At 35.3% G+C, this 72,089-nt stretch overlaps 6 protein-coding genes across 10 annotated transcripts in view; 2 read left to right on the top strand and 4 right to left on the bottom strand.

The window, feature by feature from the left end:
* Nucleotides 1–30,493: 30,493 nt before the first annotated feature.
* Nucleotides 30,494–36,881, bottom strand: tmem185 (transmembrane protein 185). The gene is made up of 7 exons (XM_056369789.1): nt 36,654–36,881; nt 35,598–35,774; nt 35,012–35,219; nt 34,519–34,602; nt 34,160–34,336; nt 33,598–33,721; nt 30,494–32,710 (listed from the first exon to the last, which is right to left on the bottom strand). The coding sequence occupies exons 1-7, from the start codon at nt 36,689–36,691 to the stop codon at nt 32,460–32,462; spliced, it is 1,059 nt and encodes a 352-aa protein (XP_056225764.1). The 5' UTR covers nt 36,692–36,881; the 3' UTR covers nt 30,494–32,459.
* A 3,970-nt stretch (nt 36,882–40,851) lies between these two features.
* LOC130163995 (myelin-oligodendrocyte glycoprotein-like) lies at nt 40,852–45,612 on the bottom strand. Of its 4 annotated transcripts, none has more exons than XM_056368337.1 (5): nt 45,144–45,612; nt 43,157–43,534; nt 42,837–42,926; nt 42,353–42,471; nt 40,852–42,195 (listed from the first exon to the last, which is right to left on the bottom strand). In XM_056368337.1, the coding sequence occupies exons 1-5, from the start codon at nt 45,241–45,243 to the stop codon at nt 42,178–42,180; spliced, it is 705 nt and encodes a 234-aa protein (XP_056224312.1). In that variant the 5' UTR covers nt 45,244–45,612; the 3' UTR covers nt 40,852–42,177. The 4 variants fall into 4 exon arrangements, with proteins under 4 accessions (XP_056224312.1, XP_056224313.1, XP_056224310.1 ...); XM_056368338.1 differs by having other exon boundaries at nt 42,353–42,468; XM_056368335.1 differs by having other exon boundaries at nt 40,852–42,471.
* Nucleotides 45,613–45,720: 108 nt separating this feature from the next.
* LOC130164021 (low affinity immunoglobulin gamma Fc region receptor II-c-like) lies at nt 45,721–54,156 on the top strand. Its single transcript, XM_056368389.1, has 6 exons — nt 45,721–46,352; nt 47,184–47,450; nt 48,122–48,370; nt 48,595–48,702; nt 49,962–50,033; nt 50,299–54,156. The coding sequence occupies exons 1-6, from the start codon at nt 46,244–46,246 to the stop codon at nt 50,349–50,351; spliced, it is 858 nt and encodes a 285-aa protein (XP_056224364.1). The 5' UTR covers nt 45,721–46,243; the 3' UTR covers nt 50,352–54,156.
* On the bottom strand, nt 54,152–58,430 carry LOC130164020 (uncharacterized). The gene is made up of 3 exons (XM_056368388.1): nt 58,390–58,430; nt 57,428–57,754; nt 54,152–56,732 (listed from the first exon to the last, which is right to left on the bottom strand). Exons 1-3 carry the CDS (start codon nt 58,390–58,392, stop codon nt 54,867–54,869), a joined length of 2,196 nt encoding a protein of 731 aa, XP_056224363.1. The 5' UTR covers nt 58,393–58,430; the 3' UTR covers nt 54,152–54,866.
* Nucleotides 58,431–60,013: 1,583 nt separating this feature from the next.
* Nucleotides 60,014–63,870, bottom strand: LOC130164697 (Fc receptor-like protein 5). The gene is made up of 5 exons (XM_056369585.1): nt 63,749–63,870; nt 61,491–61,757; nt 61,085–61,351; nt 60,191–60,340; nt 60,014–60,108 (listed from the first exon to the last, which is right to left on the bottom strand). The coding sequence occupies exons 1-5, from the start codon at nt 63,777–63,779 to the stop codon at nt 60,062–60,064; spliced, it is 762 nt and encodes a 253-aa protein (XP_056225560.1). The 5' UTR covers nt 63,780–63,870; the 3' UTR covers nt 60,014–60,061.
* Nucleotides 63,871–66,822: 2,952 nt separating this feature from the next.
* Nucleotides 66,823–72,089, top strand: part of LOC130164978 (V-set domain-containing T-cell activation inhibitor 1-like) — a 5,446-nt gene continuing 179 nt past the window's right edge. Inside the window, exons 1-5 of one of the 2 annotated variants that reach the window (XM_056370000.1) lie at nt 66,823–66,891; nt 69,668–70,005; nt 70,121–70,156; nt 70,467–70,545; nt 71,515–72,089. The exon at nt 71,515–72,089 is cut by the window's right edge and continues 179 nt beyond it. In XM_056370000.1, the coding sequence (XP_056225975.1) occupies nt 66,831–66,891; nt 69,668–70,005; nt 70,121–70,156; nt 70,467–70,520 (489 nt within the window). In that variant the 5' untranslated portion in view covers nt 66,823–66,830 and the 3' untranslated portion in view covers nt 70,521–70,545; nt 71,515–72,089. Of the gene's footprint in view, nt 66,892–69,667; nt 70,010–70,120; nt 70,157–70,466; nt 70,546–71,514 lie in introns of both variants that reach the window. The other variant, XM_056369999.1, reaches the window with a different exon arrangement.

Genomic DNA, 72,089 nt, shown 5'->3' with positions numbered 1-72,089 from the left:
TATGACTTATTATACCATGTTGTTTGATTCCTTGCCATCCTATGACGTTGTTATGACCTTTTATGCCTTAATATACTACATTGTTTTTTTGCCATTTTTTGCCATACTATACTATGACGTTTTTTCAACATTTTTTGCCATACTATACTATGACATTTTTTGGCATTTTTATGACGCACTATACTATGTTGTTTGATTCCTTGCCATCCTAGGACAGTGTTATGACCTTTTATACCTTAATATACTATGACGTTTTTTTGGTATTTACATGACTTACTATACTGTGATGTTTTTTGGCATTTTTATGACTTATTATACCATGTTGTTTGATTCCTTGTCATCCTATGACGTTGTTATGACCTTTTATGCCTTAATATACTATACTGTTTTTTTGACATTTTTTGCCATACTATACTATGATGTTTTTTTGGTATTTACATGACTTACTATACTATGATGTTTTTTGTCATTTTTATGACTCATTATACCATGTTGTTTGATTCCTTGCCATCCTATGATGTTGTTATGACCTTTTATGCCTTAATATACTACACTGTTTTTTTGACATTTTTTGCCATACTATACTATGACGTTTTTTGGCATTTTTATGACTTATTATACTGTGATGTTTTTTGGCATTTTTATGACTTATTATACCATGTTGTTTGATTCCTTGCCATCCTATGACGGTGTTATGACCTTTTATGCCTTAATATACTATGTTGTTTTTTTAACATTTTTTGCCATACTATACTATGACGTTTTTTGAAATTTTTTGCCATACTATACTATGACGTTTTTTTTGTTAAAGTGTATTCTTTGGGCTTTTTATGACTTTAATGGACAGTATAGTGGAGAGTGACAGGAAACAAGGAGGCAGAGAGAGGAGGAATGACATGCAGCGAAGGACCATCCAATGCGGGATTCGAACCGGGGCCGACTGCAGCAAGGATTATAGCCTCTACACATGGGGCGCCTGCTTAGACCACTACGCTACACGACGCCCCATATTATAAGGTTTTTTTGGTATTTACATCACTTACTATACTATGACGTTTTTTTGGTATTTACATGACTTACTATACCATGTTGTTTGATTCCTTGCCATCCTAGGACGGTGTTATGACCTTTTATACCTTAATATACTATGACGTTTTTTGTCATTTTTATGACTCATTATACCATGTTGTTTGATTCCTTGCCATCCTATGATGTTGTTATGACCTTTTATGCCTTAATATACTACATTGTTTTTTTGCCATTTTTTGGCATTTTTTGCCATACTATACTATGACATTTTTTGGCATTTTTATGACGCACTATACTATGAAGTTTTTTCGACATTTTTTGGCATTTTTATGACTTATTATACCATGTTGTTTGATTCCTTGCCATCCTATGACGTTGTTATGACCTTTTATGCCTTAATATACTACATTGTTTTTTTGCCATTTTTTGCCATACTATACTATGACGTTTTTTCGACATTTTTTGCCATACTATACTATGATGTTTTTTTGGTATTTTTATGACTTATTATACCATGTTGTTTGATTCCTTGCCATCCTATGACATTGTTATGACCATTTATGCCTTAATATAATACATTGTTTTTTCGACATTTTTTGCCATTTTTTGCCATACTATACTATGGCGTTTATTGGCATTTTTATGACTTACTGTACTGTGATGTTTTTTGGCATTTTTATGTCTTATTATACCATGTTGTTTGATTCCTTGCCATCCTATGACATTGTTATGACCATTTATGCCTTAATATAATACATTGTTTTTTCGACATTTTTTGCCATTTTTTGCCATACTATACTATGACGTTTTTTCGACATTTTTTGCCATACTATACTATGATGTTTTTTGGCATTTTTATGACTCATTATACCATGTTGTTTGATTCCTTGCCATCCTATGATGTTGTTATGACCTTTTATGCCTTAATATACTACATTGTTTTTTTGCCATTTTTTGGCATTTTTTGCCATACTATACTATGACATTTTTTGGCATTTTTATGACGCACTATACTATGAAGTTTTTTGGCATTTTTATGACTTATTATACATGTTGTTTGATTCCTTGCCATCCTATGACGTTGTTATGACCTTTTATGCCTTAATATACTACATTGTTTTTTTGCCATTTTTTGCCATACTATACTATGAAGTTTTTTGAAATTTTTTGCCATACTATACTATGATGTTTTTTTGGTATTTTTATGACTTATTATACCATGTTGTTTGATTCCTTGCCATCCTAGGACGGTGTTATGACCTTTTATACCTTAATATACTATGACGTTTTTTTGGTATTTACATGACTTACTATACTATGACGTTTTTTGTCATTTTTATGACTCATTATACCATGTTGTTTGATTCCTTGCCATCCTATGACATTGTTATGACCATTTATGCCTTAATATACTAGATTGTTTTTTTGACATTTTTTGACATTTTTTGCCATACTATACTATGACGTTTTTTGGCATTTTTATGAATTATTATACCATGTTGTTTGATTCCTTGCCATCCTATGACGTTGTTATGACCTTTTATGCCTTAATATAATACATTGTTTTTTCGACATTTTTTGCCATTTTTTGCCATACTATACTATGACGTTTTTTGGCATTTTTATGACGCACTATACTATGAAGTTTTTTGGCATTTTTATGACTTATTATACCATGTTGTTTGATTCCTTGCCATCCTATGACGTTGTTATGACCTTTTATGCCTTAATATACTATGTTGTTTTTTCGACATTTTTTGCCATACTATACTATGATGTTTTTTGGCATTTTTATGACTTACTATACTGTGATGTTTTTTGGCATTTTTATGACTTATTATACCATGTTGTTTGATTCCTTGCCATCCTATGACGGTGTTATGACCTTTTATACCTTAATATACTATGTTGTTTTTTCGACATTTTTTGCCATACTATACTATGAAGTTTTTTGGCATTTTTATGAATTATTATACCATGTTGTTTGATTCCTTGCCATCCTATGACGTTGTTATGACCTTTTATGCCATAATATACTACACAGTTTTTTTGACATTTTTTGCCATACTATACTATGACATTTTTTGGCATTTTCATGACTTACTATACTATGACGTTTTTTGTCATTTTTATGACTCATTATACCATGTTGTTTGATTCCTTGCCATCCTATGACATTGTTATGACCATTTATGCCTTAATATAATACATTGTTTTTTCGACATTTTTTGCCATTTTTTGCCATACTATACTATGACGTTTTTTGGCATTTTTATGACGCACTATACTATGAAGTTTTTTGGCATTTTTATGACTTATTATACCATGTTGTTTGATTCCTTGCCATCCTATGACATTGTTATGACCTTTTATGCCTTAATATACTACATTGTTTTTTTGCCATTTTTTGCCATTTTTTGCCATACTATACTATGATGTTTTTTCGACATTTTTTGCCATACTATACTATGATGTTTTTTGGCATTTTTATGACTCATTATACCATGTTGTTTGATTCCTTGCCATCCTATGACGTTGTTATGACCTTTTATGCCATAATATACTACACTGTTTTTTTTTAACATTTTTTGCCATACTATACTATGACGTTTTTTGAAATTTTTTGCCATACTATACTATGACGTTTTTTGGCATTGTTATGACTTATTATACTGTGATGTTTTTTGGCATTTTTATGACTTACTGTACTGTGATGTTTTTTTGGTATTTACATGACTTACTATACTATGACATTTTTTGGCATTTTTTGCCATACCATACTATGACATTTTTTGGCATTTTTTGCCATACCATACTATGACATTTTTTGGCATTTTTTGCCATACTATGACGTTTTTTGGCATTTTTATGACTCATTATACCATGTTGTTTGATTCTTGCCATCCTATGACATTGTTATGACCTTTTATACCTTAATATACTACACTGTTTTTTCGACATTTTTTGCCATTTTTTGCCATACTATGACGTTTTTTTGGTATTTACATGACTTACTATACTATGACGTTTTTTTGGTATTTACATGACTTACTATACTATGTTGTTTGATTCCTTGCCATCCTATGATGTTGTTATGACCTTTTATGCCTTAATATACTACATTGTTTTTTTGCCATTTTTTGGCATTTTTTGCCATACTATACTATGACATTTTTTGGCATTTTTATGACGCACTATACTATGAAGTTTTTTGGCATTTTTATGACTTATTATACCATGTTGTTTGATTCCTTGCCATCCTATGACGTTGTTATGACCTTTTATGCCTTAATATACTACATTGTTTTTTTGCCATTTTTTGCCATACTATACTATGACGTTTTTTCGACATTTTTTGCCATACTATACTATGATGTTTTTTTGGTATTTTTATGACTTATTATACCATGTTGTTTGATTCCTTGCCATCCTAGGACAGTGTTATGACCTTTTATACCTTAATATACTATGACGTTTTTTTGGTATTTACATGACTTACTATACTATGACGTTTTTTGTCATTTTTATGACTCATTATACCATGTTGTTTGATTCCTTGCCATCCTATGACATTGTTATGACCATTTATGCCTTAATATAATACATTTTTTTTTCGACATTTTTTGCCATTTTTTGCCATACTATACTATGACGTTTTTTGGCATTTTTATGAATTATTATACTATGTTGTTTGATTCCTTGCCATACTATGACGTTGTTATGACCTTTTATGCCTTAATATAATACATTGTTTTTTCGACATTTTTTGCCATTTTTTGCCATACTATACTATGACGTTTTTTGGCATTTTTATGACGCACTATACTATGAAGTTTTTTGGAATTTTTATGACTTATTATACCATGTTGTTTGATTCCTTGCCATCCTATGACGTTGTTATGACCTTTTATGCCTTAATATACTATGTTGTTTTTTCGACATTTTTTGCCATACTATACTATGATGTTTTTTGGCATTTTTATGACTTACTATACTGTGATGTTTTTTGGCATTTTTATGACTTATTATACCATGTTGTTTGATTCCTTGCCATCCTATGACGGTGTTATGACCTTTTATACCTTAATATACTATGTTGTTTTTTCGACATTTTTTGCCATACTATACTATGACATTTTTTGGCATTTTTATGACTTATTATACCATGTTGTTTGATTCCTTGCCATCCTATGACGTTGTTATGACCTTTTATGCCATAATATACTACACTGTTTTTTTGACATTTTTTGCCATACCATACTATGACATTTTTTGGCATTTTTATGACTTACTATACTATGATGTTTTTTGGCATTTTTATGACTTATTATACCATGTTGTTTGATTCCTTGCCATCCTATGACATTGTTATGACCATTTATGCCTTAATATAATACATTGTTTTTTCGACATTTTTTGCCATTTTTTGCCATACTATACTATGACGTTTTTTGGCATTTTTATGACGCACTATACTATGAAGTTTTTTGGCATTTTTATGACTTATTATACCATGTTGTTTGATTCCTTGCCATCCTATGACATTGTTATGACCTTTTATGCCTTAATATACTACATTGTTTTTTTGCCATTTTTTGCCATTTTTTGCCATACTATACTATGATGTTTTTTCGACATTTTTTGCCATACTATACTATGATGTTTTTTGGCATTTTTATGACTCATTATACCATGTTTTTGATTCCTTGCCATCCTATGACGTTGTTATGACCTTTTATGCCTTAATATACTACATTGTTTTTTTGCCATTTTTTGCCATACTATACTATGACGTTTTTTCGACATTTTTTGCCATACTATACTATGACTTTTTTTGGTATTTTTATGACTTATTATACCATGTTGTTTGATTCCTTGCCATCCTATGACGTTGTTATGACCTTTTATGCCTTAATATAATACATTGTTTTTTTGCCATTTTTTGGTATTTTTTGCCATACTATACTATGACGTTTTTTGGCATTTTTATGACTTACTGTACTGTGATGTTTTTTGGCATTTTTATGACTTATTATACCATGTTGTTTAATTCCTTGCCATCCTATGACGTTGTTATGACCTTTTATGCCTTAATATACTATGTTGTTTTTTCGACATTTTTTGCCATACTATACTATGACGTTTTTTTGGTATTTACATGACTTACTGTACTGTGATGTTTTTTGGCATTTTTATGACTTATTATACCATGTTGTTTAATTCCTTGCCATCCTATGACGTTGTTATGACCTTTTATGACTTAATATACTATGTTGTTTTTTCGACATTTTTTGCCATGCTATACTATGACGTTTTTTTGGTATTTACATGACTTACTATACTATGACGTTTTTTGGCATTTTTATGACTTATTATACCATGTTGTTTGATTCCTTGCCATCCTATGACGTTGTTATGACCTTTTATGCCTTAATATACTACATTGTTTTTTTGACATTTTTTGCCATTTTTTGCCATACTATACTATGACGTTTTTTGGCATTTTTATGACTTACTATACTATGATGTTTTTTGGCATTTTTATGACTTATTATACCATGTTGTTTGATTCCTTGCCATCCTATGACGGTGTTATGACCTTTTATGCCTTAATATACTATGTCGTTTTTTTGCCATTTTTTGCCATACTATACTATGACATTTTTTGGCATTTTTATGAATTATTATACCATGTTGTTTGATTCCTTGCCATCCTATGACGTTGTTATGACCTTTTATGCCATAATATACTACACAGTTTTTTTGACATTTTTTGCCATACAATACTATGACAATTTTTGGTATTTACATGACTTACTATACTATGACGTTTTTTGTCATTTTTATGACTCATTATACCATGTTGTTTGATTCCTTGCCATCCTATGACATTGTTATGACCATTTATGCCTTAATATAATACATTGTTTTTTCGACATTTTTTGCCATTTTTTGCCATACTATACTATGACGTTTTTTGGCATTTTTATGAAGCACTATACTAGGAAGTTGTTTGGCATTTTTATGACTTATTATATCATGTTGTTTGATTCCTTGCCATCCTATGACATTGTTATGACCTTTTATGCCTTAATATACTACATTGTTTTTTTGCCATTTTTGCCATTTTTTGCCATACTATACTATGATGTTTTTTCGACATTTTTTGCCATACTATACTATGATGTTTTTTGGCATTTTTATGACTCATTATACCATGTTGTTTGATTCCTTGCCATCCTATGACGTTGTTATGACCTTTTATGCCCTAATATACTATGTTGTTTTTTTAACATTTTATGACTTATTATATCATGTTGTTTGATTCCTTGCCATCCTATGACATTGTTATGACCATTTATGCCTTAATATAATACATTGTTTTTTTTTCGACATTTTTTGCCATACTATACTATGACGTTTTTTGGCATTTTTATGACTTACTATACTATGACGTTTTTTTGGTATTTACATGACTTTCTATACTATGACGTTTTTTGTCATTTTTATGACTTATTATACCATGTTGTTTGATTCGTTGCCATCCTATGACGTTGTTATGACCTTTTATGCCTTAATATAGTACATTGTTTTTTTGCCATTTTTTGCCATACTATACTATGATGTTTTTTGGCATTTTTATGACTTATTATACCATGTTGTTTGATTCCTTGCCATCCTAGGATGGTGTTATGACCTTTTATACCTTAATATACTATGTTGTTTTTTCGACATTTTTTGCCATACTATACTATGACGTTTTTTGGCATTTTTATGAATTATTATACGATGTTATTTGATTCCTTGCCATCCTATGACGTTGTTATGACCTTTTATGCCATAATATACTACACAGTTTTTTTGACATTTTTTGCCATACTATACTATGACGTTTTTTTGGTATTTACATGACTTACTATACTATGACGTTTTTTGGCATTTTTATGACTTATTATACCATGTTGTTTGATTCCTTGCCATCCTATGACATTGTTATGACCATTTATGCCTTAATATAATACATTGTTTTTTCGACATTTTTTGCCATTTTTTGCCATACTATACTATGACGTTTTTTGGCATTTTTATGACTTACTATACTGTGATGTTTTTTGGCATTTTTATGACTTATTATACCATGTTGTTTGATTCCTTGCCATCCTATGACGTTGTTATGACCTTTTATGCCTTAATATAATACATTGTTTTTTCGACATTTTTTGCCATTTTTTGCCATACTATACTATGATGTTTTTTCGACATTTTTTGCCATACTATACTATGATGTTTTTTGGCATTTTTATGACTTATTATACCATGTTGTTTGATTCCTTGCCATCCTATGACGTTGTTATGACCTTTTATGCCTTAATATACTACACTGTTTTTTTGACATTTTTTGCCATACTATACTATGACGTTTTTTCGACATTTTTTGCCATACCATACTATGACATTTTTTGGCATTTTTATGAATTATTATACCATGTTGTTTGATTCCTTGCCATCCTATGATGTTGTTATGACCTTTTATGCCTTAATATACTACATTGTTTTTTCGACATTTTTTGCCATTTTTTGCCATACTATACTATGGCGTTTTTTGGCATTTTTATGACTTACTATACTATGATGTTTTTTGGCATTTTTATGACTTATTATACCATGTTGTTTGATTCCTTGCCATCCTATGATGTTGTTATGACCTTTTATGCCTTAATATACTACATTGTTTTTTTGCCATTTTTTGGCATTTTTTGCCATACTATACTATGACATTTTTTGGCATTTTTATGACGCACTATACTATGAAGTTTTTTGGCATTTTTATGACTTATTATACCATGTTGTTTGATTCCTTGCCATCCTATGACGTTGTTATGACCTTTTATGCCTTAATATACTACATTGTTTTTTTGCCATTTTTTGCCATACTATACTATGACGTTTTTTCGACATTTTTTGCCATACTATACTATGATGTTTTTTTGGTATTTTTATGACTTATTATACCATGTTGTTTGATTCCTTGCCATCCTAGGACAGTGTTATGACCTTTTATACCTTAATATACTATGACGTTTTTTTGGTATTTACATGACTTACTATACTATGACGTTTTTTGTCATTTTTATGACTCATTATACCATGTTGTTTGATTCCTTGCCATCCTATGACATTGTTATGACCATTTATGCCTTAATATAATACATTTTTTTTCGACATTTTTTGCCATTTTTTGCCATACTATACTATGACGTTTTTTGGCATTTTTATGAATTATTATACTATGTTGTTTGATTCCTTGCCATACTATGACGTTGTTATGTCCTTTTATGCCTTAATATAATACATTGTTTTTTCGACATTTTTTGCCATTTTTTGCCATACTATACTATGACGTTTTTTGGCATTTTTATGACGCACTATACTATGAAGTTTTTTGGAATTTTTATGACTTATTATACCATGTTGTTTGATTCCTTGCCATCCTATGACGTTGTTATGACCTTTTATGCCTTAATATACTATGTTGTCTTTTCGACATTTTTTGCCATACTATACTATGATGTTCTTTGGCATTTTTATGACTTACTATACTGTGATGTTTTTTGGCATTTTTATGACTTATTATACCATGTTGTTTGATTCCTTGCCATCCTATGACGGTGTTATGACCTTTTATACCTTAATATACTATGTTGTTTTTTCGACATTTTTTGCCATACTATACTATGAAATTTTTTGGCATTTTTATGAATTATTATACCATGTTGTTTGATTCCTTGCCATCCTATGACGTTGTTATGACCTTTTATGCCATAATATACTACACAGTTTTTTTGACATTTTTTGCCATACAATACTATGACAATTTTTGGTATTTACATGACTTACTATACTATGACGTTTTTTGTCATTTTTATGACTCATTATACCATGTTGTTTGATTCCTTGCCATCCTATGACATTGTTATGACCATTTATGCCTTAATATAATACATTGTTTTTTCGACATTTTTTGCCATTTTTTGCCATACTATACTATGACGTTTTTTGGCATTTTTATGAAGCACTATACTAGGAAGTTGTTTGGCATTTTTATGACTTATTATATCATGTTGTTTGATTCCTTGCCATCCTATGACATTGTTATGACCTTTTATGCCTTAATATACTACATTGTTTTTTTGCCATTTTTGCCATTTTTTGCCATACTATACTATGATGTTTTTTCGACATTTTTTGCCATACTATACTATGATGTTTTTTGGCATTTTTATGACTCATTATACCATGTTGTTTGATTCCTTGCCATCCTATGACGTTGTTATGACCTTTTATGCCTTAATATACTACATTGTTTTTTTGCCATTTTTTGCCATACTATACTATGACGTTTTTTCAACATTTTTTGCCATACTATACTATGACTTTTTTTGGTATTTTTATGACTTATTATACCATGTTGTTTGATTCCTTGCCATCCTATGACGTTGTTATGAACTTTTATGCCTTAATATAATACATTGTTTTTTTGCCATTTTTTGGTATTTTTTGCCATACTATACTATGACGTTTTTTGGCATTTTTATGACTTACTGTACTGTGATGTTTTTTGGCATTTTTATGACTTATTATACCATGTTGTTTAATTCCTTGCCATCCTATGACGTTGTTATGACCTTTTATGCCTTAATATACTATGTTGTTTTTTCGACATTTTTTGCCATACTATACTATGACGTTTTTTTGGTATTTACATGACTTACTGTACTGTGATGTTTTTTGGCATTTTTATGACTTATTATACCATGTTGTTTAATTCCTTGCCATCCTATGACGTTGTTATGACCTTTTATGCCTTATTATACTATGTTGTTTTTTCGACATTTTTTGCCATGCTATACTATGACGTTTTTTTGGTATTTACATGACTTACTATACTATGACGTTTTTTGGCATTTTTATGACTTATTATACCATGTTGTTTGATTCCTTGCCATCCTATGACGTTGTTTTGACCTTTTATGCCTTAAAATACTACACTGTTTTTTTGACATTTTTTGCCATACTATACTATGACATTTTTTGGCATTTTTATGAATTATTATACCATGTTGTTTGATTCCTTGCCATCCTATGACGTTGTTATGACCTTTTATGCCTTAATATACTATGTTGTTTTTTCGACATTTTTTGCCATACTATACTATGACGTTTTTTTGGTATTTACATGACTTACTATACTATGACGTTTTTTGTCATTTTTATGACTCATTATACCATGTTGTTTGATTCCTTGCCATCCTATGACGTTGTTATGATCTTTTATGCCATAATATACTACACTGTTTTTTTTTAACATTTTATGACTTATTATACCATGTTGTTTGATTCCTTGCCATCCTATGACATTGTTATGACCATTTATGCCTTAATATAATACATTGTTTTTTCGACATTTTTTGCCATTTTTTGCCATACTATACTATGACGTTTTTTGGCATTTTTATGACTTACTATACTATGACGTTTTTTTGGTATTTACATGACTTTCTATACTATGACGTTTTTTGTCATTTTTATGACTTATTATACCATGTTGTTTGATTCCTTGCCATCCTATGACGTTGTTATGACCTTTTATGCCTTAATATAGTACATTGTTTTTTTGCCATTTTTTGCCATACTATACTATGATGTTTTTTGGCATTTTTATGACTTATTATACCATGTTGTTTGATTCCTTGCCATCCTAGGATGGTGTTATGACCTTTTATACCTTAATATACTATGTTGTTTTTTCGACATTTTTTGCCATACTATACTATGACATTTTTTGGCATTTTTATGAATTATTATACCATGTTGTTTGATTCCTTGCCATCCTATGATGTTGTTATGACCAGTTATGCCTTAATATACTACATTGTTTTTTTGCCATTTTTTGGCATTTTTTGCCATACTATACTATGACGTTTTTTGGCATTTTTATGAATTATTATACGATGTTATTTGATTCCTTGCCATCCTATGACGTTGTTATGACCTTTTATGCCTTAATATACTACATTGTTTTTTTGCCATACTATACTATGTTGTTTTTTCGACATTTTTTGCCATACTATACTATGACGTTCTTTGGCATTTTTATGACTTACTATACTATGATGTTTTTTGGCATTTTTATGACTTATTATACCATGTTGTTTGATTCCTTGCCATCCTATGATGTTGTTATGACCAGTTATGCCTTAATATACTACATTGTTTTTTTGCCATTTTTTGGCATTTTTTGCCATACTATACTATGACGTTTTTTGTCATTTTTATGAATTATTATACGATGTTATTTGATTCCTTGCCATCCTATGACGTTGTTATGACCTTTTATGCCTTAATATACTATGTTGTTTTTTTGACATTTTTTGCCATACTATACTATGACGTTTTTTTGGTATTTACATGACTTACTATACTATGACATTTTTTGTCATTCTTATGACTCATTATACCATGTTGTTTGATTCCTTGCCACCCTGTGACATTGTTATGACCATTTATGCCTTAATATAATACATTGTTTTTTCGACATTTTTTGCCATACTATACTATGACGTTTTTTTGCATTTTTATGACTTACTATACTATGACGTTTTTTTGGTATTTACATGACTTTCTATACTATGACGTTTTTTGTCATTTTTATGACTTATTATACCATGTTGTTTGATTCGTTGCCATCCTATGACGTTGTTATGACCTTTTATGCCTTAATATAGTACATTGTTTTTTTGCCATTTTTTGCCATACTATACTATGATGTTTTTTGGCATTTTTATGACTTATTATACCATGTTGTTTGATTCCTTGCCATCCTAGGATGGTGTTATGACCTTTTATACCTTAATATACTATGTTGTTTTTTCGACATTTTTTGCCATACTATACTATGACGTTTTTTGGCATTTTTATGAATTATTATACGATGTTATTTGATTCCTTGCCATCCTATGACGTTGTTATGACCTTTTATGCCATAATATACTACACAGTTTTTTTGACATTTTTTGCCATACTATACTATGACGTTTTTTTGGTATTTACATGACTTACTATACTATGACGTTTTTTGGCATTTTTATGTCTTATTATACCATGTTGTTTGATTCCTTGCCATCCTATGACATTGTTATGACCATTTATGCCTTAGTATAATACATTGTTTTTTCGACATTTTTTGCCATTTTTTGCCATACTATACTATGGCGTTTATTGGCATTTTTATGACTTACTGTACTGTGATGTTTTTTGGCATTTTTATGTCTTATTATACCATGTTGTTTGATTCCTTGCCATCCTATGACATTGTTATGACCATATATGCCTTAATATAATACATTGTTTTTTCGACATTTTTTGCCATTTTTTGCCATTTTTTGCCATACTATACTATGATGTTTTTTGGCATTTTTATGACTTATTATACCATGTTGTTTGATTCCTTGCCATCCTAGGATGGTGTTATGACCTTTTATACCTTAATATACTATGTTGTTTTTTCGACATTTTTTGCCATACTATACTATGACATTTTTTGGCATTTTTATGAATTATTATACCATGTTGTTTGATTCCTTGCCATCCTATGACGTTGTTATGACCTTTTATGCCTTAATATACTATGTTGTTTTTTTGACATTTTTTGCCATACTATACTATGACGTTTTTTTGGTATTTACATGACTTACTATACTATGACATTTTTTGTCATTCTTATGACTCATTATACCATGTTGTTTGATTCCTTGCCACCCTGTGACATTGTTATGACCATTTATGCCTTAATATAATACATTGTTTTTTCGACATTTTTTGCCATACTATACTATGACGTTTTTTGGCATTTTTATGACGCACTATACTATACTATGACTTTTTTTGGTATTTACATGACTTTCTATACTATGACGTTTTTTGTCATTTTTATGACTTATTATACCATGTTGTTTGATTCGTTGCCATCCTATGACGTTGTTATGACCTTTTATGCCTTAATATAGTACATTGTTTTTTTGCCATTTTTTGCCATACTATACTATGATGTTTTTTGGCATTTTTATGACTTATTATACCATGTTGTTTGATTCCTTGCCATCCTAGGATGGTGTTATGACCTTTTATACCTTAATATACTATGTTGTTTTTTCGACATTTTTTGCCATACTATACTATGACATTTTTTGGCATTTTTATGAATTATTATACCATGTTGTTTGATTCCTTGCCATCCTATGATGTTGTTATGACCAGTTATGCCTTAATATACTACATTGTTTTTTTGCCATTTTTTGGCATTTTTTGCCATACTATACTATGACGTTTTTTGGCATTTTTATGAATTATTATACGATGTTATTTGATTCCTTGCCATCCTATGACGGTGTTATGACCTTTTATGCCTTAATATATTATGTTGTTTTTTCGACATTTTTTGCCATACTATACTATGACGTTCTTTGGCATTTTTATGACTTACTATACTATGATGTTTTTTGGCATTTTTATGACTTATTATACCATGTTGTTTGATTCCTTGCCATCCTATGATGTTGTTATGACCAGTTATGCCTTAATATACTACATTGTTTTTTTGCCATTTTTTGCCATTTTTTGCCATACTATATACTATGACGTTTTTTGTCATTTTTATGCATTATTATACGATGTTATTTGATTCCTTGCCATCCTATGACGATGTTATGACCTTTTATGCCTTAATATACTATGTTGTTTTTTCGACATTTTTTGCCATACTATACTATGACGTTTTTTGCATTTTTATGACTTACTATACTATGATGTTTTTTGGCATTTTTATGACTTATTATACCATGTTGTTTGATTCCTTGCCATCCTATGACGTTGTTATGACCTTTTATGCCTTAATATACTACATTGTTTTTTTGGCATTTTTTGGCATTTTTTGCTATACTATACTATGACGTTTTTTGGCATTTTTATGACTTACTGTACTGTGATGTTTTTTGGCATTTTTATGACTTATTATACCATGTTGTTTAATTCCTTGCCATCCTATGACGTTGTTATGACCTTTTATGCCTTAATATACTATGTTGTTTTTTTCGACATTTTTTGCCATACTATACTATGACGTTTTTTTGGTATTTACATGACTTACTATACTATGACGTTTTTTGGCATTTTTATGACTTATTATACCATGTTGTTTGATTCCTTGCCATCCTATGACGTTGTTATGACCTTTTATGCCTTAAAATACTACACTGTTTTTTTGACATTTTTTGCCATACTATACTATGTTGTTTTTTTGACATTTTTTGCCATACTATACTATGACGTTTTTTTGGTATTTACATGACTTACTATACTATGACATTTTTTGTCATTCTTATGACTCATTATACCATGTTGTTTGATTCCTTGCCACCCTGTGACATTGTTATGACCATTTATGCCTTAATATAATACATTGTTTTTTCGACATTTTTTGCCATACTATACTATGACGTTTTTTGGCATTTTTATGACTTACTATACTATGACGTTTTTTTGGTATTTACATGACTTTCTATACTATGACGTTTTTTGTCATTTTTATGACTTATTATACCATGTTGTTTGATTCGTTGCCATCCTATGACGTTGTTATGACCTTTTATGCCTTAAAATACTACACTGTTTTTTTGACATTTTTTGCCATACTATACTATACTATGACGTTTTTTCGACATTTTTTGCCATACTATACTATGTTGTTTTTTGGCATTTTTATGACTCATTATACCATGTTGTTTGATTCCTTGCCATCCTATGACGTTGTTATGACCTTTTATGCCTTAATATACTACATTGTTTTTTTGGCATTTTTTGCCATACTATACTATGACGTTTTTTGGCATTTTTATGACGCACTATACTATGAAGTTTTTTGGAATTTTTATGACTTATTATACCATGTTGTTTGATTCCTTGCCATCCTATGACATTGTTATGACCTTTTATGCCTTAATATACTACATTGTTTTTTTGCCATTTTTGCCATTTTTTGCCATACTATACTATGATGTTTTTTCGACATTTTTTGCCATACTATACTATGATGTTTTTTTGGTATTTTTATGACTTATTATACCATGTTGTTTGATTCCTTGCCATCCTATGATGTTGTTATGACCTTTTATGCCTTAATATACTACATTGTTTTTTTGCCATTTTTTGCCATTTTTTGCCATACTATACTATGACGTTTTTTGGCATTTTTATGACTTACTGTACTGTGATGTTTTTGGCATTTTTATGACTTATTATACCATGTTGTTTGATTCCTTGCCATCCTAGGACGGTGTTATGACCTTTTATACCTTAATATACTATGTTGTTTTTTCGACATTTTTTGCCATACTATACTATGACATTTTTTGGCATTTTTATGAATTATTATACCATGTTGTTTGATTCCTTGCCATCCTATGACGTTGTTATGACCTTTTATGCCATAATATACTACACAGTTTTTTTGACATTTTTTGCCATACTATACTATGTTGTTTGATTCCTTGCCATCCTATGACATTGTTATGACCATTTATGCCTTAATATAATACATTGTTTTTTCGACATTTTTTGCCATTTTTTGCCATACTATACTATGACGTTTTTTGGCATTTTTATGACTTACTATACTATGACGTTTTTTTGGTATTTACATGACTTTCTATACTATGACGTTTTTTGTCATTTTTATGACTTATTATACCATGTTGTTTGATTCGTTGCCATCCTATGACGTTGTTATGACCTTTTATGCCTTATTATACTATGTTGTTTTTTTGACATTTTTTGCCATACTATACTATGATGTTTTTTGGCATTTTTATGACTTATTATACCATGTTGTTTGATTCCTTGCCATCCTAGGATGGTGTTATGACCTTTTATACCTTAATATACTATGTTGTTTTTTCGACATTTTTTGCCATACTATACTATGACATTTTTTGGCATTTTTATGAATTATTATACCATGTTGTTTGATTCCTTGCCATCCTATGATGTTGTTATGACCAGTTATGCCTTAATATACTACATTGTTTTTTTGCCATTTTTTGGCATTTTTTGCCATACTATACTATGACGTTTTTTGGCATTTTTATGAATTATTATACGATGTTATTTGATTCCTTGCCATCCTATGACGGTGTTATGACCTTTTATGCCTTAATATATTATGTTGTTTTTTCGACATTTTTTGCCATACTATACTATACTATGACGTTCTTTGGCATTTTTATGACTTACTATACTATGATGTTTTTTGGCATTTTTATGACTTATTATACCATGTTGTTTGATTCCTTGCCATCCTATGATGTTGTTATGACCAGTTATGCCTTAATATACTACATTGTTTTTTTGCCATTTTTTGGCATTTTTTGCCATACTATACTATGACGTTTTTTGTCATTTTTATGAATTATTATACGATGTTATTTGATTCCTTGCCATCCTATGACGGTGTTATGACCTTTTATGCCTTAATATACTATGTTGTTTTTTCGACATTTTTTGCCATACTATACTATGACGTTTTTTGGCATTTTTATGACTTACTATACTATGATGTTTTTTGGCATTTTTATGACTTATTATACCATGTTGTTTGATTCCTTGCCATCCTATGACGTTGTTATGACCTTTTATGCCTTAATATACTACATTGTTTTTTGGCATTTTTTGCCATTTTTTGCCATACTATACTATGACGTTTTTTGGCATTTTTATGACTTACTGTACTGTGATGTTTTTTGGCATTTTTATGACTTATTATACCATGTTGTTTGATTCCTTGCCATCCTATGACGTTGTTATGACCTTTTATGCCTTAATATACTATGTTGTTTTTTCGACATTTTTTGCCATACTATACTATGACGTTTTTTTGGTATTTACATGACTTACTATACTATGACGTTTTTTGGCATTTTTATGACTTATTATACCATGTTGTTTGATTCCTTGCCATCCTATGACGTTGTTATGACCTTTTATGCCTTAAAATACTACACTGTTTTTTTGCCATTTTTTGCCATTTTTTGCCATACTATACTATGATGTTTTTTCGACATTTTTTGCCATACTATACTATGATGTTTTTTGGCATTTTTATGACTCATTATACCATGTTGTTTGATTCCTTGCCATCCTATGACGTTGTTATGACCTTTTATGCCCTAATATACTATGTTGTTTTTTTAACATTTTTTGCCATACTATACTATGACGTTTTTTGAAATTTTTTGCCATACTATACTATGACGTTTTTTTTGTTAAAGTATATTTTTTGGGCTTTTTATGACTTTAATGGACAGTATAGTGGAGAGTGACAGGAAACAAGGAGGCAGAGAGAGGAGGAATGACATGCAGCGAAGGACCATCCAATGCGGGATTCGAACCGGGGCCGACTGCAGCAAGGATTATAGCCTCTACACATGGGGCGCCTGCTTAGACCACTACGCTACACGACGCCCCATATTATAAGGTTTTTTTGGTATTTACATCACTTACTATACTATGACGTTTTTTTGGTATTTACATGACTTACTATACCATGTTGTTTGATTCCTTGCCATCCTATGATGTTGTTATGACCTTTTATGCCTTAATATACTACATTGTTTTTTTGCCATTTTTTGGCATTTTTTGCCATACTATACTATGACATTTTTTGGCATTTTTATGACGCACTATACTATGAAGTTTTTTGGCATTTTTATGACTTATTATACCATGTTGTTTGATTCCTTGCCATCCTATGACGTTGTTATGACCTTTTATGCCTTAATATACTACATTGTTTTTTTGCCATTTTTTGCCATACTATACTATGACGTTTTTTCGACATTTTTTGCCATACTATACTATGATGTTTTTTTGGTATTTTTATGACTTATTATACCATGTTGTTTGATTCCTTGCCATCCTATGATGTTGTTATGACCTTTTATGCCTTAATATACTACATTGTTTTTTTGCCATTTTTTGGCATTTTTTGCCATACTATACTATGACATTTTTTGGCATTTTTATGACTTACTATACTGTGATGTTTTTTGGCATTTTTATGACTTATTATACCATGTTGTTTGATTCCTTGCCATCCTAGGACAGTGTTATGACCTTTTATACCTTAATATACTATGTTGTTTTTTCGACATTTTTTGCCATACTATACTATGACATTTTTTGGCATTTTTATGAATTATTATACCATGTTGTTTGATTCCTTGCCATCCTATGACGTTGTTATGACCTTTTATGCCATAATATACTACACTGTTTTTTTGACATTTTTTGCCATACTATACTATGTTGTTTGATTCCTTGCCATCCTATGACATTGTTATGACCATTTATGCCTTAATATAATACATTGTTTTTTCGACATTTTTTGCCATTTTTTGCCATACTATACTATGACGTTTTTTGGCATTTTTATGACTTACTATACTATGACGTTTTTTTGGTATTTACATGACTTTCTATACTATGACGTTTTTTGTCATTTTTATGACTTATTATACCATGTTGTTTGATTCGTTGCCATCCTATGACGTTGTTATGACCTTTTATGCCTTAATATAGTACATTGTTTTTTTGCCATTTTTTGCCATACTATACTATGATGTTTTTTGGCATTTTTATGACTTATTATACCATGTTGTTTGATTCCTTGCCATCCTAGGATGGTGTTATGACCTTTTATACCTTAATATACTATGTTGTTTTTTCGACATTTTTTGCCATACTATACTATGACGTTTTTTGGCATTTTTATGAATTATTATACCATGTTGTTTGATTCCTTGCCATCCTATGATGTTGTTATGACCAGTTATGCCTTAATATACTACATTGTTTTTTTGCCATTTTTTGGCATTTTTTGCCATACTATACTATGACGTTTTTTGGCATTTTTATGAATTATTATACGATGTTATTTGATTCCTTGCCATCCTATGACGGTGTTATGACCTTTTATGCCTTAATATATTATGTTGTTTTTTCGACATTTTTTGCCATACTATACTATGACGTTCTTTGGCATTTTTATGACTTACTATACTATGATGTTTTTTGGCATTTTTATGACTTATTATACCATGTTGTTTGATTCCTTGCCATCCTATGATGTTGTTATGACCAGTTATGCCTTAATATACTACATTGTTTTTTTGCCATTTTTTGGCATTTTTTGCCATACTATATACTATGACGTTTTTTGTCATTTTTATGCATTATTATACGATGTTATTTGATTCCTTGCCATCCTATGACGATGTTATGACCTTTTATGCCTTAATATACTATGTTGTTTTTTCGACATTTTTTGCCATACTATACTATGACGTTTTTTGGCATTTTTATGACTTACTATACTATGATGTTTTTTGGCATTTTTATGACTTATTATACCATGTTGTTTGATTCCTTGCCATCCTATGACGTTGTTATGACCTTTTATGCCTTAATATACTACATTGTTTTTTGGCATTTTTTGCCATTTTTTGCCATACTATACTATGACGTTTTTTGGCATTTTTATGACTTACTGTACTGTGATGTTTTTTGGCATTTTTATGACTTATTATACCATGTTGTTTAATTCCTTGCCATCCTATGACGTTGTTATGACCTTTTATGCCTTAATATACTATGTTGTTTTTTTCGACATTTTTTGCCATACTATACTATGACGTTTTTTTTTGTATTTACATGACTTACTATACTATGACGTTTTTTGGCATTTTTATGACTTATTATACCATGTTGTTTGATTCCTTGCCATCCTATGACGTTGTTATGACCTTTTATGCCTTAAAATACTACACTGTTTTTTTGACATTTTTTGCCATACTATACTATGTTGTTTTTTTAACATTTTTTGCCATACTATACTATGACGTTTTTTTGGTATTTACATGACTTACTATACTATGACGTTTTTTGTCATTTTTATGACTCATTATACCATGTTGTTTGATTCCTTGCCATCCTATGATGTTGTTATGACCTTTTATGCCTTAATATACTACATTGTTTTTTGGCATTTTTTGGCATTTTTTGCTATACTATACTATGACGTTTTTTGGCATTTTTATGACTTACTGTACTGTGATGTTTTTTGGCATTTTTATGACTTATTATACCATGTTGTTTAATTCCTTGCCATCCTATGACGTTGTTATGACCTTTTATGCCTTAATATACTATGTTGTTTTTTCGACATTTTTTGCCATACTATACTATGACGTTTTTTTGGTATTTACATGACTTACTATACTATGACGTTTTTTGGCATTTTTATGACTTATTATACCATGTTGTTTGATTCCTTGCCATCCTATGACGTTGTTATGACCTTTTATGCCTTAAAATACTACACTGTTTTTTTGCCATTTTTTGCCATACTATACTATGACGTTTTTTCAACATTTTTTGCCATAGTATACTATGTTGTTTTTTGGCATTTTTATGACTCATTATACCATGTTGTTTGATTCCTTGCCATCCTATGACGTTGTTATGACCTTTTATGCCTTAATATACTACATTGTTTTTTTGCCATTTTTTGCCATACTATACTATGACGTTTTTTGGCATTTTTATGACGCACTATACTATGAAGTTTTTTGGAATTTTTATGACTTATTATACCATGTTGTTTGATTCCTTGCCATCCTATGACATTGTTATGACCTTTTATGCCTTAATATACTACATTGTTTTTTTGCCATTTTTGCCATTTTTTGCCATACTATACTATGATGTTTTTTCGACATTTTTTGCCATACTATACTATGATGTTTTTTTGGTATTTTTATGACTTATTATACCATGTTGTTTGATTCCTTGCCATCCTATTATGTTGTTATGACCTTTTATGCCTTAATATACTACATTGTTTTTTTGCCATTTTTTGCCATTTTTTGCCATACTATACTATGACGTTTTTTGGCATTTTTATGACTTACTGTACTGTGATGTTTTTTGGCATTTTTATGACTTATTATACCATGTTGTTTGATTCCTTGCCATCCTAGGACGGTGTTATGACCTTTTATACCTTAATATACTATGTTGTTTTTTCGACATTTTTTGCCATACTATACTATGAAATTTTTTGGCATTTTTATGAATTATTATACCATGTTGTTTGATTCCTTGCCATCCTATGACGTTGTTATGACCTTTTATGCCATAATATACTACACAGTTTTTTTGACATTTTTTGCCATACTATACTATGACATTTTTTGGCATTTTTATGACTTACTATACTATGACGTTTTTTGTCATTTTTATGACTTATTATACCATGTTGTTTGATTCCTTGCCATCCTATGACGTTGTTATGACCTTTTATGCCTTAATATACTACATTGTTTTTTTGACATTTTTTGCCATTTTTTGCCATACTATACTATGATGTTTTTTGGCATTTTTATGACTTATTATACCATGTTGTTTGATTCCTTGCCATCCTATGATGTTGTTATGACCAGTTATGCCTTAATATACTACATTGTTTTTTTGCCATTTTTTGGCATTTTTTGCCATACTATATACTATGACGTTTTTTGTCATTTTTATGCATTATTATACGATGTTATTTGATTCCTTGCCATCCTATGACGATGTTATGACCTTTTATGCCTTAATATACTATGTTGTTTTTTCGACATTTTTTGCCATACTATACTATGACGTTTTTTGGCATTTTTATGACTTACTATACTATGATGTTTTTTGGCATTTTTATGACTTATTATACCATGTTGTTTGATTCCTTGCCATCCTATGACGTTGTTATGACCTTTTATGCCTTAATATACTACATTGTTTTTTTGGCATTTTTTGGCATTTTTTGCTATACTATACTATGACGTTTTTTGGCATTTTTATGACTTACTGTACTGTGATGTTTTTTGGCATTTTTATGACTTATTATACCATGTTGTTTAATTCCTTGCCATCCTATGACGTTGTTATGACCTTTTATGCCTTAATATACTATGTTGTTTTTTCGACATTTTTTGCCATACTATACTATGACGTTTTTTTGGTATTTACATGACTTACTATACTATGACGTTTTTTGGCATTTTTATGACTTATTATACCATGTTGTTTGATTCCTTGCCATCCTATGACGTTGTTATGACCTTTTATGCCTTAAAATACTACACTGTTTTTTCGACATTTTTTGCCATACTATACTATGATGTTTTTTCGACATTTTTTGCCATAGTATACTATGTTGTTTTTTTGACATTTTTTGGCATTTTTATGACTTATTATACCATGTTGTTTGATTCCTTGCCATCCTATGACGTTGTTATGACCTTTTATGCCTTAATATACTACATTGTTTTTTTGCCATTTTTTGCCATACTATACTATGACGTTTTTTGGCATTTTTATGACGCACTATACTATGAAGTTTTTTGGAATTTTTATGACTTATTATACCATGTTGTTTGATTCCTTGCCATCCTATGATGTTGTTATGACCTTTTATGCCTTAATATACTACATTGTTTTTTTGCCATTTTTTGCCATTTTTTGCCATACTATACTATGATGTTTTTTCGACATTTTTTGCCATACTATACTATGATGTTTTTTTGGTATTTTTATGACTTATTATACCATGTTGTTTGATTCCTTGCCATCCTATTATGTTGTTATGACCTTTTATGCCTTAATATACTACATTGTTTTTTTGCCATTTTTTGCCATTTTTTGCCATACTATACTATGACGTTTTTTGGCATTTTTATGACTTACTGTACTGTGATGTTTTTGGCATTTTTATGACTTATTATACCATGTTGTTTGATTCCTTGCCATCCTAGGACGGTGTTATGACCTTTTATACCTTAATATACTATGTTGTTTTTTCGACACTTTTTGCCATACTATACTATGACATTTTTTGGCATTTTTATGAATTATTATACCATGTTGTTTGATTCCTTGCCATCCTATGACGTTGTTATGACCTTTTATGCCATAATATACTACACTGTTTTTTTTAACATTTTATGACTTATTATACCATGTTGTTTGATTCCTTGCCATCCTATGACATTGTTATGACCATTTATGCCTTAATATAATACATTGTTTTTTCGACATTTTTTGCCATTTTTTGCCATACTATACTATGACGTTTTTTGGCATTTTTATGACTTACTATACTATGACGTTTTTTTGGTATTTACATGACTTTCTATACTATGACGTTTTTTGTCATTTTTATGACTTATTATACCATGTTGTTTGATTCGTTGCCATCCTATGACGTTGTTATGACCTTTTATGCCTTAATATAGTACATTGTTTTTTTGCCATTTTTTGCCATACTATACTATGATGTTTTTTGGCATTTTTATGACTTATTATACCATGTTGTTTGATTCCTTGCCATCCTATGACGTTGTTATGACCTTTTATGCCTTAATATACTATGTTGTTTTTTCGACATTTTTTGCCATACTATACTATGACGTTTTTTTGGTATTTACATGACTTACTATACTATGACGTTTTTTGGCATTTTTATGACTTATTATACCATGTTGTTTGATTCCTTGCCATCCTAGAACGGTGTTATGACCTTTTATACCTTAATATACTATGTTGTTTTTTCGACACTTTTTGCCATACTATACTATGATGTTTTTTCGACATTTTTTGCCATACTATACTATGATGTTTTTTTGGTATTTTTATGACTTATTATACCATGTTATTTGATTCCTTGCCATCCTATTATGTTGTTATGACCTTTTATGCCTTAATATACTACATTGTTTTTTTGCCATTTTTTGCCATTTTTTGCCATACTATACTATGACGTTTTTTGGCATTTTATGACTTACTGTACTGTGATGTTTTTGGCATTTTTATGACTTATTATACCATGTTGTTTGATTCCTTGTCATCCTAGGACGGTGTTATGACCTTTTATACCTTAATATACTATGTTGTTTTTTCGACACTTTTTGCCATACTATAATATGACATTTTTTGGCATTTTTATGAATTATTATACCATGTTGTTTGATTCCTTGCCATCCTATGACGTTGTTATGACCTTTTATGCCATAATATACTACACTGTTTTTTTAACATTTTATGACTTATTATACCATGTTGTTTGATTCCTTGCCATCCTATGACATTGTTATGACCATTTATGCCTTAATATAATACATTGTTTTTTCGACATTTTTTGCCATACTATACTATGACGTTTTTTGGCATTTTTATGACTTACTATACTATGACGTTTTTTTGGTATTTACATGACTTTCTATACTATGACGTTTTTTGTCATTTTTATGACTTATTATACCATGTTGTTTGATTCGTTGCCATCCTATGACGTTGTTATGACCTTTTATGCCTTAATATAGTACATTGTTTTTTTGCCATTTTTTGCCATACTATACTATGATGTTTTTTGGCATTTTTATGACTTATTATACCATGTTGTTTGATTCCTTGCCATCCTAGGATGGTGTTATGACCTTTTATACCTTAATATACTATGTTGTTTTTTCGACATTTTTTGCCATACTATATACTATGACGTTTTTTGGCATTTTTATGAATTATTATACCATGTTGTTTGATTCCTTGCCATCCTATGATGTTGTTATGACCAGTTATGCCTTAATATACTACATTGTTTTTTTGCCATTTTTTGGCATTTTTTGCCATACTATACTATGACGTTTTTTGGCATTTTTATGAATTATTATACGATGTTATTTGATTCCTTGCCATCCTATGACGGTGTTATGACCTTTTATGCCTTAATATATTATGTTGTTTTTTCGACATTTTTTGCCATACTATACTATGACGTTCTTTGGCATTTTTATGACTTACTATACTATGATGTTTTTTGGCATTTTTATGACTTATTATACCATGTTGTTTGATTCCTTGCCATCCTATGATGTTGTTATGACCAGTTATGCCTTAATATACTACATTGTTTTTTTGCCATTTTTTGGCATTTTTTGCCATACTATACTATGACGTTTTTTGTCATTTTTATGACTTATTATACCATGTTGTTTGATTCCTTGCCATCCTATGACGGTGTTATGACCTTTTATGCCTTAATATACTATGTTGTTTTTTTAACATTTTTTGCCATACTATACTATGACGTTTTTTGGCATTTTTATGACTTACTATACTGTGATGTTTTTTGGCATTTTTATGACTTATTATACCATGTTGTTTGATTCCTTGCCATCCTATGACGTTGTTATGACCTTTTATGCCTTAAAATACTACACTGTTTTTTTGACATTTTTTGCCATACTATACTATGTTGTTTTTTTGACATTTTTTGCCATACTATACTATGACGTTTTTTTGGTATTTACATGACTTACTATACTATGACGTTTTTTGTCATTTTTATGACTCATTATACCATGTTGTTTGATTCCTTGCCATCCTATGATGTTGTTATGACCTTTTATGCCTTAATATACTACATTGTTTTTTTGGCATTTTTTGGCATTTTTTGCTATACTATACTATGACGTTTTTTGGCATTTTTATGACTTACTGTACTGTGATGTTTTTTGGCATTTTTATGACTTATTATACCATGTTGTTTAATTCCTTGCCATCCTATGACGTTGTTATGACCTTTTATGCCTTAATATACTATGTTGTTTTTTCGACATTTTTTGCCATACTATACTATGACGTTTTTTTTTGTATTTACATGACTTACTATACTATGACGTTTTTTGGCATTTTTATGACTTATTATACCATGTTGTTTGATTCCTTGCCATCCTATGACGTTGTTATGACCTTTTATGCCTTAAAATACTACACTGTTTTTTTGACATTTTTTGCCATACTATACTATGTTGTTTTTTTGACATTTTTTGCCATACTACACTATGATGTTTTTTGGCATTTTTATGACTTATTATACCATGTTGTTTGATTCCTTGCCATCCTATGACGTTGTTATGACCTTTTATGCCTTAAAATACTACACTGTTTTTTTGACATTTTTTGCCATACTATACTATGACGTTTTTTGGCATTTTTATGACTTATTATACCATGTTGTTTGATTCGTTGCCATCCTATGATGTTGTTATGACCTTTTATGCCTTAAAATACTACACTGTTTTTTTGCAATTTTTTGCCATACTATACTATTACGTTTTTTCAACATTTTTTGCCATAGTATACTATGTTGTTTTTTGGCATTTTTATGACTCATTATACCATGTTGTTTGATTCCTTGCCATCCTATGACGTTGTTATGACCTTTTATGCCTTAATATACTACATTGTTTTTTTGCCATTTTTTGCCATTTTTTGCCATACTATACTATGACGTTTTTTGGCATTTTTATGACGCACTATACTATGAAGTTTTTTGGAATTTTTATGACTTATTATACCATGTTGTTTGATTCCTTGCCATCCTATGACGTTGTTATGACCTTTTATGCCTTAATATACTATGTTGTTTTTTCGACATTTTTTGCCATACTATACTATGACGTTCTTTGGCATTTTTATGACTTACTATACTGTGATGTTTTTTGGCATTTTTATGACTTATTATACCATGTTGTTTGATTCCTTGCCATCCTAGGACGGTGTTATGACCTTTTATACCTTAATATACTATGTTGTTTTTTCGACATTTTTTGCCATACTATACTATGAAATTTTTTGGCATTTTTATGAATTATTATACCATGTTGTTTGATTCCTTGCCATCCTATGACGTTGTTATGACCTTTTATGCCATAATATACTACACAGTTTTTTTGACATTTTTTGCCATACTATACTATGACATTTTTTTGGTATTTACATGACTTACTATACTATGACGTTTTTTGTCATTTTTATGACTCATTATACCATGTTGTTTGATTCCTTGCCATCCTATGACGTTGTTATGACCTTTTATGCCTTAATATACTACATTGTTTTTTTGCCATTTTTTGCCATTTTTTGCCATACTATACTATGATGTTTTTTGGCATTTTTATGACTTATTATACCATGTTGTTTGATTCCTTGCCATCCTATGACGTTGTTATGACCTTTTATGCCTTAAAATACTACACTGTTTTTTTGCCATTTTTTGCCATACTATACTATGACGTTTTTTTGGTATTTACATGACTTACTATACTATGACGTTTTTTGTCATTTTTATGACTTATTATACCATGTTGTTTGATTCCTTGCCATCCTATGGCGTTGTTATGACCTTTCATGCCTTAATATACTATGTTGTTTTTTCGGCATTTTTTGCCATACTATAGTATGACGTTTTTTCGAAATTTTTTGCCATACTATACTATGATGTTTTTTTGGCATTTTTATGACTTATTATACTATGTTGTTTGATTCCTTGCCATAGTATGACATTGTTATGAACTTTTTTGCCTTAATATACTATGTTGTTTTTTCAACATTTTTTGCCATACTATACTATGACATTTTTTGGCATTTTTATGACTTACTATACTATGACTTTTTTTTTGTACTTTTATGACTTCTTACACTATGTTGTTTGATTCCTTGCCATCTTATGACGTTGTTATGACCTTTTATGCCTTAATATACTATCACGTTTTTTGGCATTTTTATGACTTACTATACTATGACGTTTTTTTTGTATTTTTATGACTTATTACACTATGTTGTTTGATTCCTTGCCATCCTATGACGTTGTTATGACCTTTTATGCCTTAATATACTACATTGTTTTTTTGCCATTTTTTACCATACTATACTGTCATTTATTTGCCATACTATACTATGCCGTTTTTTCAACTTGTTTGCCATACTATACTATGTCATTTTTTCAAATTTTTTGCCATACTATACTGTCATTTATTTGCCATACTATACTATGCCGCTTTTTTTACTTTTTTATCATACTATAATATATTGTTTTTTAGCCACTCTATACTACGTCGTTATTTGAAACTTTTTTGCCATACTATACTATGTCGTTTTTTCAACTTTTTTGCCTTACTATATTATGTCGTTTATTTGCCATACTATACAATGCTGTTTTTTCAACTTTTTTGCCAGACTATAATATGTCATTTTTTTGCCATACTATACTGTCATTTTCTTTTATTATTTTGCCATACAATACTATGTCGTTTATTTGCCATACTATACTATGTCGTTTTTTAAAAACTTTTTTGCCATACTATGTCGTTTTTTAAAAACTTTTTTGCCATAGGCTACTATACTTTGTCATTCACTGTCACTTTTTTTCCAAACTATACTATGTCGTTTTCTAAAACACTTTTGCCATACTATACTATGTTGGTGTTTTTCACTTTTCTGCCATACTATACTGTCGGTTTTAAAAACTTTTTTGCCAAAATATACTATGACGTTTTTTAAAACCTTTTGCCACACTGTACTATGTTGTTTTTATCAACTTTTTTGCCATACTATGCTGTTTTCTTTTAACTTTTTTGACACACTATACTATGTCGTTTTTTGAAACTTTTTTGCCATACTGTCGTTTTTTGAAACATTTTTGCCATACTGTATCATGGCTTTTTTTTGTCATACTATACTATGATGTTTTTATGACTTTATGCTTTACTATACTATGATGTGTCTTTTCTATGTCTATGCCATTTTTTCCTTATTATACTGTCGTTTTCGTGGCTTTTTATGCCTTACTATACTATGACTCCTTTTTGATATTTTAATGACTTACTATACTGTGACTGTTCTTTCGATCCCCAACAGTCAGTGCAATTAAAACAGTGGAATCTCTTAAAGCCTTAAATATTTTCCTTTAATGTTTGTGATCTTTCACAGTACCCCTTTGTATATAGTTTGGTCTTTTCCTTTTAGAACATTTTTGTTTTATTATCCATGTTTATTCATTGCATTTATGTCATTTTATTTTACTTTATTTGTAAGTATTGATGATAAAATGGAAAATGTTTTAAATAATCAGTCTCAAATCAACTCAGTTGGTACACAAAAGCATGAAAGTATGGTACCCAGTCCTATTTTCTAACTAATAGTTCAAACTTGCAAACACACTGGTTTGCAAGTTTGATCTGCAACTTAATTCCTGGTAGATTCCATAGTATTTGGCTGATCGACATTAATCAATGCAAAAAGTTTAAAATTGTAGAAAAGAACCAATGTAATATGATGACAGCAAAGAACAATTCAAGGGGGATTTTTTTGTTGTTGTCGTTTAATTTTTTTCATCTAATTCTTAAATAAATAAATGTGTGTACACAGTATCGATGTCTGATGATGGTCATCAGAAGAAACCACGGTGTTCTGGTTGGAGCTTGATGAATAAATCAGACCGGTTTAATGAAAAAAAAGACAATGTGTGGACAAAAAGGTACAAAGAAGATGCTGGACACTGTAGCAAACAAAATAAAATATTAAACAATGCAGATGACTATTTTTTGCTTTTTGGAGGAAATCTGGCAATGCACGCACGCACGCGCACACACACACACACACACAAACACACAGGGAATTTCAGGAGTTATACTCTCTACTAAATCAGATCTGGATAAAAAGAAATTCCAAAGTTTTCACTGTTTCAACTGGTTATGGCCGATATTAAGGATTTAAGGATGTCCGGCTTTGGCAACTCCTATGAAATAAGACCTACCAAAGCGAGTGACAAACCACGGCTCCTGAACAAACCTTTTTTCTCAAACCAAAAACTTGAGCCATTTGAAAAGTCTGAAACCTGTTAAATCGCATCCTACACACAGGGGCTTTGACTCCCATATGAGGTACAGTATTCACTGCATATTGTAAAATTATGAATGACAAAGTTGTGGACAAACCAAAAAAGTCAAGTCAGATAAGAATCTTAATCTGTGGTTACCAACTTGTTTAACTCCGTCTTGGTTTGATGTGGTGACGCTTGATTGTTTGCACACAATGAAAACAGAGGCAAATGAGTGTTTGAAAGAAAAGTCTTTGTTTTTCTTTTTCCAGGTCTGCCTCCAACATTCAACACTGCCATCTCCACTCTGGTCCCTAACCCGATAACTTCTGTTATTTACAAAAGAAAAACAGGAATACAAAACTAACAAGATTCCTCTTGGAACAGGTTAACAAAGTGCCATAATCCATTGTTTGTCTTTTTCAGGAAAAGCTCCAATTTTTTCCGATCTGTCCTAAAACAACCATGTATATTAAAAGAGTTATAATTATTCTTCTGTTCATACTGGCAGTCAGGTAACCCCTCATAGCTCAACTGTAATTTAAGAAATGGACAAGATTGTGTCGTCGTCCTGTGTTAAAATCCATTCCAGCTAATATTAAGCTTCACCAGTCTGTTATTTTGGATATTTTTAGTTACAATCCTTTGGTATCAAATTCTCTACTTGAATTTCTATCTGTCATGCAGATGAAATCACTGTCTGATGAAACAGGAAAAGGGGAATTTTGTACTAAAAAGACTATAACTTTCCGACTGCAGCCAAAATTGCAACGTATTTTGCACAGAACATCGTCTTGAGCATCAAGTTGCACTAGCAGGGTATCGCTTCAAAGCTAGTATGAATAGGAGGACTGATTCGAGATCAATAACTCTTTCAATGTACATCTGGGCATGTAAAACAGACATGAAAAGTTCTGAACATTTCCTTTAACCTCACCTTGCCCTGTTTTCTCCATCTACATGGTCAACAGTGAAAACAGGAGCAACAACGGTAAAACTGATCCCAAATTCAAGCTAGAGAGTCTCTCTCTGTCTCGATCAACTGGTCCCCATCACAAAGCAAGGCGAGCATCGTCTCTGACTCACTCTTTGTAACAGCAGTAGATCCCTGCTTTATTTTAGAGTCAAATCTTCAGCTCCTCTTCTGTGACTCTGCAGTCATGTCAGCCTTAATGTTCAGATCCGATTGGATCTGAGATGCGTCTGTGGTCAGTTTCCTCCCCGAAAAGAGTCAGTCTTCAGAATGGATAAAACTTGAGAGTAAACAACACAGTGAGAGTTCACCTACAGGTGAAAAATAAAAGTTTGCTATTTTGATTCCTCGACAGAGAAGGCAGGGGAGTCAGGGGAGTCTGAAACCAATGTGAGGATACTGGATCCATTAATAATCACCATAATGGTTCTAGTGTCGTGTCCTTTCCTGCCAGAGTTCAGGTGAGGGGACCAAATCCTTCAGGACAGTAGATAAAAGCCAAACGCATTGTCCTCTGCTGTTTTGGCTTCATGTGTTAAACACATCAGTATAGCAGCGCCCCCCTCCACCACTTCAGCACTGACACACTTAGTCAGGCATGTCGATGCAGAGTTTCGGTGGCGGGACGAAGTACTTCCCAGGGCTCTGTGTGATCACCACGCCGGTCTTCTTGTGGAACATGGGGGCAATCTTTGGTGGCGGCTCGGGGACGGGCAGATCCTCAACTGCCTCGGGGTCCTCGCTGCGTTGGAGGTCGTAGGACACATTGCCATACTCTCGCAGGAAGGGTAGGAGCTCCAACAGGAAGTGGCAGAAGTCTTTGCGGATGCCAAACCACCCTATAGGAACATCAGGACAGAAATGACAATGTTTTAATTTGACAACTACCATAAAAAATTAACGTACTACAAGAGTACAACAAAGTTTAAAAGGTCCCATGTTGTATAAAGGTAGATGTCCATGTGTAATGTGATTATAGATCAGGTCTAGGTTCTATATTAATACTGTGAAGGTATCAAAGCCTCAGTCCACAGAGAAACGCACACAGCCTGTATTCAGAAACTGAGCCGTAAAACCAGCTGTCAGGACGTGTTTTCTCTAAAATGAGGAATTATTCAGTTTTTCTGTTTTCTGTGATTATAAACTGAATCTTTCGATTTTGATATTTTTCAGTAATTAAAATAATCATCAGTTTCTGTCATAGATTTGACACACAAAGCAAATCAAAGAACAAAATAATAAGTATAAATGACTACCAGTATACACCCAGTGGCCACTTTATTAGGTACACCTGTACTGCATTGCTATCTTTATGAAACTCATGTTCAGTTTATGGCGACACTGTTAAAAACATGTAGATTTTATGATTATTACTGCAGCCAAAGCTAAAGGTGGTTTTGTGCTGGACCACTTTATATTGAGAGGTAAAGATACAGTGCATTACATCATCATCATCTCAAACTATGAGCTCAGTGTTAAAATATAACTGAACTATCACCTCTGTGACAATATAAAAAAAAACCTAAATCAATAGGCAGAATAAAAAAATACTTAATGGCTGAACAGTTTCATTAGTTTAGTACCTAATAAAGTGGTGCTTTAGTGCTGTCAAATACTTTGGATTGTAAGGTTTTATTGGTTATCACAGAAAAGAATAGCAGTAAACCCCCCCACCCAGTGGAGACATTCAGCAGCCCACAGCACATTGCAGGCTTTAAATACTCACAGTGGTTCCCTCCCTTCTGACCAAAGGTGGTGGCCATGAGTGTGAGCAGGGAGAGCCAGAGGGGGACGAACACGCACACGTAGCTCAGGCTGTTGTGTCCGTCCAGCTTGTGCACCAGAAGGATCTAAGAGACAATGTTGGGGGAATGTTGGGGGGGGGTCAAAGGATGTAATTGGGGAGGGGTGAAAGTGCATGCAGCATATAAGTAAAGGTGGATAATGAAAGTGTAAAACAAAAATGAGTGTTTTATTTTTGAACAAGCCTTTCCAGGACACCCTGTGTACATTTTAAACTGACTATTAAAAGAACTGTACATTTAAGGCCAGTGAAGGGCAGGGTAGGCTATTTATATTAGTACAGCCACTTTAGATCCAAGTTTTCTATTTAATTTTGTGAGACAGGTGCAACAATATAATTAGTATGTGTGTAGTTAATGATATAATTTAAGAAGGGAATAAAAACAGCGTCATTTTAATTTGAGAAAAATGCCCAAAATGTGGATGTAAATAAATGAAACAGAAACAACGAACTGAACAGTAACATATTTGTATCTGAAACTCACTTCAAAGGTGAGAAGCGGTACGACAATGGTCATCCAACTGATTGCCATGGTGATGTGAGTTCGCCGTTGCTCGGCGATGATGTCAATGGAGCGGAGGAAGAGGACAGACCAGATGATGTAGTAGAGGACGACAAGGCACAGGAAGGACATCAGGATCCACAGTGGGACACACACCACCTGCAAACCCGACACACACACAGGTTTCATTTAAGAAGATGAAGGGAAGGAGAATATTATAACCAACTGTGGCCCTACAGTGAAAGCATAATGAACATATAGATTACATGTGAATAGAACTGTAGTGTATGATAGACAAACAATGGCTAATTTCTGATCTAGTTTGTGTCAGAGTATCTCACCAGCCAGGGCCAGTTGATGATCCTGTCCAGCTTCAGAGCGATGAAGATGAACTGGAGAATGTTCACTGAACACAACACCTCCAGCTGAGGAGATGGAGGGATGAAGAAGACACAAGTTCAGCACTGTAATTTTAAACATATGAAATTTTGGACGTATGAAACACTGCTCGTTTTGTCTTGCATGGTGATCAAACAAGATTACAGTGTTTATTATGACATCACACAGTGACGTGTCAGGAGCAAATGAACACCTTGAAACATATTTAATGAAAATAATGTAAATATCCTACAACAGGTGTTAACCTTTGTCTATATGCAAGGACTGTTCATATAAAAAGGATTAACCATTCCTGAACTCTCACCTAATACAGAATTAGTAACGAAGTAACAAACTTGAATTATCTAGCCACAGTTACAAGAGTTCGGCTGCAGGTTTGTGACGTTTTGTTTTGCGTTCCTGGTGTCGTTCCTTGTATGTATTAAGATTCTTTACCTCAAGAGAGCGGTCGTGTCTAAACCCCCAGACGCAGGCTGCTACAGAAACGGGTGACACGAAGAAGAGAGGCATGAAGACGAGAAGCCAAAAGTAGTTTCCCCTCGCTACACGGTCGCACACCAACACCTCAAACATCAGCAGCAGGACGTGAAGGCCCACAGCGATCAGCATGGCCTTGAACTCCACACATGTCTCCCCTTCGGCCCTAAGAGAAGACACACAAAGGCCCAATTTTATTATTTAGAAGGCCGACTAAACAGAAAAAAATCACACACAATACACACATAAAGCTGCTTTTGGTTAAATCCTCATTACTGCAGATTTAAAGCAAATATTCTATTGTGCAAATATATTCTGAAAGCACCAACACTCAACGCTTCACACATATTGAGGTCAATATTGAGAGCAGATGCAGTTTACTTTTTTTAGTGTGTGGGTAAAAACTTTTAATTTCCCAACCACTGGTGTCCTAATGACACACATAGTCATTGAGTGTGCAGTAAACATATGAGAAGAGAAGCAGTTTAATGTGCTGGACTTCTAGTTTTACCCTCTGAACTATAAATGTGTGTTTTAAGTCTACCTGTACTGAGGGTTGTGGGCCCAGACCCCAGTGCCCACAGAGGCCCCAAAGATGACCAACAGCTTCCAAAGCCATATTGGGGTAAAAACAGCCCAGTAGCTCCACTGGATAACTCCATCCAGCCGCAAGGACAGCAACACAGAGAACAGCAGCAGACAGGAGTAGATCAGGAACTTACTGCAACAGGGGAAAGAGACCGAGTTCTTATAGTTACAGACAATGGAGGGAACCATTTTCTTAAAACATTATAAAAACAGATGGTGGTGTGTGGAGAATGTGTATTAGTAAAATATCAATGTTTGAAGAGAGTGACACATAAAATGAGCAACCTGAAAGTTAGGATCATGGAAGAGTTGATGTCAATCATAAGTTTTCATTAATTGTAAATAGAACAAGACACCGTCTCACATTATTAAGTATAATTTCTGAACACATGCCTGAAGAATTGACTAAATGGCTGCAGTTATCATGTCATACAGTTTAGAGCTGCACTGATTAGTTGATCGAAAAAATTATCCTCAACTATTTCATCATAACCAATGAATAATTTTAAGCCTTTCTTAAAGAAAGTATGTCAAAATTCTCTGCCTTCAGTTTCTCAAATGTGAATATTAAGGATTTGGAAAGCTATGATGGGCATTTTACTGACATCTTATTGACCAAACGACTCGGTCGATCATCAAATTTATCAGAATAATCAAACAGAACAAATTAAACAATCAATAACACCACGAACCCTTATGTGCAGCCCCATTGCTAGTTCCATCAGTTACCGTGCAGCTAGTCAGCTTTAACTAGCAAATTCCCAACGTTACTTTAGCTAGCATGTTTGCCAGGCCTTGTTAAACCAGAGACATTTTTTTCCGTTTTAGCTACCGTGCTAGTCGTTAGCTCACAGTTTACTTTTATCTGTTTAGCTACTAAAATATGTATTCACATGTATTCAAAACAGGCATTTTAGTACATTTTCGTACAGCAGGGCAACGAACAGCCATGCAATGCTAGGTAGCTACATAGCTAGTTAGCTAAAGTGCTAAATCGCAGTGCTAACGTTACCTGGGATTGAAGTCCTGAAACAGTCCTCTTAAATTCATGGTGTAACAAAGGCTTGTAAGCGAACTAACATTAGTTCCCGGGGTCGTTAGCTAATTCACCGCCTGATTATCCTGATTTGTTTGCTTAACATTGTAGTTTCCGTGGCAGTTGAGCGTTTTGGTTGCGTTTCATTACAAGCTCTGTGCTAGCCCGTGTGTTTTGGTTTTTTTTCCTCAGAAATCACGTGACTTCCTGTAGCCAGACGAGACATTTCCAGCCCTGAGCAAAAGAAGAAGAAGATGCTGATGCTGATGACTTTCTTGTCTGCCATATTTTTTGTTTGTTTTTTGATTGGTTTTGTTTCTCTGTTTGATATTTTATGTATAAGGTATTTACTTAATCATGTTTTTCTATTTTATTCATTTTTTTGTTGGATGCCCATAATTTAATTTACTTAACTGGTCCTAAATTGTCTTCGTTTAAACTATTTGACTTATCAGATTCATTATTTTTGTTTATAACTGAGTCCCACAGAAGACTTTTAATGGATCACGATGTAATACAAAAAAAAAGGAATGATATGGAAAGTGATTTTATTTACAGTTTTTTTTTCTCAGTCGCTTTGGTACATTTCTCGAATCATCCTCGACATTTGCAAAACAGTAAGTGAATTTCTCAAAACAATTCGTACAAACAGCAAAACACCATGGATTACCTGCAAAAGCCAGTCTCTTGCTCAAAATCCTTAGTTCATCTCTCAAAAGTAAATATCTGTGTCAATGAACATGTCACTGCCATCAGAATGACAAGTCTTTGTGTTATTGTGTACGGATAAGAGTCAAATTGCTTAGTCGTGTTGTCAATATAACAGTGTACTCTGGAGGGATGTTCTGATGTAAACTATGGCTAAAGTTTGGATAACACTTATTGTAAATTGTAAGTTACACCTTAGTGTATGTGGGAGATTGATTGCAAGAGACTGGACAAGATTCACATTTATGCTTTTACTGTTTGTACTGTAATTTGTTGACAGACCATGTGTTCTCTGTTTTGCCTCCCAACTCCTCCGCCACGCAGCCTCACTCCTCTTCCTCTTCTTCTTCTCTCTGGGTGTTGACCCTGTTCAATTACTTGTCCTTCCATTGTCAGACATTGTAACATTGTGTTGTGCTCCGGCTATATATATATATATATATATATATACTTACCAGTTGATGGTTCATGAGATGCACCTTTGAGCTATTTCAGAAAACTGGTTGATCATTTGTTGATCGAATGCTTCACACATTTCCCTTCGTTAAAGAAAGTCAAAATTCACCTGGGAGCGATTTACCAATTCAGGACAGATTTAGAAAAAAAAAAGTCTGATGGAAATGTATAGAGATATGCTTGACATATTATGACAACTTGTTCAACCATTTTGCATGTAAAGACTTATGCGATGAACTAATGCCTAAATGTTGTGGGGGGTGAGACTATTCACCGAGACCCATTATAATACATTTTGATCAATATGACATAAGCAATTGATAATGTAGGAAACAGCAGAGAATTGTACATAATCATTTGCATGGATGAACCAAAGCATTTGCAACTTGTTCATAGAAATGAGAAACTGCTTTTTTGATTTGCACAAGTGACACAATGATGTGAAGATTGAACAAGTAGTTTTGAGAATTTCAATTCTGATCTGAGAAATGTACCAAAGCGACAGAGAAAAACTGTAATACAATTACTCATAGGGTTGCTAGAATCCAACTCAGGCCAGAATCACACCTTGATCGAACACAACCAGTGAGAAATGGTAAATCATGTGCACCCAATATGTATATGTGCTCAAGCTAGTCCACATGATTATGAAGTTGTACCCATAATTCCAGTGTTTGTAGTTGTAAATCAACCTTTGCAAACCTGTAAAAAAAAAAATTCTGCATGAGAAATTCAAGTTCCTGTGAAGAAATTGTGCTTGTTTTGAAGAGATTTGTATTTGTTAAAAAAATGGTTCAGTTTTGGTTCACATTGTCTCTCTTTTTAACAAACACAAATCTCGCCACAAGCAAAATTTATTCACATCCACAAACTTGAATTTCTCATTCAGATTTATATTACAGGTTTACAAAGGTTGATTTATAACAACAAACTTTGGAATCATTTGTAAATATCACTTTACAAGCTCAAAATCATTTTGACCCTGATTTTAGCCTATAAAGAAGCCGGGGGAGTAAATCAAGTCAAAAGGCAACAAATACATAGACGAATATAAAGTCACTGAGAAATTATCAAAGGAATAAAGTGAAAGCCTGAAGAGAAGATATATATAAATCTTATGTAGGCTGGAGCTTGAATGTTCATGCCATCTAAATCAACCTTTGTAAATCACACTACCCACTTTCCAAAAGCACCTGAATGACTGAAAAAAACTGTATTTCAGGGAAATGGAAACTTATCAGAGGAAAGTGTTAACTGGATATTTGTTCAGAGCTTCTTATGAGAAGAAAATTACTGCTTGTGGAGAAAAACAGGGCTATACACTCAGGTTTTGATCTCCTTAATGTACATTTCTGCAAATGAATAAAAAGAATTAGCTGGATCAGCAAGATAATGAAACAGCAACTCCAGCTATTTATTCGTGCACTGTGGGAGTTTTAGAGAAACTAACAGCTTACAGGTTAAACGGGTTTACAGTCTTAGTTTGACACTTGAATTCACTCCTCTTGTTTCAACATCCTTTATAACCGTGTGAGATTTGAGCAAATGTTTCCATGATGTCGATGATGATGTTTTTTTGTTTTTTTTTTGGTGCTTCCCCCAGAGCATTGATGAAGAAAAACAACCCAAAAGACACAAAAAACCGTAGGCCAGATCTATAGAAATGTAAATTTATGAAAATTGAGAAATAAAAGAACCTTCCAAAAACTAAGCACTTTCAAAATTTTTTGCTTTTTTTGCAGGTTTTAGACTCTTGACGTCACGATGCGGATGTTAAAGCTTCAGATTTTGCTTCAAGTCTCACACATGTTGCGTTGAGGTGATGAACATCAACCAGCTCCTCCAACACATTTGTCAAGTTTATTTCTAGAGCAGATTTTAACACAGCTTGAGCTGAACAAAGTGCTGTACAAAGGACAAATAAATGAAAACACAAGGAAAACATACTAAATATGATACATATAAATCTGTCTTCAGCCGAGATTTAAAAATAGAGATGGCGGGAGCTCATCTGGGCGCGGCGGCTGCGGCTCAGGAAGTAGAGCGGGTCGTCGACTAATTAGAAGGTCTGTGGTTCAATCCCAGACTCCTCCAGGTCACATGTCGAAGTATCCTTGGGCAAGATACTGAAGATACTGAACCCCACATTGCCCCTGATGGCTGTTCCATCAGTGTATGAATGTGAGTGAATGGGTGAATGTGGCAAGTATTGGAAAGCGCTTTGACTTAAAGTGGCTATATAAGTGCGAGTCCATTTACCATCTGATATCCATAATTTTGGAGCAGCAACTCAAAAAGCTCAGTCACCTTTTAGTTTTAGTCGTGACCGTGGGACAGACAAGAGAGATGAGCTTTCAGATCTGTGCGACTTGGAGCTGAGCGCCAGTGATGTGTGATAGAGGGGCTGGCCGTTAAGAACCTTAAAAGCAATCGACTGGAACGATGTGCTCAACATCCTTGCAGCTGCGTTCTGGAGCATCTGCGAGTGAAGATAATGACGGCTGAAGGCCTAAATACCAGGAATTACAACCGTCCAGTCGAGTTGTGACAAAGGCGTGGATAACTTTCTCCATATCATGGGAGAACAGAATCAGTTTCAGTCTTGATGACTCAATCAAAGATAACACCCAGTTTTTCATTGAGTCATAGAAGCTGAGAACACGAGGTCAACATATAAAATAATTAGTTATGCTTTGGTGAGAGGATGTAGATTTGGTGGGAAGCAAATGTGGCCCTTCAACGGAAATATTTTATATAGCAACACTGTTAATCACGTTACTGACATCACACAGGTCTGTGTTTCTATTCAGCCTCTAAAACTGTTTCCTCCCATTGAACCATAGTGAAAAAAAACAGACCCATGGTTGAACCTTCAACTGCTGACTCCTGTCCAGAGGATAATGGGGACTCTTGGCAGAACATTGCTAACTGCTCCCAAATCAGTTAACAGATGAACTTGTCACTGGCTGTAAGCGCTGCAAATGTGCTTTAATTGCAAATGAACAAGAAGTAGAGTTGTGAAAAAGCTTTAATTTCACATTCAATTAAATAGCAGTTAATAAATCAACCAGTTACTCAGACACGTGTTCAAAGGCGCTTTGTCAATGTCGAGGGAACAGAGTTCACAGATGAAAAACAGCTTCATTAGTAAGGAAATTCAACTTTCAGGTTCACATGGCAAAACTGCAGATGCTGTGGTAAGTGATATGCACCACCGCTGATGCATATAGTGGCAGCTCGATTCTGTACTGACTTTTACTCATTTACACAGAATACAGTCATTTTAAAAAAGCACAAAAACAGGAGAGAAACTTGACCTCCAGTCGACTGCTCAGTCTGATTTATTCCAGTCTAGTGGGAAGTGTGAAGAATTAAAATAACCACCTCTCACTTTATTTAAAGGCTTCTACATCGCCCTGCAGTGATGTGCATCTAACCTGCGAGAGGTCCAGACAATGAGGACACTTCCATAGATACATTTTGGCAAAGGCATCAAGATGTACATATATATATATATATGCGCCATAGTCAATTTGCTTCCCTCTGTGACTGGAGATAAGGAAACACTGCGGCTTTTACTGAACAGCTGAAATGATCTGGCCTTGGATACAGAAACAGGAGACTACTGAAGGCTCAAGCGCTCCACAAACAGACGGATCTACTGTTTAAATATATTGATCACGGAAGTGTTAGTGAGGACGACGCACCGAAATCCACCATCGCACATGAGGAAGTGGTGCACAGGAGAGATTTGCATTGGAGGAGGTGAGATTACATGAATTGGAACTTATATGTCATGACTCTGCCGTAAAGCATTTAGTATGTTATTATACAAACCTGTTTGGTGCGTTATTTGTATATGGATCTGCAATATGCCTGCATATTGCAACATGCATACGCTGCAAATAAAAGGAGGGCATAACTAAAATGATGACTTTTCTCTCCAAAGGAAGTGTATCTAAATACAGATGAAATGCCTCTGTGTGTTCACGTCCAACTAAAAGCTGCATGCAAAGTTTCCGGTGTCCATGTGGGTGTGCACGCAGCAGATGTAAATATAATTCAAATGAGGAACAGACTAGTTCTATTTCAACTCAACAGATGTCATCAGAGCAGGTGTCAGTATTTAAATATCACAGGTCCATTTTTAATCCACATCATGAAAGCCTCTCTTCTGCAGATCCTCTGAGTTCACTCGTGGCCAGAGACGTTTCTGGTGTGAATTCATCAACTAATTATATCCGGGTAAGCGGGTAGTGCTCTCATCTCCTTTAACAATGTTTACCGAGCAAGGCACCTGAAAGTGGCGTCAGAGTTTTCAACCCCACAGGTATATTTAAGGTGCTGTCATAAGCTGGAGGAACAATTAAAAGAAAATTATTAGTCAACTGTCTCCCAAAGAAAAAGATCTACACACAAATTACACATTCTGTTTCCTTTATTTTATCCAGCACTTATCATTGAAGAAAATACATAGAATCCAAAAATAAAAAATAAAGCGTCTGACTTACCTTCTTTTTTTTTTTTTCACACACACACACACGTACTAAAAATCCTCCGACTACAAAAGCCACAATCAGCAAAAAGGCGAAAAGGAGGGCCAGTCTGCTCCGACTGGACACGTCACCTGCTGGAAAATCAAGCAGAGTCGAGAGCAACGTAACCCGTGGTTACCCGTGGTAACATAAAGTGCAGCTTAATATAATGACGCTGTCGCTGAGTGATCCAGTCACATTTCCTGTGACCTTTTCACAATAAAAGCCCCTCTGTGTTTCACCAGTTGAACATTTTAGTGAACATAGAGCAAGAATGGTGGACTCCACTGCCACTATCAAAAGTGTTAAAAAAATACTCAATGTAAATATATTGATTGCCAATACTGAAACGTATCGAACATTGGGTTTAATTTCGCTTCCAAATGGAGATACAGAGGTTAAAAAGCAAAACGTTTCTGCTGATAACGTTGACAATTTCATGTTTGAATCATTCTCTCACCCTCACTGTCCATCTCTTCGGTAGGACCCGGGGTTCGGAGGTTTTTGGGATTTAGCGGCGTCTCTGTTGAGGTATTAGTTGAGCTTTGATCTGGGAAAACAGAAGGTTTCTTAATGATTTACAACATAATAGTATCTAAGGGAGACAACAGTAGTCCAGGGCAACAGCAACATAGAAGAAGTCGTTCACAAAATGACCCTCAATGGTCGAGGTGATCTTGTATGTGTATTATGATTTGACCTTGTACAGACAAGACAAAACGTTGGTATAATAAATTAGTTTTAAGTCAAACCATGAACCATCTCAACAAATGAACTCACCAATTTCAAGATTAACAATAGAAGATTTTTTCAGGCTTTTTAACTTTGGGATGAAACATCTGTATCTCCCTTCGTCTGTGAGCGTCACATTAGTGATCTTGAGCGATATGTTGCCTCGTCTCAGGTCTTCTAAGAACAGCGCCGTCCTCAGGACGTACGACGAGATCTTCATGTCCAGGACCTCACGGCTGTCCCGGTAAAGATGCACAAAGCCGACCCGCTTCTGCAGATCATTGGGATAAGGTCGAAGGTCGGGCCTCGACCACTCCACCGTTAACCCCGCCACGTTCACCGGAGGCTCCACGTGGCACGGCAGGATGACGTCATCGCCCGGAGTGGCCACGATGGGATGAGGTGATCCTATCACCTGTAACTGACCTGAGAGATGGAGCGAAATTTAATTCTGGAATCTGCTCTGGTCCATGTTGAAATCTTGTCATTAAAACACCTTCAACGTTATTATTTTAATTGCATAAAACTTTGCACAATTTCGTACCATAGTCCAAAGTGACGTCTTCAAATGTTTTGTCCAACCAACGGTCAAAAACCCGGTTACGGTTTTGTGCAGTGACTTTGAACCAACCGAACCTTCTCAATGATAAACAAATCTCTCTTATTTTCAGAGCCTGTCTCGACTTTGCTCGTCTTCTTCTACAGCTACCTCCTAACGCTTATGAAGACAAGACCGTTGAAATGATTCTCTAATGCGCAAATATAGTTTCCGAACTCATGTATTCAATATTATAACTGATCTGAAAACAGTGGAAAATTAGACACAGTGTGAATGGATGTTATGGCTCATACGGCTCATGTAACCCTGACGACTCACAACACCTGTGAGAGGACAGGAGCAGATCTGAAAACAGAAAAGTGGAAAATCTGAGACAGTGGAGAAACTTCATCAAGAGAATGGGTGGAGTTTTTTTTTTTATGGTTTTTTTTTTTCTTTCATTTCATCGAAAACATAGTTTCCAAATAATTGTTTGCCAATCAATTAATTCCTGTTTTCTGCTAACATCTGACCTGTGTCGAAAATCACCAGTCTCCTTCTCCTTCAATTTATCTATGAAGTACAAACATCAAATGACTGATGGTGTCCAGATGGAGATATATCTTTATCTTGCGTAACCAGGGCAACCAAGGTCTTATAGATAATAAGTGAAGGGGAAGCATAACTTAGAGGAGTGAAGAAGGACAAAAAGCAAGGATAAGGACACATGACATGTGGGTTAAATACTCCCTGCTGGACAATACGTCCTCAGAAAGGGGATGAATGGAGGAAGCAATTACTCGCTCCGTCAGCTGCTGACCAGGCAAAGTCCTGAATGCAAGCAGTTGTTGTTTCTGAAATTCGTGAATATAAAATACGGAAACGTGGCCGATTAAAACAGTTTAGGGAAACAAGCAGATTGTGTTTCACTTTAACAAATGATTTCTTCTGTATTCAGAAGATTGGCATCTATGGGTGTGTGGGTGGGTGTGGGTGTGTGGGTGTAGGAAACCAAATGGACATGATGGGTGAAAAGCCAGCTGCCATGCTGGGAGACCGGTTTATCTTTCCAGCCCTTTGTTACTCAGTTATTGTTTAGTCCAGCTCTTTGTGTGAATGTGTAGGTTACAGATAAAGTGTTCCCGTGGTTAGTCTGCTGGTTCTCATTCAGCTCTGTTTGTTAAATAAATGATTCGCAGATCGACAAACATGTTGTTCCAGTTTGAATTTGGTGGATGAAACTTATACCAACAGAATCACTGGGTTTTCGATGAGAACAGCTTTTTATAAAACTTTGAATCTTTATATTATTAGATTATCAAATCAAATCTAACAACTGTTACCAAATGTCTAAAGAAATAAACAGAAAAAACCAACACATACGTCACAGAATGATATGAAAGATAACTTTCATGCCATATGGGATCGCCTTAAATTAGAGCTCTACTCACACTGAGCTTAGTGAGTAGGTACATGAGGTGTATTGCATGAGCTTACCTTCAGCAGACGTGCAGGTGAACTGCAGCAAAAACACGGTGAGAGTCAAACAGATCAACGGTGAGAACGAAAAACTCTGACTGAGTTCCTTAATGTCCATTTAAAAACCGGTACGATGTCACCGGATCAAACTCCTGCTGTTATGACTGTGTAAGAGTCATAACATCCCAGACAGCTCCGTCAGCGTCACTCCACCCACTGCCGGGTACTTGGTATTTTTTACATTCAGAGCAAATCAAGCCACTTCTCTGTAGATCTAATCTACATGCAAGTAAATCTCTAAAGACATCTGTGCTTTTATTAATAACCACACAGCTGTGTTTTATAAGGGCGAAAAATGAACGAACGAACGAACAACAATTCCGCGGAAGTTGACAATACAGAGGAAGCGCGCGCAGGGATTTTTACACCTTTTTCCAGTGAAAAAGAATCGATAAACAATGTCAGATAAAAATAGCAGCGAGGAACCAGCCTCACCTGTGTACAGACAGAAGAAGCTGCTCTCTGAACATCTTCTTAAAGAGCGACACAGACGCTTCCGCACAGACCACGGGGGGGGGGGGGGGGGGGGGGGGGGGTCATTAGGTGCTTCATTCTTTATCCATTAAAAACTAAACCCTCCTCTTGTGCCTTTAAAAAAGGAAGCAGATTGTCTTTTTGTTTGTCTTTGGCCACTTATTCTTTCTTTACTGCCTTATTCTGTATGTCTCTTGTACTGATTTACAACACATATTTGATACCAGATACTAGCACTGGTGTCCACGCCCTCCCAGGTGGCCCCTCTCCTCTTTGACATTAACTGCCACCTTGAGGCATTGTGCAATGAAAAAGCAACTGTTGTCATATTTAGGTGACACCTGCACATATAACCTCCAAATGGCCCTGCAGAATGTGATGATATCCCAGCGACGACAAGTCCAACAGTCACTGAGCAACTGAAATGTTGCACAATTGCATCTTTATATATATATATATAATGTTCTGTCACTATTTTCATTGAGAGATAAATGAATTCCTAAACACTTCCTGTTTGCAGTACAAAGCAACACATTTGATGTCATCAGCTTAGGGAAAGCTAAACCTTTAAGAATTTGTGGTTGATGTTGACACATCCGGCACAGAGTCAGCACGGAGGTGTGATGCAGCCCCTCACAGGCTGCCATTCGGTTCGCTGCAACATGGAGGTAATAGCACTTTGCACTATTGTAGGTGAGTGACTTATACGTTATTATAAGTGTGTTTCTGCGTGTGTGGTCGCCTGTGTTAATATGAACCATTAATCTGCTTTCAATTTTCTGATTTGCTTATATTATGCGAAATGATCAAATTAATATACATGCTGGTGTTTAACAAGAATAAATTGCACAATACAATTTGCAATAGATTACTTCACGTAATTGTACTAAATAATGCCTGTACGTTTTTTTACAGTATTTTTTTTACATTTAATTTTACGAAAAATATTTTATGATTATGATTATCTTATATTTTGAATTTCACTCTCATAAATACTAAATTTTTATTGTTGACTTTCTACCACATGTTTTATGTCACCATATAGTTATTGAAGTTGTAGTTCTTTATGTTTTACGCTGGCTCGCCCAAAGCAAATTCCTATTAACTACACTGTTGTGGCAGTAAAGTGTTGAATTGAAGTAAATGTTTATAAGTTAAAGAGTAAAGAAAGGACCGTTCACGACCAGCTATATCTGATATCCAGTTATAATAAGCATCTTTCAAAAAGCCACAACAGCTTCTTTGAGATGAAGTGAAACCTTGTTTGCCTCTGCAGACCTATAGAGGCAAACCTACAACAGTTATTGTTCGTTCACACTGACAGCGGCTTGTTTGATATGTGGGCAACACGTGCACATTGTGCAACTGCAATGTTTAGAGGACGCAGATGGTGTAAACTTTGGGTCATTCGAGTCGTGGACGCAGCTTTGATCAGCTTAAATCTACTCAGTGACTGTCCCAACACGCCGCAGCGTTCACCTCTGCAAGAATCTCAATTTGTCATCATCGTTCTGTTTCTTGCAGCTGCTCTGAAAGTCATTCCCGACAGATCCCAGTTCTTTCAGTATGAGTCCGTCAGTCTGAGCTGTGTGGAGCCTGGTACCAACTACTCTGATTGGACAGTAAAGAGGAACACATCCTCAATGAAAAACGAAGAGTGTGCCAACACTTGGGGGACAAAGAACGAGTCCCACTGCAACGTTGGTGATTTTTACCCTTCAGACACTGGAGCGTACTGGTGTGAGTTTGGAGCTGGAGAGTGCAGCGATGCCGTCAACATCACTGTGACCGGTGAGTTTAATCAAACCTCCAGCCATAGTCATTCATGCATCAGGGCAATTTAAAGTGAAAAACTAGAATTACTGCCTCATGGTTGTCTGTCTCTGCCACTAAGACTAGTTTCAGGTTTGGTCATAATGGCTGTGTGAAGAGTTATGGCTAAAAAGTGTTTTGTGTTCATCCTTGAGTCCCAGTGAACATTTGTGCCAAATGTGAAGGGATTCCCTTGAAGAGGGACCTTCATCGTGACCTTGACCTTTGACCTTTAGCTTCCAAAAATCTAATCGGTTCATCCTTGAGTCCAAGTGAATGTTTGTGCCAAACTTGAAGAAGTTTCGTCAAGGTGTTACTGAGATATCGTGTTCCCGTTTTCACCATCTTAGTAAGCATGCTAACATATGCTAATTAACGCAAATGCACGGCAGGCCATCCATTCAAGAGCTGTTTAGAAGTTTCACATACAAACCACAAATATCAACCTCATGGTGGCGCCAGAGGTAAAAGTCAGGGGTTCAATAAAGTCAGTAGGATTCATCCTCTGGGGAGCAGGGAACGTCGGTACAAAAGTTCAGGAAGTTACTGGCCTCTATGTGATTTAGGTTTTGAGTTTTTGCAGGAGTGTAGCATCAAGACTACTTGAGCTTCCAACTATTTCTTAATCTTCCTGCCGTTCTGTCGTTCAGCTGGCGCCGTGATCCTGGAGAGCCCTGTCCATCCCGTGCAGGAGGGAGATGCCGTGACTCTGCGCTGCACAAATCAGACGACGTCCTCCACCAACCTCACAGCTGAATTTTACAAAGACGACCTCCTCGTCAGAAGCAGCTCCACAGGAAACATGACCATCCGCAGTGTTAGAAAGTCTGATGAAGGTTTCTACAAGTGTTACATCGCTGGAGGAGACGGATCAACAAAGAGCTGGCTGGCTGTCAGAGGTGAGACGAGCTTCAGCCATGAAATAGTCTTTAAGATCCCTCTACACACTGTTACTCTGCTTTAAATGGCATCTCATCTTTCGAAGATGGACACACTTTCAAAAGCGTAGAGCAATGAGGGTGTGAAATAAGTTAGCTTAGCACCAACTGTGTCAAAACATCAGAGCTGTTGTTGTGTTTGCAATGAGGTCAGACTGTGGTTTTTCTCATTTATTGTGCTGGAGCTGGGCGTCCTGAATCTTTTCAACCACCTCTCGCGCTCATTCTGCTTCCTGTGCTGGGGGGCGTCTGCCTCTCGCTGGCGTTGCTGTACCTGTGGAGGAAACGAAAAGGTCAGCCTCTGTTATACACTGATATGCCTGGACTACCTCTATCCACACGTAATGCAACAGTGATATTCTATTGGTGTTTTTGATCGTTAACAATATGAAAATGACAAAAATATTTGTATTGTGTGTGTATAAATACGTCTTATTCCTCTGTGCCATAGACTTCCATTGTTGTCCAAACACTATTTAAAAACACGTGGCTGAGCCTTGAGACAAATATAAAAAACACAAGAATGTTTTTTATATGTAGTAACTAATGTAGTTTGGAAAAAAAAGAAAAATCAGATCCGATCCTTTGTGTTTGACACATTAAAAAATTAAATTCAAATGACATACCACAAGGGGCGTCGCAATCCACCGCTATTGACAAAAACTGATTGTGGATCTTTAGTTTATCAGATGTAACTGTTCTTTTTGTACGATCGTATTTGAGTCGTAATTCATTTGCCAAAAAAAGAGACAAAACGAAACAAAATGATCATTTATTTATTTATTTTCGATTTTCTATAGATATTGTGATAATATTGTTCTTTTGAATTCTTGGCAACGATGATCGCATAGTGAAAATCTGGTATTGTGACAGCCCTACATGACACCATGAAATATTCAGTTTAAGAGTCATTTCCTTTAATTACGAAAAGGATTACACATGAGGTTTCCAGATATCCGTCCCCGACATGTCAGCCTCCGCACCGGCACAGTGGAAATGAATGCTGAGTTTGGTTTTCGGTGCTCGGAGCATCAAAGAGTCAAGTTTAAAATTTCTACAGCAGCAGGAAGTGTCTGTTATTCTTAACGTCCCACAGACTTCATGAGAGCTGCTGAAGTGTTTTTGTGGTTCCAACATTTTAAGCAAATCACACGTTTGAGTCACAGCTTGAACACGACCTTGTGTAGAGAGAAAAAATCACGATTGTGGGACCTTTAATCTTTTCAAAAATGTGCATCCGAACATTTAAATATAAATTAATTTAAAACAAATCACCAAAACTGATAAAGATGTTTTATATTATGTATATATATATATATATATATATAAAACAAGATATAACATTTGTAAAATTAGCACAAGAGACTGAACCATAAAATCCATATTTTCATCATTTGCCTACATTTCTTCATTGTCCAAAAGCTTGAATGATACAAAATACAGTTTGTGTTATTTTCCTATTGTCGTTCAGCTTTTCTGATTCGTTGTAAATCACAGAAAAATAAATGAAAATTACAAGTTGAATCTCAGCAGGTGTGTTATTGTGCTACAGGTAAAGCTGAAAGTGACGTGGCATACACTGACGTCACCATCACACAGGAAGTGCCATTCACAAGGGAAACAGGTAACACACACACACACACACACACACACATTATAGACCTTTTTCCCCAAGACATTTAGTTTCTCAAACTACAACCAGCTCTTGTTCTCTTTATCAGAAAGGTTTCAGTCATGAGTCGCTGTGTTAGCAACAACAACAGGACATGAGTCGTCACTAAAGCAGCAGAAACCCGAAGTCATGCAGTTTCTGTCTCCATTAAAAACTGCCCAACTCATTTAAACTGCTGTAACTTTGTTAAGAGGTTTCATGTTTGTGTCTTTCACAGAAATCGACTTTCAATCAACTGTCTACTCAAAACTCAAAGCAGTGGCCACCTGAGAGGAACCGACAGAACCAGAAATATGGTTTTAATTAAGTACTAAGTCCCTGCGGCTGAGTGCACACAGGCAAACACAGGCACAAACAAACTCAGATACACACTAACTCACGTTTAAAAGAAGAGACGATTTAAAGAAACAAAGCTCAGTGTCTGTATCTGTGTTTGTCACCTCATGTCTCCTTTTTCTTTTCTCCAACACAAAAACCCCAAAGTTTGATTTGGAAGTTTTTGTGTGTCCGATCTGAAGACTGAACAAGTACAGTAAGAGAAGGAGGTCTGATAACATTACTGTCTGTGGTGTCATAAACGGTGTCTATTAATAGCCTCCATTTCCTGTTTTGTCTACCATTTGTTTCCAGCTCACACCTACAATATGTACTGCATATACGCCTTCACACTTTAAGTGCTGATCGATGTAGCATTTCCATTTGCAGCTGATCCACATTTACTTTTTACTCAAACAGTTTTAACTTGGACATCTTGACTTGTGAGATCACCAAATCGACGCTAACCTAAAATGTGACCTGTTTGGTTTGGCTCCGGATTTCCATAACAGATGCAGAAAGGGGAGATAACAAGCAAAAAAACACGGAAATAATGCAGCTGCATCCTTGTATAGAGTCTTTCCATCTCCTGTAACAGGAAGATTATTCTTCTCAGCTGACTTATTGGGGAAACAACAGATGCTGTCCATTCTAGTTACTACAAGTGACTCAGTGTCTTTGAGTTTCTTTTCCTAATACAAACAACAAATTAACAAGAAAATTAAAAAAATTTTTTTAAGAAACAAATGAAGATGAAGAAAACTGGAACATACAGTGGGATATTTTCATTGTGAGGTGAAAATGCGAGGGAGCAAAGACAGCAAGTACAAGCAGCAGCTATACAGCCTCAATTCATATGATATATTTAGGTCCAAGAGGAAAGTCGGGACTTTTGAGCTCTGCAGAGCTCCGAGCTCTCGCTTCATCATCCAGACAGAAATGATCACTGTAGGTCACTGCAGTGATTTCCTGACAAGGTACTGAGATTTATTTATTGTATTCTGATGAGTCGTCATCAAATGGGAGCTACTTTGCCAGCTGGTGGGCGTTTTGTTTTAGCTAAACCAACAAGACAATCTCCACCTCTATATTTAAAGATAAATATATAGATTTTATATCTTGTTTTCATATCCATGCGATAAAAATGTATTATGAATGTATATAACGTGAAGGGACACCAATTCAAATCATTTCCGCTGCAGTGTTCCCTGTTATACTGAATATTATATTGTTATTGTTGTGAAATTACATTTATTTTTAATACATTAAAATAATAATTTAAATCAGTGTTTAGCCAAAAATCACAGCCAAAAATCACCTTCTCTGCCCCAAAGACTTTTAGTAGCAAATACAATCAGTATTTCGAATCATAGAGAAGGAAGAGAGAGGGAAGATCAGCCACCAAGAAGGTAAGAATAGATGGGAGCTTACTGTTTGGGGCTGTATTGTCCCACCTACAGGTGGCAGGCTGGAGCTTAAACAGTAATTTTCACAATTCAGATGTTGATTTTTTCTTTCTGCAGTATTTAAGTATGCCACAGGAGAGATAATCATTTTGTAGTAGTCACCTCTTCCTTGCTCTCCTCAGCAGGTGTTGTGGGTCTGAAGAGGGAGAGAGGTCCAAACACCTGCTTAATAAGAGCGCCAAGAGTAATCATGTTGGTCACAGGGTGTTATTGAATCATTTTTCTGTATTTATGTAAATGTGTATTCTTTGTTTTTTTTATTTCTGTATCATGTTGGTTTTCTGTAACTAATCATTACTTTTTATTGGTCTAGTGTTGATCCTGCCGTATTGGTTTTTCTTCCAACTAATGACCTGCTGCAGGAAAATGAGTTTCACTCAGAGGTGGTTGGTGATGGTTGGTCAGTGGGTGCAGGAAGCTTTATTAAGCTTTGGCGCTTCAAACTAAGCTAGTACAGCGCCATCTGTTGGTTTGAGCAACGTATTGCAGCCCTTCAAGACTTGGGCCAAAACACCTCAATGATTTTAAGTTTTTAGTTTTAGTCTCATGCGTGTGCAAATAAAAGTTAGAAGCCAGTGAGCTGTTGCTAAACTTGTAATACTAATGTATTATTAATGTTACTGAGCAAAATATTACAACTATTAAATACATTGTCCAAGAAGCCCAGATATATAATATGTTCACTGACACAAAATACGACTGTATCCTCTAATTTAGGCCCATTGTCCACTGTGTGGTCGTGTGTTTTAACTTTATGGTTGATATTTGAACATTTTGGGGGAAAGATTTTGATTGTTGATGCAATTTAATTTAATTTAATTTAATTTAATTTTACTTTATTTTATTTTTTGAAAGATACTCAGGGTCTCTGACAATACCATTAGTTATCTTTTAAAAAAGAGACAAACTAATATAAAAATACTAATTTACAACATTCACATAATAACATATGTATTGCCAAGGCATGAATGAGACTATTAGTTTGACTACTATTATCCTAAATCTGGAGTAGAAAGTCAATAAAAATGTTTTTGTATCATGTTGTTTTGAAAATAAAACAAAACATAAAAGTATTTGTGTAAGACACTTTGACTATGTTTGCACTCATCAGTAAATAAATAAATATAGTTTTGTTTGTGACTGTTTTAACTAACCCAGACTGTAACAGACGGCAAAGTCCGAACTATAACATCATCAACAATCATAATGCGTGTCACTGCAACTGGCCACTTAACTGAAATAAACTTTTAACAATGTTTGAACCATAGACTGTATCGATTTGTAGACTGTGTATAGATTTCACCACAAAAAATGGGGACAGTTGTAGTCTAGTTACTGTTTTTAATCAACAACAGGGTAACAAAAAGCAGCCATTAAAAAACAAACAAATAAAAACAAACCCAACAGGACAGAACAATATCACATTTCAAAGATAGGTTTACAGCAAGCAGCAACCTCGAAGAGCCAACATGAGACTACCAAAAACTGCAATTCATCTATTGACCACTAGATGCTGTCAATCCTCATAGACTCCCATGTTTTTACAGCCTGGTGCAAAAAACAGTTCTGGTCTCTACAGCTGATTTACTCCCTCATAACAACTGTACGGGGGGAACCCTTATGTTCAGCCCCATTGTTACACTGTAAAATGTTTTCACGGTTAAAAAACAGCAAACAACTGGAAACAGGATTGCCATTATTTTACTGTAAAATTAACAGTACCATGTTGTTGCTGGTATTTACTGTTTGCTACCGTATTTGTAAATACAGCCAAAAGCTGTTATTTTCTACTTTTACAGTCAAATTTAAAGGATTGGCAGTTTATTACTGTTTATTTTGACTTTTTTCACAGGATTTATATTTGCAGATTTTTACCGTTAACTGTAGTACATATACAAAACATGCTGCAGTATAACTGCTAACATGGGCTGAAGCTGCTAGGGTCCACATGATTTTGAAGTTGTACCCATAATTCCAATGTTTGTAGTTGTAAATCAAACTTTGCAAACCTGTAAAAAAAAAAAAAAACTCAAAAGAAATTCAAGTTTCTGCATGTGAAGAAATTGTGCCTGTGTTGAAGAGATTTGTATTTGTTAAAAAAAGGTTATTTGAATCAAAATTATGAATAAATGATCAGTAAGGTTGAACAAAGACACTGTAACAGAACAGCATTGAGTTCAGTTTTTTAAGTTCAGTCTTGCAGCTGGAGAAGAGGTCCAGACTTCATCACATGTCTTCTGTAACAAAGCAGAAGCTGCTCTCTGAACATCTTCTGGGGGGGGGGGGGGGGGGGGGGGGGGGGGGTGTCACCACATTAGGTGCTTCCTTCTTTATCCATTAATGTAACACAGAAATGTAAGGAAGCAGATTGTCTTTTTGTTTGTCTTTGGCCACTTCTTTTCTGCCTTATTCTGTATGTCTCTTGTACTGATTAATAAAAAAACAAAACAACATAGATGCTCATTCTTGTGTCGTGCAGATTTTAATCAGTGGACAATAGCAGGTTTTAGGTAATGACTTGCTGGGAGATCCTATTGGCTAATAGGAGCCTCCTCTGCCTTCCTATTGGTGGAATATCACCTTGCTTTTTGATTTTGAAATACCATGAGCAGTGCTGTTTTTTCTAATATTAATCATCTTCTATCATTGAGAGATAAATGAATTCCTAAACACTTCCTGTTTGCAGTACAAAGCAACACATTTGATGTCATCAGCTTAGGGAAAGCTAAACCTTTAAGAATTTGTGGTTGATGTTGACACATCCGGCACAGAGTCAGCACGGAGGTGTGATGCAGCCCCTCACAGGCTGCCATTCGGTTCGCTGCAACATGGAGGTAATAGCACTTTGCACTATTGTAGGTGAGTGACTTATACGTTATTATAAGTGTGTGTCTGTGTGTGTGGTCGCCTGTGTTAATATGAACCATTAATGTTAGGATCTATTTTCGATTTTCTGATTTGCTTATATTATTAGAAATGATCAAATTAATATACATGCTGGTGTTTAACAAGAATAAATTGCACAATACAATTTGCAATAGATTACTTCACGTAGTTGTACTGAATAATGCCTGTCCATTTTTTTACAGTATTTTTTTTTATGTTTAATTTTAGAAACTGCTAAACCAGCTCCTGCTTCATCAGCTCCTGCTTCATCAGCTCCTGCTACACCAGCTCCTGCTTCATCAGCTCCTGCTTCATCAGCTCCTGCTTCATCAGCTCCTGCTACACCAGCTCCTGCTACACCAGCTCCTGCTTCATCAGCTCCTGCTACACCAGCTCCTGCTTCATCAGCTCCTGCTTCATCAGCTCCTGCTACACCAGCTCCTGCTTCATCAGCTCCTGCTTCATCAGCTCCTGCTTCATCAGCTCCTGCTACACCAGCTGCTGCTACACCAGCTGCTGCTACACCAGCTGCTGCTACACCAGCTCCTGCTACACCAGCTCCTGCTACACCAGCTGCTGCTACACCAGCTGCTGCTACACCAGCTCCTGCTACACCAGCTGCTGCTACACCAGCTCCTGCTACACCAGCTGCTGCTACACCAGCTCCTGCTACACCAGCTCCTGCTACACCAGCTCCTGCTACACCAGCTCCTGCTACACCAGCTGCTGCTACACCAGCCAATTTATGAAACCTTGTTCTGCCTGCTTCTTCTGCTGGTCTTGGTTCATTTTGTCTCTGCTCACTTTCATTTTTGTTTTCATCTTTGTCTTTCTTCTTTGTGGTTGTTGTGGTAGTTGTGGTTGTGGTAGTGGTTGTGGTGGAGGTAGTGGTTGTAGCAGTAGTAGTTGTGGTGGTTGTTGTAGGGGCCGTGGTTGTCGGTAGAATGGTAGTAGTTTGGGGTTTAGTAGTTGTAGGAGAAGATGTTGTGGTCAGAGGGAGAGTGGTTGTTAGAAGAATAGTTGTTGCTGGTGTTTCAGTAGTTGTGGGTGTAGGCCCAGATGTAGATGAAATTCCAGGTGTGGTAGTCAAAGGCCCAGATGTGGTACTGGCAGGGGCAGAAGAGGTGGTAGCGGGGTCAGATGTAGATGAAGTTCCAGGTGTGGTAGTCAAAGGCACAGATGTGGTACTGGCTGGGGCAGAAGTGGTGGTGGGGCCAGATGTAGATGAAGTTCCAGTTGTGGTTGTAAAAAGGCCATATGTGGTAGTGGGTGAGCCAGATGTGGTTGTTGGTGAGTCTGATGTAGTAGGAACAGGGGCAGATGTTGAAACTGGAGAGGTAGAGATAGATGTAGAAGGAGCAGAAGTAGTTGAAACAGATGGTGGGCATTTGCAGTTATTATTTTCAGCGTTAAGATGAGGGTAAAACTGAGCGACAGTTGAGTCGAGAGGACATTCTGTTCCAGGAAATACTTCAAATTCTGTTCCCATTTCAGCCTGAAGCTCTGCCAAGGTCTTCGTCTGCATATATAGATTATCTTTAATATTTTCTGGGACGTTTTCGCCCCAGTGTGCACTTGCCAACCACATCCCCTTACTCTGACTGTAGCAACAGAATGCCGACCAGAGCATGGCTGGAATATTAATCTTGTTGTTGAGGATGTTGTTGGTGCTGGGCTTTGCTCCGATCACCACAAAACCTTCTTTACGGCCGTTGTTGTTGATGCAGTATTCATCCAGAACACATCTGATGCAGTTCTCCATGCTGTTCCAGCTTCCCTTGTTAAATGTTCCTTCTTGGGGAACAATGTTGGTCAGGGTGAAAGTAGATTCGCTATCTCTTTTAGTCAAGCCATAAGAGCTTGGTAATAAATGGCCTCTGTCAAACGACGTTTGGTTCTTGTAATCAGCATTCACAGCCTGGTATCTGTAGCTCCTTTTTTTGTTTTCAATGCCCATGTTGTGGCTGAGACGTAAGTCCTCAAGCTGTAATAAATGGAAGGCTAAATTACTGATGTGGGCTGGACGGCAGTAAAATAGATTAAATGAAAAAATGCTAATAAATTCCACAAATATAATAATTTCAAGTTAACTCCACATGCAACAATATTAGGTGTAAAATATTTGGAGAGCACTCATTGTGGAATCAGAGAAAGGCCATACTCACAAATATTTTTTTTATCATGTTTAGATAATGAAATAGATTATTTCTCTTTTCAGAGCTTTGTTTTCTCAATATAACGGGATAATTATTTCGTTATTTCGAGATAACAAAATAATTATCCTGTTATCTCGACATAACAAAGCTCTGTTATCTGTTATCTCGAGATAACACTGCTCTCACAAGATAATTATTCGGTTATCACAAGATAACCGAATGATTATTCGGTTATCTCGACATAACAAAGCTCTGTTATCTCAAGATAAAAGGATAAAAATACTGTGGCCAGTATAATAGGAACATAAGCAGATTTAAGCCTACAGTCTCAGCTATGCAGTATTGTTGTAAAGTTTAAAAAGATATATTTCAACTAGATGATTCTGCAGAAACCTTTTGTAGTTCTGAAACTGCCACTATGGATGTTGATGTTCTACTCTCATATGATTATGTAGAAATCACCCAAAGATACAATATTACACTGGTAAATTAATAATAGTTTTTCGTCCATCAAAAAGCTTACCTGTGGTTCTATCTTCCAATTAACATTCGGTCTACTTGCTTCTTTCCCTCTGTACATGCCAGCAGAAAACACTGGAATCGTGTTGTTGGTGTCGTAGAGTGTCACAAACGTTCTGGCGTTTCTTAGAGTCTGGCAAATGGCTTTGTATCTGTTCTGGTTCTGGATGTTCCCTCCCTCCAAGATTCCCGGGATCTGTGGTGGTGTTTGCTGGAGGAAAAAGTTCGCACAATCTGACATCGATGTCACCACCTCGGTTACTGCAGGACCGATGGGTAGGAGGAGGAGAAGCAGGAAGCACTGCATGTTCAGAAATGCCATCACCAAACACTGTTTATAGGTCAGAGGAGAGAAAAAAGTTGATTTTCTTCAATGTAAACTACAGTGAAAGGTGGACTGTTGCATGTAGAATCAAAATAAACATGACTGGATTTAACTGGTAGAGTTAGAGACTTTTTTACAGGGTTTTAAAACTGGGTTGTTCACAATATCTGTATAAATCACTTCTCTGTATCAAGGCTAAAGCTCTACTCAAAGAAAAATAGATCCTACTTCACATTAAGCATTTACTTACAGTCATTGTTAACATCGTTATTTCAAGGTAATGGGGTATTTAGGACAATTATTACATTATTTCGAGAAAATAACGGAGCTTTGTTTTCTCAAGATAACTGGATAATTATTCTGTTATCTCGAGATAATGAGATATCATAATCTCAGATATCTGAGAAATATCAGAATATACTTATTAACAGAGCAGTAACAGTAAGCAAAGTAGCATTCGGGACAGTTGTAAATTACAGTATTATATTATATTTGTATACATCTTGGAAACAAAACAAAAAAAAACATGGCATCTGTGCTATTCTGTAATTTCTGCCAATTTCTATTCACTGAAATTACAAATTCAGATGACAGATGAATAAAATGCAGAATAAACACGAGAAGCAAAAAGAAAAACTTACCATCCTTCAGCTAAATTGGTGTTAGTGGAAACGACCGTCTTCCCCAGATATCAACTGAGCCTGAGGAGGAAGTCTGAATTTATACTCAACCATGTATGAAAGTGGGTGTGCTCTTACCACCAGTAAGATGCTTGCTTTCTTAGAAAACTGGCAGATCTCATCAACACCGTGTTTCACATTCACACATTTCTCAAAACAGACTTAAGATATTTAAAGATGTGTTAAGCAGAAAACAAAAACAACAAAATGACAGAGCGCAAAAACACACAAAACATTTAAAGTTATGTTTGTTTTTTGTTTTGTTTAGAAATTGCACCATTTTGGTCCCAAGTGAAATATCTCAGAATCTATCAGATGGATTGCCATCACATTCATCACATTCATCACATTCATGACACTATGAGCTTGTTTTATACTTTATGCTTAAGATTTAATCACTTTGTTCTTTATCCTCTGACTTTTCTTTTACCACCACCTTTGGTTTTTAGTGAAACGTCTGTTTGGACTTTTAGTATTAATGTCTCAAATAGTTCTAAAATGCAGTGATAATGTTACTTTAACCGCTATAAATCTGTATTCATGTAGCTCACTGTGATGGATCACTAATATGCGAGTCTGATTTTCACATCAAACTGAAACTAATCCCGTTGATGTGACCCCTAAAGTGTCATATGTGCGTCTGTCTCATGAATTTCTGCAAAGCAGCTTTCACAGAAACCTCTTGTTCCCCTTTTACATGACAACCCCTTTTTAAGGCCATGGTTCCAGGAAATGTTCATCCTGTGGAGGCATTATACACTAATGCACTGACTCCGTCATGTTTAGTTTTCTTCACAGATAGCTGAAACTTTATGACAGATAATGTTGTAATTGCAACTTTACAAGAAAGAGCAATAAAGTTTACAACTGTGTCCTTGATGTTCAATTCCAGAATCTTTTTATACATTGAGAGAAATGAAACTATGTCCTTAGAAAATCCGGTTCAGTCCAAATTCAGAGAATTGTGAAGACATGTGAAACAGGCTGCACAAGCAAACAGACGAGTACAGATGTGGAGGTGAAGGTTTTTCTACAGCATCAGCAATGCAACAGTTTTGCTTCCAGTGACAAGAAACTGTGTCTCCTCGAAACAATGTTAGTGTAAAACTGATTCTTATTTTTATTTTATTTTCAGAGATTGGACTTGAATGGATGGTAAGCAAAATGAAGCGCGGGCGTATGGAAGTTCAGAAAACATTTGAAAAATATGAAAACTGTATGAATAACTGTGTAACGTGAGGGTTCGATACGTGTTAGACATCGTTGGCCAGCTGTGGACTGGCCAGTGATATAAAACTAATAATTAGTAGTTTTGGATTGCTTATATTTGTGCAAATGAATTGACTGTGTGCTTCTGTTTGCAAACTCTTGCCTCAAATTGCCTCTTGAGGGACGAATAAAGTTTTTAAACTGAACTGAAGTGAATGGAAATTTCCACTAGGTGGCACCAAACAGTCGTATGATGCCCGGTGGAGTTCTTACTCCTGTTTACAACTGCTGGAAATATTTTTAGATAAAGCTGTTTTGCTTAATCTTTTATTTTGATCAATAAAAGATAAAACATATTTACATAATATACACAGCATACAATTCAGTTTGTACAGTAGCGGCGGCTCTTTTTCTTCATGACTGATCAGTGGATTGAAAGACGTTCAGATTCTCTCCTTGCTTCAGCTCGAGCTGCAGAAAGGGAAGAACATAAAGCCTTTGAGAGGAGCCTTCAATAATCAGCGATCAATAACCATAACTTCATCATTCCTACCTTTAGCCCAGTTTCTGTAGACCATCACGGACACTACGAGCAGCACAATGTAAAGGGTGATCAGCAGGACGGTACACACCAGCCTGGGCAGAGACATGAAAGGAGGAGGAGGAGGAGGAGGAGGAGGAGGAGGAGGCGGCTGAGCTGTGACTGGATACGAGACAGAAAAAACAAAAAGACATTTGAATAATCCAGCAGAGATTATCATTTGTTCAGTTTTCATTCAAATATTACACGAGTTACGAACATAAGCACTTCAACAAATAAACACCAGGAATCTTTGCTGTAGTTCAAACATTATTTTAGTTACCTTTAAGTTGAAGGCCCTGTATTGTGTAAAGGTACATTTCAATGTCTTTACTGATTATAAAGCAGGTCTAGGTTTTATTATCAAAGCGTTCAGTCCACAGAGGAACTCATCCTGTAACTTTGTGATGTCACAACGAAGCAATCTCTGCTCTCAGCCACGCCGCAAGCCCTTCCCGCCCGCGTTTATCTGATATCTGCTTTATTTCTATTCACTCAGAAAACAGTCAGCCAATCAGAGGAGAGGCTCAGAGCCTCCTCTCTTCTGATTGGCTCACCAACCTGTTGTTACTAGAGCTCCAGAGAGAAGCCTGAGAGAGGAGATGTAAAACTACATGAGATGGTTTTTTGGTTCTTAAAACCACAAATATATCTTCTTATGGATATCAAAACTTCAAAATAAAATACTGGAAACGTGTAACCTTTAATGCACTAGGGTCAGAGAATTTTCTGGTTCTTTACTTGAGTTTTTGTTTTGCTTTTATTAAACCAGTGGCTCCCAACTTTATTTTTGAGCAAATTAATTTGAATTGTCACTTTTCACATGAGGAAACAAACAAACTAGTTCGTGTTCGGGAATAACCAGACCTCTGCTGCTCACAGCCAACCAGCTCTGTGGCGACTGTCCTCTTTTGGGATGTTCACACCTGTAGAAACCTTCATCAGACCTGGACACTGAAGAGAAGGTCATGTTTCCTGCAGGATGGGCCCCAAGGAAAACACCATCTTTGTAGAACTTTGCAGAGAAATTAGACATAGGTTCGGTGACGTCTTCTTCTCTGTAAGAGCAGAGAAGCATCACTTCATCTCCCTCTGTCACAGGAAGAGCAGGACTCTCCAGGATCACAGCACCATCTGAAAAACAAAGCCACACTCTCACTGTTCTTACGTCCTCTACTTTAATCCTGACGTGTAGTTTGTTCCAGAGAATTACAGCTAAAAAATAATGTCAGAATCAAATTACAAAACTTAAAAAGGATCTAAGCACATTTACCGTTAACGGTGATGTTGATGGCGTTACTGCACTCCCCTCGCTCAGACTGACACCAGTACACTCCACTGTCTAATGGATAGGTGTTGTCAATGTTGCAGGACAACTGGTGAGATATTCCCCAGCCCGCGCTGCACGGCTGAGAAATCCAAGAGGAGGTGTTTCTCCTCAGTGTCCAGACTCCAGAGTTTTCCGGCACTGCGCAGCTCAGACTGAGCGGGTTGTACCAAAAGAACTGAAGTCTGTTGGGATGGATCTTCAGCGTGGCTGCTGTGGGTTCAAACAGGAAGTACATTTTTAAAAAAAACTGGAGTGTAAAAACTGTAACTTTCATGAGCATGCAGCTTTTTACTATTGCGCACGTGTAGATAAGCAGCTCATATACTTACCTGCAAGCTGCATTTACCTCATGCGTTACTCAGTGATACATTCACAGTCATTCCAATAAGAACCTCAGGGGGCATTAAAATGTTATTTACCCAGCATTGGTTTTAAAGGCAACACTTTTTAATGATGAACAGTGATGTGATTGTAGATTCAAAACTTTCCATCATTTTTGTTTAGTGCACCATCATGCACAAACAATCCGGCCGACCAGAACAGCTTACTGTCATTTTAAGGCAGACATGCAAACTGTCCACTAGGTGGCGTCAGACATGCAGTATCATATGATCCCCAGTGGAGATCTTACAAATTCTCTTTAAAAGACATTTTTTAATAAATACAGGAAGCTGTTTGCATCATGTTGTATTCTGATCAATACAAGATTATACAGTACATATATAAATACGACATACAATTAAAAAAAATAAATAAATAAATAAAATACAGTATCTGTCAGGATGATAATTACATACAGAAACTATCACTGAAATCAGTCCAACCAGAGCAGCTTCCCGTCTGGTTCAGGCACTAAAGGTTTTATGAGTAACTTTACTGTGATTAATTAAATAAATAGAGGAAGAGTTTCTGCCAGAGGTGGAAAAAGTACAAAAATATTGTACTCAAGTAAAAGTACCAATACTTTGATGAAATATTACTCAAGTAGAAGTAAAAGTACTCATCTGAAAATGTACTCAAGTAAAAGTAAAAAGTAGTTCATTTGAAATGTACTTTAAGTAAAAGTTACTTAGTTACTTTCTTTGTGTGGGGTGTGTGTAGTAAAAATAGGACAAGGGGTCAGAAATCCTAAACTATTTTGTTTTTAATTAAAGAACAAGTGTAACAAATGTAAGTGCAAAAACAACAACTTCACAACAACTGAACTTCTTGTTCAGTTTAAGTAGCAGCTTAAAGTTAGTTGAGCTCATCCATTTAGTGGTACAACATTAAACATGCTTACTCTCACCCTCTCTCTCTCTCTCTCTCTCTCTCTCTCTCTCCCCCCCACACACACACACACACACACACAGAGGTAAAAAGTACAAAGTAATGCCCACATGATGACACTCATAAGTGTTTCTACAAAGTCAAACCGACATAAAGGAGCAGCAATATTCCAGAGGAGACATGCTTTTGTGTGTGTGTGTGTGTGTGTGTGTGTGTGTGTGTGCCATCGGAGAATGAGTTAATGCCATCTGCACAGCTGCAAGAGCGCTATAGAGGGCATGTGTGTGTAAGTGCAATAACAATAAGAAATACCTACACACATGTAAGTGTAATTACAACATACATGTCAACACCAGCAACAGCTGTTATACTGCAAATCAAGGCCGCTAGTTTTGTGACACCCTGAATCACCTGTAACCTAGTCTACAAACTTCTTGTTCACTTTAAGCAGCTGCTGATTTTAGGGATTTAGGATTTATAAAGTAACTAAGTACAATACTTGAGTCAAAATGTACTCAAGTAAAATACCGATTTTAAAATTGTACTTAAAAAATACACCAAAAAAAAGTATTCAATACAGTGACGCGAGTAAATGTATTTCGTTACTTTCCACCTCTGGTTTCTGCTGTCAGCCAAGTCTTATAACAGAGACTTGGCTTTAATTGAACCATTTCAAACTACATTGACATGTTTTCAGCTTCATTCTGACTCTGAGCCACAACAGTCTGTTCGAACGCACTGGCTGGAAACTGAGCAGGTGAAAGGGAAATGAGAAGCAGTCATCTGAGCAGTGACATGATTTCTTCCTGTTCTCTCGATCATAACTGCATTAAAACAACTGTAATTCAGAGAAGGAAAGGAGTAAGAGAAAGTGGGAAAATAGAGAGTAGGAGGCGATATCTTTTAAAGAAAATAAAAGTAAGATTGCTCACAAAGCATGAGGCAGAGTGAGGTGATCTCCATCCTTGTCCTAACGTAGTTCGTATTCTTCTTAGTTTCAAAGTTTCACCTATAGCAGCAACTGCCCACTTCCTGGCTTCATAGAAACCCACCTAAATTTTAAGAAAGATGACACCTACTTGATATATGCTCTGTGTGACAGGCGGAAACTGTCTGTGTCGGTAAACCACACCCACACAAATGCCAGCACACAGGTATTAAAAAAGTTAAAACAGTCTTTTTATTTGGATCAAAAAGAGGGTTTAAAAAGTCTTGGAGAAGGGGGGGGTAGATGGGCACAGGTGCGTTCAAATCATCCAGGCAGGAAGGGGAAATCGGGGGTTAGAAGGGCTCCAGCACAGGTGGTCGGGGTCTCGGGGTCTCGGGGTCTCTCTCTCTCTCTCTCTCTCTCTCTCTCTCTCTCTCTCGGGGTCTCTCTCTCTCTCTCTCTCTCTCTCTCTCTCTCTCTCTCTCTAGCACATCTGCTTTGATGGGCGAGTCAATGAGCGGCTGATTGGTTGCAGCTGGAGGCAGCCATCTTGGTGCACCCAGTAAGTCCTCCCCGGTCACCTTGTGACACTCTGCCTAAGGTAGAGGTGTGGGGCCCGTTTTATTTCTGAAACATCACACCTCTAACTTATAAGGCGTCATAATCATAAGCTTCAAACTAATTGTATTCACACAGTGTCACATCTGCCTTTTTTCCTCTTTTGATGCAAGTAAGGGGTTATAATCAGAGCTGAAAAAGCCTTTCCATAAACAACTGCAGCACCTGCAGACATGCAGTTAGTTTTAGAGGTGAGACATGACCGGTTTTTATTTATTATCTTATTTCTAGCCAAGGAAGAGCAGATATGGCAACTGCTGCTGGCAGATTTTTATCAGCTGTATCGTGCGAGGACGACTAACTGCTGACTAAACGCAACAGGTTTCACCGAGGTGACTGGTGACAACCTCCGAGGCTGAGATATGGAGCCAACACTGAAGAACCAAAAACTGCATTTCCTCTAATGACCACTAGAGTCTGTTTCCAACAGTGAGTCAATCCCCATAGACTTTACAGCAGATATAAACATGTTTACAGCCTGCTACAAAAAATGGTTTTGGTCTCTAAGGTTAATTTCCTCCTTCATGACAACTGTTTGTTTAACTCACATGTTTACATTTTATTAAGGCTTAAAGTTATGTATAATTGAGGGTATTGCTGCTTTGAGTGACAGGTGAGAGAGCGTAAGCTTGCCCCTCTTCTTTGCCCATTTTTGGATTAGCTGGGAGTTCGGCGGAATCAGGAACTGCCAAGATGACGACAGCGGAGCAGCTCACTCTGAGCTTCAAAACCGCTTTTCAGAAAACCTATGGGTGACGGAGGCTACATCCGTCTTTATTTACAGTCTATGGTCAGGACAGAGCTTCTAAAGAGTGGAGGTGTTTTTCCTGAACAGGGTTTTCTTTTAACCTGTATGTCAGTTACTCTTTCAAGGGAAGGGTTTAACAAATGAGTTTCCTTAAATACAAATATACTGAGTTCCTCTGAATCACCTGTGGGGCAGACTTTATAAAGGTTACCTCATCACACTTCTGTGGTTTAAATAACGTTTATAAAATCGTGCCTGCAGGCTTCCAGTAACAAATCATTTCATTGCATTTAAGTCTTTGTCATAGGACATGTGTTACAGTTTGCCGACGATCCTCTACTTTATGAATGAGCCTCACTAAACAGCTTCCGGCTTCTACATACATCAGCTTGTAGGAGGCAATGCGAGAGCTATTCAGCAGCATCAGTGATCAAACAAACAGGAAACAGGAACTGCGACTGTTTGGCTGAAACATGCAACCTGTCAAGTTTGGTATGAGAGAAGAAAATACACAGAAATTCATTACAGCCAAGATTTTGCTGCTAATGTAAGAACACTCACTTTTTTGGCATCTGCACAGTTTTTAGTCTGATGCCTAACATTTACTTGTATGTAGCTCATGCCCGTGAAGTCTCTGCACACCCACACACATTCACACCTGCCGTCAAGATACACAAATGAACAGGAAATGAAGCAGCCAGAACAAAGAAAATGACACAAACCAATCAAAATGAACACAAACCGCAGCAGAATGTATCCAACTTATCACAACGCCAAAAAATGATAGCAAACCATCTGGTTTGAAGCTGCTCGGAGGTTTGGAAGTTAAAAAAAGATGCAGCATCACCTCCCCGTCCGCCACCTCATCACTGTGGGAGTGTCAAAGCTCGTAAGCTAGTGCAGTAGCTGTGTGGACTACAACCTGTGATGTTCTCTGACCACAAGGCCGGGGACTTTCAAAGGAGCGATCCAAGACACACTAATGATATTCTCCCCCACACACATGCAGGATGAAAGTAAACATCCTTTTTAAGCACTGCAAATCAAAGGTTTTCCAATGTGTCTTACATCTACAATATTTAGGTTATACTTAAATCAGCCCGTGAAATAATCCAAACATGTTGGGACATTAATTCACAAGTTAAAAAAATATATATATATAAGAATTTAAAGTGAGAGCAACTTGAATTCAAATATACAAAAGTCTAGTTTTGAATCAACCTGAAGATGTTGTAGATTTCATGTGACAGGAAGTTGTTTCTAGCTTCATTTTTTAGCCTCTTCCTGTGAAAGTAAAGGAGCAGAGATGCAAAGAACCTTAATACACAGCGGCTGTATATAGATTAGAATAGAATAGAATAGAATAGAATAGAATAGAATAGAATAGTCTTTGGTCTAATCCAGAAAAATAAAAAACATGTCCACAAGTGATATCACATTAACACCAGAGATCTCACACTCTCTCTCTCTCTCTGTCTATGTCTCTCTCTCTCTCTCACACACACACACACACACACACACACACAATGTAGTGCTACTGAACACATTAGTGACATCTAGCGGCTAGAAACAGAAAATGAAAGTAAGGGAGGGATTCCCTTGAATCTACAAATAGCGCGCTCAAACTCGGTTTCCTCTTTATCTGCGCATGTGTCTGATGTCGATCTATCTACATAATGTACATACGCTCTGTATCGGTCTAAACTGTTTAATGAAGACCATGGGTACAACGCGTTCAGCTGTCTGGACACTGCTCCTCATCCCTATAGTGGGACTAACAGGTAAAAATATGTACTGAATATTTTTTTAAAAGGATTTCAAGAACAAACAGAATCAGCAGTTAATTGGGAAAAGATTAGAAAAGTATCTGTGAGGATTCTTAATCATCTGGGATCTGTCTATTTCCTGGGCAATACAATGAGCATTGTGATGTAAGCTACATTTTAAAAACTGAATTATTAATATTTTCAGTGATTTGAAAACATACAAGCACAAAAATGAGTCGTGATAGAATCACTTTACATGTAAACAGAGTTTATTATACTTGTATTTCTTATATTTTTCTGCTATATTTGTGTGTGTAAATTGTGAAAGAATTACCACTAAACTTCTGTACATTTTTATGGGCACTTGCGTCAAGTATTTTTTTTAAGTATTTACAATAAAATTAACAAAATGAAAAGAGAAACTTAAAGAAAAAAAAAATGATCATGGTATCATGGGTGAGGACAAAGATAAAAAAAAAAGAGGAATGACAAACTCCTTTAAGAGTTGTCCAAAGACACATGTATAAGATATATTAATATATATAAAAGACACAAATTAGCTAAAAAAAGAAAAGAAAAAAAAAAAGAGTACAATAAAACCAAAGATAAAAAGATCGATTAAACAGGAGAATAAAGATTTCAGTGCAGGATATGGATAAATTGTCCCAAATTTAATATTATTTAGAGAAGAGGTTTTCTTGTCCAGATGTGGAGTGCATAAAAACTACACGCTGCGTCTCCGTGTTTAGTTTGGACGTGGGGACGGTAACCGTGTCCCAGAGATCTGGACAGTTCACAGCAATAAATTGTCGTGTTTTGGTCCTAAACCAGCCAGTGCTTTATAAGAAAACAGCAGAATTTAGGAGTCAGTTCTTTAATTAAAGCATGTCTGTTCCACTATGTACACCCCGGTGTGGAAAGCCCCAGGTCGTGGTTTTTTTTTCGCGGAATTAAAACACAGCGTCGAGGCGCTTATTGAAAGAGCAGCAGGTTTGATGGACGCGCCATTAGTCACGTATGTTACTTAGAGCACAGCGCACATCATATGCTGAGTGTCTGTAGTGGTCTGCAAGAACCACCTGAACACACCACGGACCGGTTTCGTAAGACTTTTCTCACGGACGCTTGTCTGACAGTCTGAGGTTATTTCCTACCTCACTGCAACAACCTCCATTCTGCACAAAGAGCAGAAATAAGTCGATGACTTCCCTCATGATCATTGACACTGACCCAGATCCTAAACATTTGATCAGATTCTTATTCAGTGTAAATTCTCAGGCAGCAGCAGCAGACAACTTTATGTCTTTGACAAATGACGTAATCCTTCATGTCTGTGACAAAATAACACTGAACAAGACTGAAGGGATCTGAATTGATTTGGATGGGTATCGTTAGTGTTTTATCTTTATCTGATCCATATCCTTATTGATCCAGCTCATACTGTTACTGGTTCTTTATCATAAAGAATTGTTGTTTTTTATTAATTCAAAAAGGATTTGAAATGATTGGACTGGCAGAAAGCTTTAATTAGAGACTTCAGACAAAACAGGACAAAATCTCTCTTTGGCCACTTTGAGGGGAAAAAGTGAAATTACGAGAAAAAGTTGTATCATGATAATCATAATATTTAAAAGAAAAAAGTCATAGTTTTACAAGAAAAAGGTCATAATATTATGAGAATAAAGTGGTAACTGAGGAAAATGAGGAACGTGGAGCCTGAAATTCTGTTTTAGTAGGTTTCACAATAATTATTGGTTGCTTGTAATATTCCTAAAAATTATGTTTGATCTCTTGAAATTTTGTATTTTTAATTCTCGTTAAATTAAGAGGTTATTCTCGAAAGTTAAGATTTTTTTTCTCCTCAAAGTGGCCCCTAATACTCCGTCTCAACAAAAAACAAACAGAAAAGAGAGATTTTGCTCTATTTTGTCTGAAGTCTGTCTGAGTCTTTATGAGAAGCTGAAACGAAAGCTTTCTGTGTGTCTGATTATCGCGGCTGGACACAGAACCACCACGAGGGGAAAAAGAAATTAATTCTGAGAATAAAATCATATTTCACGAAAAAAAATAAAACTCACAATGTAACGAGATTGAAGTGGTAATTTTAGGTTACATGTCGTTTTAGAGGGAAAATATCAGAAGCTTTAAACTGAGGTGAAGGTGAACAGGTTATAGTCGCATGAACATGGTGACGGGGTGAGATCAGAGCTAAAATGGAGGCAAAGTCTAAAAGGCTGATTCATGCACGTGAAATGATAACTTTAAATACGTACCTGTATCATCAAACATCACCCGCCACAACAGCAACAGGACCGGAAGCAGAAAAGGGTGAACAGGTGAGTTATATAACCTTTCAGGGGAGGAGTCAGGCCTGGGGATGCGTTCAATGACACTACACGTGATATAATATTCACCTACACTACGAAGACATTTCCTAATAAATTATACAGTACACACCCGGGTATTAATTACGGTGGCCCTGAGAGCTCAACACATGCAAGTAGATGCCGTTGTGCTGTGAGTATTTGCAGCACGTGTGTTGTCAAAAATTGATTAATTAAAAAAAAAAAAAAAAATGTCTGAATGTTATTTGTGTGTTTTCTCTATTTGCATGTGTTGAGCTCTTAGGGCCACCGTAGTAAATAGCCACACAGACCATGTGCCAGGTGCAAGTAGCATTGTTGGCCAGGGACACACTGGGGTGCAAATAGCATCCGCCAAAAAATATTGACTTTTATTGACTTTTATTATATTTACGGTCACTTCATGAAAAGTCTGTTTTCCCCCATAGAAAACTTTGCAATGAGGAGCTCACATCAGCCAATCAGAGGAACAGTTGGACAGGCCGTGATCCTGCCGTGCCACGTGGAGCCCCCCTCTGACGTGACAGATCGAACAGTGGATTGGAAACTCGGTGCAAAATTCGTGTACGTTTACAGACATAACATGCACGATCCCGATCATCAGCACGCGGACTTCAAAAACAGGACGTATGTCGATAAAGATGAAATGAGAAAAGGAAACCTTTCACTGAGAATCTTCCCACTGAAGAAAACGGATGCAGGCAACTACACGTGCAGTGTCCCCAGACAAGACGGCCCGGTCATGAGAGTAAACACTGAGCTTATTGTAGGTAAGTACAGTTGTTTTGTTTTTGTTTTTGTTTTTGTTTTTTTTTTTTAAATCGAAACAGATCAGAATGTGGGTTATAATGTTCCCCATTTTTGGTCTTTTTATTTTTCAGCAGAGGACAAAATGCCAAACAAGACCGTTTCTTCCGGTAAGTAAATACCTTGAGTCTTTTTATATTGCATTAATCATCAGTTCAGTTCACTTCCCTTCGTCAGAACTGATCCCATGTTTTTTTGGGTTAATTAATCACCTCTTTCATTTTTCCAACAGCGCCTGCTATAGATACAGATTTCAGTGTGGAAATATTTTTCTCCCCTTTAAAAAACTACCTTAGCTATATATTACAAATACAGGATGCATAAGGAAAATATGAAAACATTTGTTTTTGCATAAGGTGGATTTTATTTTGGAGGTCCACAGTACAGCACAAACCTTGACTTCTTTCTACATTCTTTCAGGTCTTGGCACTGGCACTGGCATTACTGGCATTGGCATGGCCTCTCTCACCATGATCATGATTATATGGAATTTATAAATGTAAGCTTCCTGTTTTTCTTCATTGTAAATTTGCATTTGAAGGTGTTTTTATGGTCATAAATGTTCTTTACACTATAGTTTTAAAAATCCATTCCACATCTCCGTAAATAGAGATAGTATAGTTCTATAAAGTGCAATCTAGCTTCAGCCTGTCATCTGTGTGCAAGCAACCGGAATGATAAACTCAGTGATCGGATGTATTCTTATTTACTTCTGCTTCTGAATCCCAGGTGGTTCCCACAAAAATGCTGACGCATTAAAGGAAGTTAACGAGACTTACATTGGTCAAACCACCCACTTGTTCCTCATCCTTGACGTCTTTCCTCTTGTGGGAGTTTTGTTCACCCCCCCACTGCACATGCAGTTTGATTATTTCCCCTGGAATATTGAAACCAACCAGTACCCTATAGAGCAGAAATGATTTGTCACAGAAATTCAGCCTCTCAATATTTACTATTTTCCTTAATTTTTCCCATGATGAACTTTTCTATTTTTGACAGCCTGCCCAAAAAAACCCAAGAAATTAGTTGTTAACTTGTGCTTCAAATGGCTGTTCTAACTATTTTCTGCCATTTTATACAATGAACAATCTATTGATTATTAAAGAAAGTGATTGCAGACCTAAGTGATAATAAAAAATTATGTACGTTGTTCAAGAGAGGAGACTTTAAGGATCAGGACGGAGTAGCTAGTTCGGTAAATGTACATCTGGTTAACTGCCCCACCTCCATTAAAGAGCAGCACCCAGCTGCTTCCCTCAGGTTTTCGACGGGATGAGACAGTCCTAAAGAAATAATGTGTATACACAGGTTTATTTTATGTCATAGCTCAACACTGGAAAGCAGAAATCAGTCCTTCCACTTCACTTAAATATTATTGATCCCCGTTACCTACAGCGGTGAAGCAACAGAAATTCCTCACATGAATTGTTTTGGCAGAAACTGACAAATGACTTGTTTTGTTGTTCAGGTAACAGGAGAAGATCAGGGAATCCTATGGGAATGAGGAGACCTTAATAATGATAATAATGAACAATACTTGAAAGAAGCTGTAAAACACGAATGATCAGGTACTGTTCTTGAAACAGCAGGACTTCAATCATAATTGTTTTTACTAAAATAAGATTTGTAACACTCAAGGGTTTTTTTTTTACAATGTGCCTCTTTTATAAAATTGATTATATTTATGTTTCAATAATGGTTTTAAGTTTTGCTATTGCTACATAGCTAACGCTAGCATTAACAGCTGTTTACTTACCAGTCTAGAAGAAACAATGCAAGTTCAACATCAAACTACACTCCTTTACTCACCAACAGCTGTCTCCAGAGGTGGAAAGAAACAGCAATGTTAACTCTAGTCTCTATCACATCTTTTCTTCTACTGAAGTTAACACACTAACCAGCTAGCTCACTTTCTGATACCGAGTCACTGTCTGCTCTGAAGACGTATCGCTGCTCAGAAGACGACTATAACCTCTTGTATTATAAACACCACGATGCCTGAAGCTCTTGGTGAGACTCAACAGTTGTTAATGCTAACGTTGG

The sequence above is a fragment of the Seriola aureovittata genome, chromosome 23, assembly GCF_021018895.1.
Source record: "Seriola aureovittata isolate HTS-2021-v1 ecotype China chromosome 23, ASM2101889v1, whole genome shotgun sequence".
Lineage (NCBI taxonomy): Eukaryota > Metazoa > Chordata > Actinopteri > Carangiformes > Carangidae > Seriola > Seriola aureovittata.
Note: the sequence above shows the minus strand (reverse complement) of the source record. Positions and strands in the feature narration are given on the sequence as shown.

Bases quoted from the DNA above. Each gene is read 5' to 3' on its own strand.
- LOC130164021 (XM_056368389.1), top strand. From the start codon at position 46,244: ATGTTGACACATCCGGCACAGAGTCAGCACGGAGGTGTGATGCAGCCC. The intron at 48,371-48,594 runs GTGAGACGAGCT...ATTGTGCTGGAG, and splicing joins GAGCTGGCTGGCTGTCAGAG to CTGGGCGTCCTGAATCTTTT. The intron at 50,034-50,298 runs GTAACACACACA...TGTCTTTCACAG, and splicing joins GCCATTCACAAGGGAAACAG to AAATCGACTTTCAATCAACT.
- tmem185 (XM_056369789.1), bottom strand. From the start codon at position 36,691: ATGAATTTAAGAGGACTGTTTCAGGACTTCAATCCCAG. The intron at 35,775-36,653 runs GTAACGTTAGCA...CCCCTGTTGCAG, and splicing joins TTTCAGGACTTCAATCCCAG to TAAGTTCCTGATCTACTCCT. The intron at 34,603-35,011 runs GTAAAGAATCTT...CCATCTCCTCAG, and splicing joins GACACGACCGCTCTCTTGAG to CTGGAGGTGTTGTGTTCAGT.
- LOC130163995 (XM_056368335.1), bottom strand. From the start codon at position 45,243: ATGGACATTAAGGAACTCAGTCAGAGTTTTTCGTTCTCACCGTTGATC. The intron at 43,535-45,143 runs GTAAGCTCATGC...TCCATCTCTCAG, and splicing joins CACCTGCACGTCTGCTGAAG to GTCAGTTACAGGTGATAGGA. The intron at 42,472-42,836 runs GTGAGAGAATGA...TTGATTTTCCAG, and splicing joins CGAAGAGATGGACAGTGAGG to CAGGTGACGTGTCCAGTCGG.
- LOC130164697 (XM_056369585.1), bottom strand. From the start codon at position 63,779: ATGGAGATCACCTCACTCTGCCTCATGCTTT. The intron at 60,341-61,084 runs GTCTGGTTATTC...TCTCGTATCCAG, and splicing joins GTTGGCTGTGAGCAGCAGAG to TCACAGCTCAGCCGCCTCCT. The intron at 60,109-60,190 runs GTAGGAATGATG...CCCTTTCTGCAG, and splicing joins CTACAGAAACTGGGCTAAAG to CTCGAGCTGAAGCAAGGAGA.
- LOC130164020 (XM_056368388.1), bottom strand. The intron at 56,733-57,427 runs GTAAGCTTTTTG...CATTTATTACAG, and splicing joins ATTGGAAGATAGAACCACAG to CTTGAGGACTTACGTCTCAG.